General features: G+C 40.3%; 2 protein-coding genes and 2 pseudogenes across 4 annotated transcripts; 1 reads left to right on the forward strand and 3 right to left on the reverse strand.

Annotated features, from left to right (window-relative positions):
• Positions 1-2,026: 2,026 nt before the first annotated feature.
• Positions 2,027-3,516, reverse strand: LOC146480039 (uncharacterized). 2 transcript variants are annotated; one of them, XM_085110075.1, is made up of 3 exons: positions 3,143-3,516; positions 2,760-2,921; positions 2,036-2,521 (listed from the first exon to the last, which is right to left on the reverse strand). In XM_085110075.1, the coding sequence occupies exons 1-3, from the start codon at positions 3,486-3,488 to the stop codon at positions 2,493-2,495; spliced, it is 537 nt and encodes a 178-aa protein (XP_084966201.1). In that variant the 5' UTR covers positions 3,489-3,516; the 3' UTR covers positions 2,036-2,492. The 2 variants fall into 2 exon arrangements, with proteins under 2 accessions (XP_084966200.1, XP_084966201.1); XM_085110074.1 differs by having other exon boundaries at positions 2,027-2,921.
• A 2,681-nt stretch (positions 3,517-6,197) lies between these two features.
• LOC146480040 (uncharacterized) lies at positions 6,198-10,044 on the reverse strand. Its single transcript, XM_085110084.1, has 6 exons — positions 10,030-10,044; positions 9,394-9,454; positions 9,185-9,232; positions 8,804-8,854; positions 7,350-7,408; positions 6,198-7,015 (listed from the first exon to the last, which is right to left on the reverse strand). The coding sequence occupies exons 1-6, from the start codon at positions 10,042-10,044 to the stop codon at positions 6,215-6,217; spliced, it is 1,035 nt and encodes a 344-aa protein (XP_084966210.1). The 3' UTR covers positions 6,198-6,214.
• A 491-nt stretch (positions 10,045-10,535) lies between these two features.
• Positions 10,536-11,877, reverse strand: LOC146480041 (uncharacterized; annotated as a pseudogene). The gene is made up of 2 exons (XR_014864792.1): positions 11,459-11,877; positions 10,536-11,257 (listed from the first exon to the last, which is right to left on the reverse strand). The product of XR_014864792.1 is annotated as an uncharacterized LOC146480041 (transcript).
• Positions 11,878-32,650: 20,773 nt separating this feature from the next.
• LOC146480042 (uncharacterized) lies at positions 32,651-37,228 on the forward strand (annotated as a pseudogene).
• The last annotated feature ends 17,772 nt before the right edge of the window (positions 37,229-55,000 follow it).

Genomic DNA, 55,000 nt, shown 5'->3' on the forward strand with positions numbered 1-55,000 from the left:
CTTCACCAGCCGTACAACATTTCACCGTCATAACAATTCCGTCATGAGAATAACAAGTAAATTACATTCCTTGCTGGCCATGCAACACTTCACAGTCATGATCATGAAACAGACAACTTGCTGATAGAATCACGCCATGACAATAGCAGCCAAATCCCAATTGCCTCACTGGCCACAACAATTCTATCCAACAATACTACCGTGTACAATTTACAATAACAGGCAAGTTACAAAAAATCACAAAATATTTCTAATGCAAAACCCAAAATCCAACCACGAGGGAAGTAACAATAAGGAGCTTCAAAGACATACGTAATTATATAACCCAACCCACGGGTAAGACAACAAAACTTGTCACGAACTCAAAAACGAAAATATTGCAAACCAAACTAGAGCAAGAAAATGCCAGAAAAGGAACACAAAAAGGAATTAACCCAAGAAACACTATACAACCATGCGGATAAAAAACGAGTGGACAGGAGTCAAATGTTTACCTCAAGTTTCTCTTCAGCCGTCAATTGATGAGCTTGTTGTCCCACCTGTGGTCCAGGCGCAACATTTCCCGGTGCTGGCTCTGGAGCGACAGGTCTTGGAACCTCTTGCATTTGGGGCATCTGAACTTCACCATTCGGTTGAGGCATTCTTTATCCGAAGTATTTTTTGCTGAAAATTCGTGGGAAAAAATTGGAAGTTCCACCTACCGGTACCTCCTTGGCGCTGATCAAAGACTAGACCGGAGAGGAAGTGTTCAATGGCATTTATTATTGCCCCTTGGGATTCAGGGCCCCGTACACCTGCATACCCTTGTGCATGAGGCTTGTTATTTTAATGTTTTGGTTTTCGCGCTTTGATTCTGAGTAATGTAAATAGCCAAAGCCTGTTTTTCCACTGTTATGTGTTCTCTTACAATATTATTGCATCTTTATAGACTTAAGTGTGTGAATTTTTTGTTTCTCAATAACTACATTGCATGTATTGGTGATAGATAACAAAGTTTTTTTTATAAGGACTGCCACTTAATGTATATAATAAAGACCAATGGTATTCATATGCTTTAATATTTATCATCATGTCTCTGTTGGGGGGGGGGGGGGAGGTATTGCAGGTTGCACTTAAACAAGAAGACTGGTTATATTCTGGCAATTTTTGCTTGACACAAATTGGCCCCTATTTACACGAGACATAAACTATTAACTATGGGTACATGATATTTTTCGCAATTTATTTTATGGTCTTGATTTGATCATGATATGAAAAAACAAACATGCAAATTTGAGCTCCCATTTCCTATCCTGCTATAATATTCGCATCAAGAATTACCCCTACTCACCAAAGAAATTTTAAACTTGGGAACAAGCTAAACTAGAATTGTCACAGGGGTGATAGGGAAAATGCTTTTTTCAGGAGGGTGTGAATATTCTAGAGCAATACAATTCGGAAAATAATTCACTAGACTTGAAGTCACCTTTTTCAGTCATCAATTAAAAGCTGTCCAAGTGCATCTGCGACAGCTCCGGGAACATTACAGTTGCCAGAATTATATTGAGAAACATCAATACATGTGGTGTTTTCAAGTTAAGAAAAAGAAATGTTCTCAATAGACAGTTCAAATAGAGAATCATCATTCAGCAAATCATCCCAGTGTTCATTTACATCATCATCACAATCAAAATCATATTGGAATTAATCACCGACAAAGTCATGCACGTCCAGGTCACAAATATCTCCAAAGACTTCACCAATGAACTTCAAAATTTTATATGCATGCCTCCTGTCCCAGATTTCAACATGTAAACAATTTATTTACATGCGTCAAGACTTGTGACACTTGTAGATCGGAGAATCGAAGAAGAACCTGGGGTTTTGTTAAGCTTTTAACTTGTTCATCGTTGGATTTTGCAAATAAGTCCAGAACCAGTGTCCTGTGGTAAGAATACAAACGTCCCCTAAGGGCAGTCCATTGTGCCACAGCTCCCTGTCTTCTCCTTGGGCAGCTACGTTTTGCTTTCAATTGTTCTAATGCACCAGTCAATGTAAATCCCCGCCCCCCCCAACCCGGGCAAAGGCGGGGACTTGGACTAATAGGGTGGAGAAAGTAAGTAAATGTTCCCGCCCCCGGGGCAATATTTTCATGCAAATGCCCTCGATTGTCCCCGCCTACCAGGGAAAGTTTACGTTTAAAAAAGTCATATGGAGTGTTCTCGCTGCAACCATGTTGCACGAGTAAAACATGAAAAAAATACATTTGCACAAAACTTAAACTTTTTTTCCCAAAGGAAAATCATTGCGTTGTTTTATACTCCTTCATGATGGCCACAGCAAAAACACTCAAAAGATAGTCAACTTGGTCACAACAATAAACAGACTTTTATTTGATATCTCTCATGCAGCGTTTGGTCACAAAAATAAACAGACTTCTATTTGATATCTCTCATGCAGCATTTGGTCACAAAAATAAACAGACTTTCATTTGATATCTCTCATGCAGCATTTCATTGTCTCTTCCAGGGAACTTCGCCACCTATGACAAAAGATTAAAATTTATATTAACACTGTGAAAAGCAGCTCTGTTAATGTACATGGTCACTGTGTTTGTTTGCATATTCGCCACTTCTATTGAGACTGGATTGAATTTGCAAGACAAAACAAAAATTGACCTTAAAATTGGGTAGTGTTTTCCCACCCTCCCCTTTCCCTGTTAACAGTGCCTGCACGTCTACCTAAAGATACTGAAAAAGCATGAGCAAGTATCTGCCTACCAGCACATTCAGGGCAATACCAGTCACCATCAGGAATAACATCAAGAGCCACACAAACATAATGAAACCACTGATACTTGCACTTTTCATGATCACATGCGATCATGAAGTCATCATCGGATTGGCCACAGGGACAAAATCCAGTTGTTTTCTGCTGTGCTGCTGCAATGCAAGGGAAAAAATTACAATGTCCATTGATCAATTTAATAAAACTTTTACACCTGTACATGTAATTTACAAGTATAGCTATTGTTTTCAACCTCTGAAACAATGGCTACACTTGTTAATCACACTTGTAAAAGGGTTTTGAAATTGACCCCAGCACTAGTATCTAAAAGGAACATTTCAGTTCATAGATACTATAATTCAAATTATATAATTACCATTTTTTGCTTGTCGTGTTGCTGCAGCCTTTTTTGCTCCCATCTTCCTGCGTTTACTTACTTCCGCCAGGTGACTAAACCACATTTTCACTTCCTTTGAAGTCAATAAAGTTTCCTTGGCACACCTTGTAATTTCAACATCACTTATGTTATCTGCATCCACTGTTTTGGTAAGTTTAGAAAACTCTCTTTTCAACACAACAGAAGGAGGTTCCATGACACTGTCTCTGGTTGCATTTGTAGTCAAAGAGGCAATGGAATCCTCAGCTGACAAGTAGTGCCCCGCACAGCTCTCACAGTCTTTGCAGTGCCCACCCCAAGGCTGGTTTGGGTCCTTCATAGGCATTGGTAGACAACGAAGAGTGGGACCACCATCATACCACTTTGGTTCTGTAGGAGGGATGCCTTTTTTGTACACTGGGTGAAAGCAGTTAGGCTTGTAGCACGCGTATAGAAAGAACACATACTGTTCTGGAAGCCCTTTAACTAAGTGATTGTTCCTAACTTGCCATATCTCTTCAAAATACTTGTAAAGTACTGGTTCTGTCTTTTGTAGTTCTTGCTTTGCTTTTTTAGAACCATGTAAAAAAATTAACAATTTTTCTCTTCTCTCCTGTAAATATCTGGCATTCTCATCATGAGCACCCTTGAAAAACTTGATAGTTGTATTTCCGAATGGTGCATCTTGTACCCTATCAATATATACTTCTGTGGCTGCTTCCAAATTTTCTTTCAGTTTTTCTTCATTCAGGCCATCTTTGTTGAAATTCGATCCATTCAGTGTGTAGGGGATGAAGGCATTACTATGTGCCCTTGCAATGCAACCATTGACCAACTCAACTCGGTTTAAGAAACTTCCTCCACTGTTTCGTGCTGTAAGACAAGTACATATCTTCTCTTCAACTAGATGAACCTCTGTCCAAAGAAACTGAACCTCTTGAATAGAAGGTCGCTCATCTGTGGCACCATCAACCCGGATGCAATCAACAGGCTTCCCAGATACGTAATCTTTAAACTCTTGTGTTGCTTTAAGAAACTTGAAATCAGCAGCATGTTGCGATGGGTTCTTTTTAAAGGAAAAATGGTCCTTCACCAAACCAGCAGCTCTTTCTTCATTTGTAAGAGTTTCCATAAAGAGATACGAGGACGTTTGTAGCACAGAGGAGTACTTATTCACAAAATCTGTACGCGTTGTGACCTCTTGAGCTTCAGAATACAGTCCTTTGTGCTGGCAGTGTGTGTAGGTTGTGTCAAGTCGAAACCCTGCTTGGTCGTCTCTATTTAATAGTAGCTTGTCATGCCCATCAGTTAACTGCAATTTGTCAAGAATCTTGTACATGGCACAGCTGTAATGTGCATCTGGGTTAAATTTTAAATTGAAGCCCTTTCTTGCTCGGCGACACGTTACCTTTGCCACACCCTTGTACCTCTTCGATGATAACTTTCGTTTGTTGCGTACAACACATAGCTGTACAATTGTGCCATACCCAATCTTGGCGTCGTATTTTGTTTGTAAATGTTCTTGAATTGAACGAAATGATGCTTTTGGGCCTCTTTTTCTGTTCCCATCGAAGGTTGTCACTCCAGTTCTTCGCCATGAATCTGCCCCACACCTCTTACTGGACACAAACTCTTCAATGTCTTTTCCAATGTTGGGGAACCTTCGTAATATTGAACCCACCCTGTTAGGTACTTTCCGCTTCAGAAGATTCATTTCAGCAATTTCTTTTGCCTCCTTTCTCTTGGCCATTCTCTTGATGATTTCTCGCTGCTTTAACAAAACTTGTTTACCTTTTTCAGACTGCAAATTAAGGCCCACCCAGTCCTCTGGGTCATCACTTTCTGAGTCGGTTAACCCCGTTTCATTTTCAACAGCTACCCTCTCACTATTTAAATATGCCTGTCTTGATATTTCCACACGCTCATGCTCATCATCATCTAAGTCCATTGACAACAGATTTTCACTGAAATCAAGAAGAACTTGGTTGACAACTTCACTAGTGTACTGCCGCATCAAGAGTCTCAACTCTTCGACAAATGCAAACCAATTCAATTGATTGTCTCTAAGCATAAGCATTAAATGGTCATGGTTTGGAGAAAATATGTGGGGTTGTTTATTCAGTCCTTCATCTGGGTCCATGTGCTTCTGTCTAGCACTTTTTTCTGGTTTGTTGTTTTTACTTGGGTCTTCATTGAGTGACATTTCAGATTCTTCAGCCTCTCTCAAAACTTCATCAGTTGAGTCTAACTCACTGTTGCTTTCATTATCACTGACCCATTGAATTTCATCTTCAGATTTTCCTAAAGTTTCTGCTTCGCACTCAACGTCACTGTCACTTGAATCACTCTCACGGGGCTCATACAAACCAAGACAACGAAGAACGGATTTCTCTCTTACCATAGCAAGGTCTGCAACTTCCTTTCTTATATTTTGTGATATTTTTAAAGCATTCTTTACTTCTTCCTTTAACTTGGAGATATTTTGTATGCCAAACCTGTTTTCAGCTTTTTTGTTTGAACAGTTACTTGCTTCACACGCAGCAAATTTTATAAGTTTCCTGTCACTCTCTGTTGACGCTAACTTACACAGAGCAAGTAAAGTATCTCTTCCAATTCCTCCAACTTCCAAGTTCGGCTGCAATGTAAACTTCTCAATCAAGGTGGCTACCTTTTTGTAATCGATACCCTGTTCCTTCTCAACAACATACAATTTTTGCATGCCAATTTTCTGACCAACTCTAAAAACCACAACTGGCAGCTGCATGAATCGTCGTACGGCATTTGATGAGCGGTAGGTTGAGGTAAAATGTTTTTTATACAGTTTGGAAACTTCACATACTCCACCATGCAAAATATCAACAGCAACGTTTATCAACAAAGAACATTCTTTGCAGTCACTTCTGTGACTATTACGACACAACTCAGATCTAAAAGAAATGAACTGATCCAGAGAAATGCCATTTAATTGGGATATGTAAAGTCCACTTTCCTCTTTAAAATTGTCACTCAAATTGTTCCTTGTTTGTCTTTGATAGTGTTTGAATGTCTCATCCTTTGGCCTACCGCTTTCATCTATAAAAAAGTATTTTCTTGACAGCTTTTCTGTTGTGGCAAGTCGGACTGTTCGTTTTGGGATTCAGGACTTGACTTATCTGCGCCTTGGGCTTGAACAGCACGATCAACGTCAGTTACATCACATTCACTTGAAGCTTCTACCTTGTCACTGCCGTCTTTCTGTTGCAAGTCTTCTTTTGCTTTTCTACTCAGCAACTTGTCAATTGTGATTTGTGGACTGGCTTGTGGTTGACCCTCTTCTTTACTTTGCTCTTTGTTATCTCTCTTTTTCTTCTGCAGGAGTGACTTTGCTTCCTTTTTCTGCAATAATGTAAGCTCGTCTTCTAATTTTCGCTTTCTTTCTCTCAATGGGGTCATCTCTTGGGTTAGGCGCCTTGCTCTTTCATCATTGTCAACATTTCTAGCTTTAACTCTTGATCTTTCGATCAAAGTCATTTCCATTTTTATTTCTTTCAGGTCTTCTTCTACTTCACCGATCCTTTTTGAGCGCAAGGATGGAGTTACTTTGGATGGCACAGGAAGCAGCTCATTGGGGGATAAATCAATTGCCCTGGACTTTTTCTTTTTATATAGATAACCATCACTATCAACTTTCTTCTTTGCCAATGCTTGCAATTCTCCCTTTTTAGATAGTAAACGTGGATTTTCAACAGCCAGCTCATAAGCAGCCTCATTTAATGATTTACGGTACGCATACAAGAAACAACCAGGTTCTAGATTCTTGTAAATTGCACTTTCCTCTCTCAGCTTTTCAGGATCTATTTGTAATGTGACTTCAACTGTAGAATTGCTTTGAATCTGCAATGTACATAAACCATAAACCTTACTATTTTGCTAACATGGAAGGAGAATTGTGATAAATAAATGAGGGACATATGCTGGTGGCCAAACTAAGGCTCATTTCATATCACCATTGATTATGTACCCTGATTGTATACTTCAAACCACTTTTAAAACAAATTTTTCTCAACCCAAATTATCCAAAATAAGTATGTATGCCACTGCATTCAACTACAATAATACCAAAGAATGGTAAAAGGCATTAATAATAATAATAATAATAATAATAATAATAATAATAATAATAATAATAATAATAATAATAATAAGTCATGGTTCCATTGTTTCGCACCTTTGCGGCAGGACCAAGTGATAGCTGACTCCTCTGGATGCATATTGTTCTTTGGCCACCTATAAAACAATATATAATAACAAGATTACATCTTTGCATGAGAACTACAACACATCGATCACTATAAACATTTCAAAATTTGCAAACTGTATCTAAACTTGTAAAATCAGGGTTCGTACACTTTTTTGGAGTAAAAATTCAAGGACTTTTTAAGGACTTTCAAGGACACATTTTCCATTTTTCAAGGACTCCACACACTACAAAATCAAGCGATAATCCGCTGCTCAAGGTAGAAAGTGTGCCAACCAGAGAGGTAAAAGTCTATGTCTTTTTTAGTTCATCCACAACATTAGCAATTTTGGCCTCAAGGTCTTTGCGAGTCGTCTCCTTTTCTTTTGCAGTTCTCCTCAAACTATTTGACTTTGTAATCCACTCAAGTCTACCAATATCTTCTGCTTTCTGTGCAAACTCATCTGCCGATTTGACAAGACAATCAACATCAGCTTCTAAACGCCTTCTTTTCGTTTTGACTTGTAAGCGCCGACTCTCCCATGCTCGAAATGTCAACATCCTTCATGCACACGATGCATCGTGCCTTGTGTTTGTCACCTTTGACTTCTTATAGCCACTCTTTGTACAGTGGGTTCTGAAGCCACAAGTCGCTGAAAACACACTTGCCCATTGTTGTAAATCGTTTACTCGTGAAACAACATGCAAATAAACAACTCCCACGCAAACAATGAAGCACTCGAAGCACATGGCTTTTCATGGAAAGAGCGAATAGTACAAAACATTTCATTGGCTCTTAGCGTTGCAGATATTGAACCAATCAGAGCAATGGATACAACCAAGAAGAGGAAAATGTATTCAATGTGCGTGGGGCGCTTGATGGAGGTTCGAAGAGGTGTAATGATCGTTTTTATTGTTGCTACTGTTCTGCAAATAGCATATATTTTCATAGTAGGCACTCTAGAATCTAGGATGGATGAAATTAGCTACCGATTTCAAGGACTTTCCAGGACTGACTGCAATTTTCAAGGACTTTTAAGGCCTTGAATTTTTATTTTGAAATTCAAGGACTTTCAAGGACTTTCAAGGCGTGTGCGAACCCTGTAAAATTCATAACAGGTATGTCCAATAAATACAATGTAGGCAGTATTTGAGTCATTTGAGTAAACCCCAATACAAATCAACTTGGTTGATGATTATTGAACAGTAGAATTAACTTTTGATACAAACATCTGCTCAGCTGATTAGTATTCATTAACTTTCCATACACATCTGTACTCATTGTTTCACTTCACAAGTACGATGAAATATTTGCGTTCGATCTGTATGGGCATTTACAGTGGCTCGCCTTTGGCTCACAATAGTAAACGCCCATACAGATCTCCAGCTCGTATTTTTACTACTACTTACTAAATAATATTTCTCTAATTTTAATGTGTACATACCACTCTCGGAAACAACGTTGCTGGTTGTTGTTCTTTGTTTTGAAAGTGCACCTATTAAAAAGCAACTTTCAGGTTTACACAGAAAAGGCATGAAAAGTAGTAAAATATTACTAAGCCCCCCCCCCCCCCCCACCCCAATGTACATGTAGTTTTGTGACAAAAAAGAAAACCCCCAATTCTATTATTATTAACAGAGTTTTACATCCCTTGAGCCTTATTTTATAAAACAGGCTTCAGATCACCTGTTCCAATCCAGTGGATATAAAGTGTTTGTAGATAGGAAATACATAATTGAGTGGATAGATAATTATTCAGCATGGCTATAAATTTTAACATCCACCTGGGGCCAGATGGATATCAATTTTTTTTATATATCTGTACCTTTGTCAGATGTTTCACCAGCAAAATTGGAAGAAAGCACTTTAGGACCTACAGAAAAAAAATCAACAAGTCAAGTATTAAACAAATTATAAAGAACCAAATACCTCCTCCTACTTTTAAATAGGAATTTATATATAGGCAAAATTATAAAACAAATGTTTTAGATATTAAATATAATTGAATCCATATTAATTTGAATAATAACCGACCTGTTTCTTGCGGGGGTGTACATTGACTGGTGCATAATAAGCTATCTTCAGAACGGCCTTCCTGTAAAAAGTTCAAAATGGAAATATATTAAATACAAAAGGTTTCATATATTATAAAGCTCAGTGATGTATAAAAGCAAAACAATTCATAACAGTCTTAATACCTTTTTCAGCAACCGAAGCTTTGCTCTGTTGTTTATAACTGCAGTAGTCTCTAAATCGATAAAATCGTCCCATTCGCGATCGTATTGCTGCACCAAAATGTCACATCCTACCAGTATATCAAATGCATGTTGTATTGGTGGTAAAGCCTCGCTGAGAGTTATTCCAGCTTTTTTTTTTTTTACTTTCACCAAACTCTACGAGGGCCTGCAGTAAAAAGTATAAGGTATTTGTCATCAGTTTTGTGTGAATGCATGATCAACCAAGCAAATAAAAACAGAGAACGGCAGATCACATGGCAACCAGACTCATACATATTTATAAAAAGCCCACATCGAAGGCCGGAAATACCGAAAGGATTTACATAAAAACAATCGTGTTACTTTCGTAAGTAATATTTTTGGCAATTAAGAGAAGGATGGCAAGCACGAAATAAGGATAAAACAAGATTTCGAATGTCAACAGATTACTCACGTTTCTTTCCGCCATTTTGTAGTCTTCTAGGTCGGTCCCAGTCTCTTACGAGAGACTCCACTCCTCCTGCAAAAAATATTCCCCGGTCCGCATACCGAAGAAGCAAATCTCATCCAAAACCCCGTGTACCGGGGCACTGTTGATTGTCAAACGTTAACTTTGTCCCCGCTAAAGTCCCCGCATTGCCCGGGTTGGGGGGGCCGGGGATTTACATTGACTGGTGCATAATACCAAGGAATGTTATAAGCTGTCCACAGTTTGTTGCACCACATTCACACTTGATTGTATAGTTGTCACAACACATGTGCATAGGATGGGGAAGACTGACGGTTGATTGTAATATTTAGGCTTCAAAGCAAGGATTTATTCTGCATACAATTCAAGATACGCACAAGATGGCCGATTACAAAAGCACATGGCCCCCAACATGCAATGGGGTCTTTCTAACTACAACACCGAAGTCTGATGTAGTTAACAACTAATTCAACATTGATCCTCTGTTAAAATTACAGAGAAGAGTCTTCCTTCTACAGTCGCTTGTTTTGAGATTATTTTTCATGTCTTTGTCCACATGGTTTAGAAATAAATCTTTGTAAATGACATATGCCTCACTCTGCTTTCCACCTCTTCCCGCACGACCAGTCTCTTGAATGTAAGCCTCTATGTTTTCTGATGGCCCAAAATGTGTGGTGCAATAAACACCCTTGCAATTGACACCCATTCCGAAGGCAGTAGTAGCCACTAATATTCTCACTGGGGAATCTTGCTTTTGAAAAGCATCTAAGATGGCTTCTTTGTTTTGATTAGGGGTGCATGAATGTAACATCTCCAGAACAAATTTCCTCATGTCATTTGTACTGTCAGCATACAGTTTGTCACCAAGCATTCCTCTTAATGTGGAATAAATTGTGCCACATTCCCTTATTGTTTCACAGTAAATAACTGTCCGAATGGCCTTGATTTTCGCCTCTGTTATTTCATCCACCAGCCACTGAAAATATTCTTCAATCGGTTTGTCATTTCTCATGAAAAGACAATGTTTGTCTTGTTCGGACTTTCAGAAATAACATAAGGATCTTTCATTAACAATATCTCTATGATGGTTTCTCGGGTGCAACTTGTGGCTGTAGCAGTTAAAGTTAAGATGTTCGCTGTTGGAGCAAGTGATCTTAAATAACTCTGAATAAGTTTCTCTAAATCAGCCGTTTTACTGTTGTTTGAAGTGCCACTTAAGAGTAAATAAAAATCAAAATTTACCTAAAGCACATACAGATGTTAACAGGCTTTGATTCGAATTAGGATCTAAATTTAAGCTTACAGTTCAGTAGATTTTTAGATTTTAAGCTGAGCTTTAAGATGCATGTCACGGGCGTTTGCAGCTAGAAATGGGCAGTCATAAATCGTACATAAACAATAATTCTATGCTTACCATTGCTTTATTACGTGAGCTTCGTCCACGGCAATTGCACAAAGCTTCAACCTGTAAATTTGGCTGGACAACACCTTTATCCAGTGTTCGTTTTTTAACCATGCTTCCGGACATCCATATACAATTGAAATTTTTCCTTTCACAACACCCTTTGCATTTTCCTCAGTGATTTCACAGAGAGAAACAGCAAGAATTCCAAGATTTGCCAGTTTGTCTATCTGGTCTTTCATAAGATTTACAACAATGACCAACAACTTCAAGAATTGAATCGTAAACAAACGGTAGAGCTTGATAAGTGACTTCCCATAACCAGTTTTCTTCTTCACAAATTGCACTATGGCTTCTCTTTGATACGCATTCAACTCCCTTATACCAAACATTTCGCACACATGACCAAAAGCCGCATTTAAGTCGGCCATCTTGTCCCGGGAAATATTTTTAATTACAAACACGAGTTTCCCAAAGTTAAGAAATGGCTTCTGATTGGTCTGCAGTCGAAGCACAGAAGTTGCTGTTCGAATCAGCAGACGTTTGTGGGGCAGGAACACGTGACAAACCCCTCAGAACGTCTGTGTGGGAGGCTACATTACTGACATTAACTGTCAACAAATTAATGGAATCGATGCTGTAAAGAATGCGTATGGTGATTGAAAAGAGAGGGGAACATGCATACATACATAAACTTTATTTATCCTCGAATTTACAGAGTAGCTTTGAATCGTCTCGACTATTAACAGTATTGCACACATAAACCATTAATTATTAAGCATGCATAGACCCCTATCACTCGGCGGCCATGTTGAGTCTCTGGGGAATAGAAATCTTTGTTTTCGCACGGCAAGCCTCTGCCAGATGCGATGTTCAGTGCGAGGCTTGCCGTGCAAAAACAAAAGCTTTTTTTTCTCCTGAGACTCGACATGGCCGCCGTGTGACAAAGGTCTATTGGAATAAACAATTTGAACTGATTATTTCTTTTCAGAAGTGCCAATGATGAATTACACTGTACTGAAACAGATGTAATCGTAGTTTTTTCAACGAGGTTCCTAATATATAATACCATGCTGTTAATAAACGCATCCATTTCAAATCACGGCTCAATCTACAAACTTATTAATTATTCATGTGTGGTTCCATGGCACAATGGTGAAGTGAATTTCATAACATTGTAACATATCCTCACTGCATACTCATTACCTCACCGCATAATATTAGGTTATGGGAAAACTCCGCTCCTGCCCTCACCATCATGACATTAACTATTTAACCTGGAAAACAACCAAAAAATCGTTGCATGAACAACAAAACATCGACACAATACTTTATTCCTATCCATTACTCAGACTTGTCCTAACAAAAATCAAACAGCTCTGCTATAGCCTAAAGCCTTAAGCTAAGAAAAGGTTAGACCAACATGACTAATAACTAGACAATACACTGGAGGTTGCTTGGGTGGGAAACCGGGGTTTCGTTAAGAAGTTCAGTTCCAGAGAGGGCTCTCCCAGTGACAAGAAAGAAACTAAGTGTGTTGGACATCCTGGTGTAATGTTTTACCATACAACTGCTCCTCCATCCTAGATAATGGGATATCTCATCCTGCGTGCAACCTAACATGCTAAGAGTGTAAGAAAGGCCAAGCCTAAAACTGTGAGTAGTCTCTCTGCAATTTATATTGACCTCCGTGAGGTACCTATTCAAATGGTTGTTAACTGCAAAACCCCCAAAAGGACTTTGGATTACCCGCCGGTCGCCCAAAAAGAAATATCCGTCAGCTAATTGAAAACCCAGTAGCTGAGAGACTGACATATACATATAATTTCATTTGTGCGAATAGTTAGACCAACAGCCCGAAACTATTTTCATTTTCACCAAACATTCATTTACGCGAAAATACATTCATTAACGATTTTAGCATAAGCAGTAGCATTTAATAGTATTGACATACAAGCATTTTATCTTTTGACAGTTATTAGCTTGGAATGTACTTTCATTTGCGCAATTATCAAGTTCAATAGCAGTAATGTGCAAACCTTTGTGCCAATTGACAATCATTTTAATGTATGTGATTTTCATTAACGAGTTTTGCATAAACACACATTCTATTGCATCAACAAAAGACCATTTTCTCAAATGCAACATCCTTTAATGTGACAATACAAACATTAACGTCTGTGTCCAATAAGCAGAAAGTTAAATTCAACAACTTGACACCTTTACAACTTAGTTATCCTTCAATTTCCTCCCTATTTAGGCATGTAATAAGATTAAATTTAGAAATACAGTTGACTATAAAAATTAGCAAAAAAAATGGAACAACATTTTGGTGTCATCTTGGTACCATTATCAGGTAAAGAATGTTACAGAAAAGATAATTTATACAGAAAGTAAAGGTGTGAAAGGAAGGAAAGGAAAATACTGTATGTCTGCATCAGCTGAAACCATTGTCCACATTTCGCTGGCGTGAAACTGTAGTCCTGATATTTTGTTGCAATGCTTGTAGCACCAACTGTGAGCATTAGTCGCCCAGTGAAATACTTTGCCGTCTTGCCTTGTTTCTGTCATTCATCTGAGCTTGTATCTTGGGCCTTGAAATATCTGCTTTAATGGCTGCCTTAAGACAACTTACAGCTTGCTAAACAACGTTTAAAAATGGGCTTTAGGGCGGTAACATCTTACGCTCACTGGTAGGACTGAGGTTTATAGGGTTGCGGTGAGCTGGCGCTCCATCATAAATAAAAATTACATGTTCGTTAGGGTCTAGGTTTAATCTCGCTTGAAGTAAGAAGTTGCTGAATCTTTGGGCATTCATCCCTCCAACGATCCCAGAATGAAAAACAAGGCCATTCGTTGGTGATGTTGTGTTCTCTAACTGAGCGGCAAGTTAAGAACATGCAGCAAAACATGTATTCCATTCAAGTAGTTTTAATCAACTCATCTGTGTCATTGATCTCTGCATTACAAACATGTGAGAGGCTCTTAAGTGGAACATTCTAGAGGAATCTATGGTATGCTAGATTGCGTTACATAACATCTCCCCTTTCGAGTATAAAATAACATCAAAATGTTAACACAAAACAAATGACATCAAAGTAACCTCAATCTAAAAGAGGTTCTAAATCAACCAGTCTATTTTAGTCCATTGGATGAAAATCTTAATCATGATTTACGACAGGTCCTATTCTTTTCAAAGTTCCGTCATGTCCATGTTCATAGTCTATAGGTCGAGTCTATCTGGGGGTTTAATGACGCGTCCAGATCTTGAGGTTTTAACATCTGATGAGGTCATCTTTTGTGGACTCACATCCAAAGGTTTGGTTGGTGAACTTTCCACTCGTTTTAAGGGAGTGTCCTTGATAGTACTTTCTGGCATGACAACGAGATGTCGACGATTACGTCGGATCGAACTGCCAGCTTCAGTTTCAACCATGTAAGATCTTGGCGTTGGGGCTTTCTCTGTGACCATTGCTGGTGTCTTCTGGTCGGTAACCCATACGCGGTCTCCAGTACTTAATTTGGGAAGTTCAGTGCATCGATGGCTTGAATTGTAACGGCTTGTTTGGGTTAGTTTGCCTTCTTGTTCATGCGTCCGGACTTTCTCTAGGTCAGGCCATGATGGTTTCAGTTGGTCAGGGAACACCGGAACAGTTGTTCGGATCTTTCTGCCAAAGAGCATTTCTGCTGGGCTGTATCCGTTCTCCAATGGTGTTGCTCTGTATGACATCAGAGCTTTGGCTGGATCTTTTCCCTTCTTTAGTGTATTCTTCACCGTTTGCACTGCACGCTCAGCTTTTCCATTGGCCTGAGGCAACTTCGGGCTTGAAGTGATGTGCGTGAAGGAGTAATCCTTTGAAAACTGGTCAAACTCAGTTGAAGCAAACCGCGGGCCGTTATCAGATCTCAGGATCTCAGGGACTCCGTGTCTTGCAAAGATGGATTTAAGTGCACGGATGGTGTCGCTAGACTTCTGAGACGCCGTCAGAAGTGAGACTTCTACGTAGCGTGAGAAGTAGTCCACCACTACCAGGTAGGCTCGTCCGTTCAGGCTGAACAGGTCAGTATCCAGAATCTGCCATGGTCTTTCAGGAACTGCTGTCGGTATCATCGGTTCTCGGTTTGGCTTCCTATACTCGATGCATTTTCGGCAGCTCGTGACCATATCTTGTACTTGATTGCTCAACCCAGGCCACCAGACTGAGTCCTTGGCTCGTCGTCGACACTTGACAATTCCTTGGTGTCCTTCGTGAATTTGTTCTAGGATCTCCAGGCGCATACTTGAGGGGATAATGAGTCTAGAGCCCTTGAGGAGTAGTCCACGTACTTGGGAAATCTCGCCTCTTGAGCTCCAGTACGGACTCAGTGAACTTGGGATCTTGTGGAAATCAGGCCAACCTTCTTCGCAGTATTCAAGAAGCTTCTTACACACCGGATCTTCTTGCTGCTTAGCAGAGATCTCCTCAAGACGCTTGTCCGTGGCGGGTAGTTGAAGCAGAACACTGTCAACATAGAGGTCAATCTCTTCTTCTTTCGCGTGGCTAGGCGTTGGCTGTAAAGGTGCTCGTGACAACGCATCGGCAGTTACCAGGTTTTTACCCGGAACATGGGAGATTGTAAAGTGGAATCGCAGGAGTCGCATTCTCAATCTCTGAATTCTTGGCGGCATCTCGTCAAGATTCTTTGATCCTAGTAGCGGTACGAGAGGTTTGTGGTCTGTTTCGACGTGAAACGTTTTGCCAACTAAGTAATCGGCCAATCTCTCGCACGCCCATGTAGTAGCTAGTGCCTCTTTCTCAATTTGGGCGTATCTTTGCTCAGTGCTTGTCAAGGCTCGTGAGATGAACGCCACTGGTTTCCAGTAACCCTCTGACTGCTTTTGGGTCAACACGGCTCCAATTCCATATGACGAGGCGTCTGCTGAAACTGTCGTCTCCAACTGTGGGTCGTAAATCGCCAGAACTGGGGTTGAAATCAGCTGTCTCTTGATCTCTTCGAACGCTTCCTTCTGTGCTGTGTCCCAGAGCCAAGCGCTATCTTTGGTAAGCAGTTCTCTTAGGGGTTTACTGGTCTGAGCTAAGTTGGGTAGGTACTTGCCCATTTGGTTGACCATTCCTAGAAATCTTCTCAAGTCTGAGACATCAGATGGGGCCTTCATCCGCTTGATCGCTTCAACTTTCGAAGGGTCAGCTTGAATCCCGTCTTTGCCGATCACGTGACCCAGGAACTCAACGTTTTCCTTGGCAAATTCACATTTCTCGAGGTTGAGGGTTACTCCATGCTCTTCAAGGCGTCGTAAGACTGCTTCTAAACGCTCGTCGTGCTGTTCATAAGAGTTTCCGAACACTAGGATGTCATCCACTTGACATTCCACTCCTTCCAGTCCAGCCAGGATGTACTGCATGGTTTTCTGGAAGTGTTCTGGGGCGGATGAGATTCCGAACAGGAGTCGTTTGTAGCAGTACCGTCCCCAGGGCGTAATGAAGGTAGTAAGCAGCTTAGACTTGGGGCTGAGTTTCCTCTGCCAAAACCCAGAGTTCGCGTCCAGTTTTGACACGATCTTGGCACCTGTGAGTTTGGCGAGTGTCTGCTCTGTGGTGGGCATGGGATGGTTCTCTCGTTGAACTGCTTTGTTAAGCTGGATAAAGTCTCCGCATATCCGTACTTTTCCATTTTTCTTGGGAACGACTACCACTGGAGAACACCATTCTGTGGGTTGATCCACCCGCTCGATGACTTCCATGTCTTCCATACGCTTTATTTCGGCTTTCACATTGTCCAGCAGTGGTATTGGAATTCTGCGGGGCGTAGTAAGGTTGAACGGTTTGGCTCCGTCGCTAAGCTTGATCTCATATTCGCCTGGCATACAGCCAAGTCCTTTGAAGAGGTTTGGGTGTGTCTTCTTCATGCGATCTGGGCTTCTCTCAGGTGAAACGACGTCGTCTATTTTCTTGATAATTCCAAGCTTGTGACAGGCTGTGCGGCCAAGTAGTGGGCGATCCAGATTATCCAGGACATAAATCTGCTCCTTGCATGACTTGTTTTCATACTTCAAAGAGGCTTCAAACTCTCCTTTACACTTGAGCTCGTACCCGCAAGGGCCATACAGCTTCTTGGACGTTTTCAACAGGATCGGTTTGTCAGTTATTTCGGTGAAAATCTTGCTGGGAAGTACTGTGACATCTGCACCGCATTCTAGTTTGAATGTCACGCGATGGCTGTTGATTGTCACGTCAGCTGTCCATGGTTTCTCTTGCTTGGATACGACTTTGCCAAGAAAGATGTCTGAATCTGAGCTAGAGCTCTCGGCTGCTTCAACTTCATAGACTTTACTCGGTGGTACGCTCGCGTGGCACCATTTGGCGAAATGGCCTTGTTTTGAGCACTTGTGACACTTCGCATCTTTTGCAGGGCACGACTGCCTGTTGTGATTTTTAGGGTTTCCACACCTTTCACATCCGGTAGTCCGTCTTTTAAACTTGCTGTTGTTTCCATCTCCGCTTGACTTGCTGGGTTGTTTCGGTTTATGTGACCCTCGAGGCCTTCCTGATTTTGCTTGTTTTTCTTCCAGGGTTTCAACATTGCTTGACGGAATGTGGCTTGATCTTATCACTCCCCGCTGCTTTTTGACAGACTCACTTTGTCTGGCTTGTTGAACGGCTTTTTCTAGCGTTAAACGTGCGTCAATCTGCAGTTTTTCGCTGAGTTTCTCGTTCCTAAGTCCAACAACTAAGCGGTCACGAATCATCTCATCCTTCAATGATCCATACTCGCAGAATTCGGCCAGACTATGAAGGGCAGTGATGAAATTTTCCACCGACTCATCTTGACCCTGTGCCCGTTGATTAAATTTTGCTCGCTCGTAGATTACGTTTTTCTTCGCGACAAAATGACTGTTGAATTTTGCTTTCACAGCATCATATTTGTGTGCATCTGACTCATCTGCGAAGACAAAACTGGCCATGATGTCTTCTGCATCACCACCCATGGCGTAAATAAGGGAATTTACTTGAAGGTCTTCTGCTTGGCTTTGTAAGCCTGAGACGATGCGGTACCGATCAAAGCGTTTTAGCCACCGTGACCATTCTTCGTAATTTGAAAAGTCGAAGGATTTTGGCGGTTTAACTGGTAATAACTGCTGAGAAGTTGTCCCTTCTGCACCTCTGTCTGCATTCGAGGTTTCCCCTTCTGTTCCCGGCATCCTGGTAACAGGCTGAAGGAGGGCTAAATCGAACACTGCCACGAAGAAATACAGTTACGGTGAATGGTTTAGGCCGTTTAAAACGGTTCTGACACCATGTTGTGTTCTCTAACTGAGCAGCAAGTTAAGAACATGCAGCAAAACATGTATTCCATTCAAGTAGTTTTAATCAACTCATCTGTGTCATTGATCTCTGCATTACAAACATGTGAGAGGCTCTTAAGTGGAACATTCAAGAGGAATCTATGGTATGCTAGATTGCGTTACATAACAGGTGAAATGGCCATGGTAACTGTCACGTTTTCCCACGCTGTCCAGAGACCTGCCGGTATACTCTCTCTCCTCTTCTTTCCCTGCCTTGACTTCTCACGGTCCAAATGTTGTACCCGGACTCATCCACAAAGACGCTATGGAACAGCACAGCATGGCCCATGAACCAGTTGGTGTAATCTACCCGTTTCGGTACATCTGGTCTATTTCTATCAGCTGGGAGAGGCCTAGCCACTTTTAATGAAAAAGCATCCCCTCCAGCATTCTCGCAACTGTGCGTTCATGAATCCTCAATTTGCAGGGAGGCGTACCCTAAGCTCACATTTCATCTGGGCCAAAGTTAACGGACAGTTCTACTTGAAAATGTCATTGAGACAGTCTCTCATCTCGTTATCAACTCTAACATTGTTTCTGCCTCCACTTGGTCTTATTGCGATTCTTCCTTCACGAATTTATCAAGCTACAATACTTCTTGCAGTTGACATGTCGCCTCCTAAAGTGTCCACTACAAGTAGGTAATCTTCGTTTTCATCTTCAAACGCCCTGATAATCCTTTCAGGGTGTTCAAGCGGTATTCTCTTTTTTTAGGCGTATCTGTCGCAAATTTACTTCCAAAAATTCTTCTCCTATTGCATCTCTTAAACGTTCTCACAAAAAAATCCCTTGAAATTATGTTGCGTTATTGAAAACTCTATTTCTTTAATGTTTGTTGAAAATGTGTTCTTGTTTGTATTTCTGCGCTCTTGTGAAATTATTTGTCGGTTAAAGGTACTAGAATGTGAGTGTTTATGCTGTTCTTGGCTGTTCTTGGCATGTCAGAAACGTGGCTAACCGATTCCACTTCAGAGCTTGTAAGTATCACAGGATACAATTTTGTCTCCAACCATCGTAAATCAAAAACAGGCGGCGGAGTTGGTATTTATTTACAAAACGATGTTGAGTACAAAATTCTCAAAGAATGCACATTTTCTGACCCAGAAGTTATTGAGTCAATCTTTGTCGAAATCATTGTTCCCCAAGGGAAAAACATTATCGTTGGCTGTGTATACAGACCGCCAAATCAAAACACTTCCCTGTTTCTAGAGAAATTCAATGACATTCTCACAATTAACACTAAAGACAATAAACATTGTTATGTTATGGGAGATTTTAATTTAGACCTTCTTCAGTACAACCATCACGTTCCAACACAGGAATTTATTGACAGCTTATTTTCGCACGCATTTTTCCCCCTTATTTCAAATCCAACTCGCCTAACTTCTTACTCTGCAACACTAATTGACAATATATTTACTGACAATCTCTCGCAAAATGTCTTCAATGGCATCATTTTGAATGATTTATCTGATCACTTACCGGTTTTTACCTATTTTGTTAACGAAGCTCTGGCACGTAGAAGAGAAAAGAAAATTCTTTCTCGCACAATCAATAATAGTAATTTGGGAAAATTCAACGAAAACCTTTCAAACACAAACTGGTCTTCATTTATTAAAGAGGGCGACCCCAATGAAGCCTAAGGCAAGCAAAAGCACAAGTTCTACTCTCCATGGCTCACCCGTGGTCTTTTAAAGTCCATTAACAAAAAGAACAGACTGTACAAAAAACTTGTCCGATCACCCACTACTTCTTGTGAACTTAAGTATAAAGCCCACCAAAACAAATTGAACCACTTAATATGTATTGCTAAGCGTACATATTACGACTCCAAACTAGAAGATGCTAAGAATGACCTTAGAACAACATGGAAACTACTAAATGAAGTTATAAACAAACGTAAGAACAATCCGTCTCTGCCCTCGTCATTTAAATCTGATGGAAAAACAATCACGGATCCCATGGACATCGCTGACAGATTCTGTAAATACTTTACCAACATTGGTCCCAATTTAGCGAGTGCTATACCCACTGTGAATTAGGCCACTTTTCGTTCATTTCTTGGTAGCAGAGACTATCCCCCTATCATTCTAAAACCCACCAATACTTGTGAATTGGAAAACATTTGTAGCTTGTTTTCACCGAGAAAGGCTCCCGGTGATGATAATATTTCTATGCACGTGATGAAGCACTCATTTCACCTGATTTCAGCACCTCTGGCAAACATTATAAATCTTTCTTTATTAAAAGGCGTCTTCCCAGACAAACTAAAAATTGGTAAAGTAAGTCCCATCTACAAAACAGAGAATCCGAGTCTTTTTGTTAATTATAGACCAATTTCTTTGCTGCCAAATTTCTCAAAATTCTTTGAAAAGGTCATGTACAACCGCTTAGTCGAATTTGCCGAAACAAACGAAATATTCTATCTCCGTCAATTTGGTTTTCGTATAAATCACTCGACATCACACGCGCTAATTCATTTGCTAAATAAGATCTCGTCTGCAATTGACCAACATCAAACTACCGTAGGTATCTTTCTGGATCTTTCTAAAGCATTTGATACCATCGATCATGAAATCCTACTCACTAAGCTGGAACACTATGGTATCCGTGATACGGCCCTACATTGGATAAAAAGCTGCTTTTCTTATCGCTATCAATTTGTTCAATTCAACCAATCTTGTTCTCCGATGCAGGCCATAAAATGTGGTGTACCGCAAGGTTCCATTCTTGGCCCTTTATTTTTCATACTCTACATAAACGATCTCCCAAATGCCTCAGAATTGGTAGAGCTCCTCCTCTTTGCTGACGATACTAGTATTTTTTATTCTCACTCCAACCCTAATACCCTAGAGTCTGTACTAAATAACGAACTAAAAAATATTGAAACTTGGCTACGATGTAACAAATTATCGGTTAATGTAAAGAAAACGACTTATCTCATTTTCAAACCTTGGCAGAAGAAATGTTACCACTATTCCTTCTCCCTTGGTGGCCAACTTTTAACACGAACCAACGCTACTAAATTTCTCGGGGTATATATATTGATGAGCACCTTACTTTGTTTACTATGTAAACAAATCTCTAAATCAATTGGAATGTTATTAAGGTCCCGCTTCTATCTATCCTCAAAAACTAAACTTACTTTGTACTACTCGCTAATTTATCCTTATATTACCTATTGTAATTCTACATGGTCGTCTACATACATAACTAACTTAAATAGAATTTATTGTTTGCAAAAACGGGCTGTGCGAGCTATTACCAATTCAGACTATAGAGCACATTCTGCTCCTTTATTCTCCAAATTAAAAATTTTAGACATCAAGTCAATACGTTTCTAATAGCGAAATGAATGTACTTTTATCAAAACAACCTTTTGCCTCCTTTGTTTTTCAACTTGTTTTTGACAAACAGTCAAATTCATGGCTATAGCACCAGAACTGCCAACAACTATCGCGTGCATCATTGCCGAACTAATCTGAAAAAATTCACAATTCTTTACCAAGGCCCAAACATCTGGAATTCCCTTCCTGTTACAATCACTTCTCTGACAAGTTTTTCCAACTTTAAGTATAAACTGCTAGAGTTTTTAATAAAATAATCACAATGAATTGGCAAAGCCGCACACTTGTTGCACCAACTATATAAGCATATATTTTTTTAGGTACGAGGTGGCCTCAACTATAAGCCTGGTGGTTTCTAGAGGTCACCTCGCCATACATTAACCACTCAATTAATTGTAAATATATTAGACAGAAAGGCAAATAAACTTCAAACTTCAAAACTGGTTAATGAAAATCACATACACTAAAATAATTGTCAATTGACACAAATGTTTGCACATTACTGCTATTGAAGTTGATTATTGCACAAATGAAAGTACATTCCAAGCTAATAATTGTCAAAAGATACAAATGATTATTATTATTATTATTATTGTTATTATTATTATTATTACTGTGTGTATGTTAATATTATTGAATGTTACTGCTTATGCTAAAATCGTTGATGAATGTATTTTAGTGTAAATGAATGATGTTTGGTGTAAATGAAAATAGGTTTGCGCTATTGGTCTAACTATTCGCAGAAATGAAATTATATTTTGTGCTAAAGAATAGCAAAAGGTGTACTATTCAATCCAAGAAACTGGCCGAACCTCACGTTCCTGAAAGGTTCCTGAAGAGAAGGACTAGGTGCATCACTCTGCAACTTCTTAGTTAAGGTTAACCTTAGCAAAAACCCCTTCAGATCTTTCAGCCTAAGAACTTGCCAAACGTCGACCCAAATCGGAAGCATGATCCCTAGTAAAAAAGTTGTGAACAAAGAAAACGGCATCTCCGACTAAAATGTACTTATGAATCACGGAATGTTGAGCCGTGTAGTAGATAGAACACCTCAGAAAAGCAAGGGTATTGCATGTAAAGGAACAATCGCCCTACTGGCCTGCTCCTTCCGCATAAATTTAAGATACTCTTTAACCTGAGGGTGAGCCACAGTATTAGAGTCATGCAAACGACCGATATTGTTGAAAATAGCTTTAAGTTTACCCAGCTGTGAGTCCACGGATCCTGCAGCTAAATGAGTCGGGCAATTACAACTAACTTTAGAACACGATTTACTATGCACTACAGTTCTTCCTGACACGTCCTTATCTATAAGGATCTTAATAATATCAGCCGAAGTGGATGATAAAAACCATTTCGGATGAGAAAAATAACAAAGCAAGGAAATCAGAAAGTTGCCATTCAAGGGCGGATTTTTGCCGCCGATAAGGTTTAGTTCTGAGCACACCCAAAAATTCCTGGCAAAGCTGAGATATCTTGCCATGGTCCACTTTCCAATTCAGCATCATTTCTCTTGAGACGAACCAGGGATTGCAGCAACTCAAGGGCTTCATACTTATCGAACATGCTCACTGGTGGGCTGATGTGACAACACAACGCCGTCAGCGCTGACTCTGAGCTTTCCAGCATTTTAAGTCGCTCCAAAGACTGGATCGTATCCTCTAGTGCCTTAATACAGGCCACTTCCTAATAACAGATTAGAAACGAAAACAACCAATTTGAGAAAGAGGTGAACACGGGGGCATAAAAATCTATAAACACACACTCTCCCCTGTTCTTTTTGCTTAACATAATTCAACCAAACCTGATCCACCTTCTATTAATTCCGAGTTACCCAAGGAAACTAATGCCAGTACATAGAGAAAAGGTCAACAAACTCTCATGACCCCTTCACCGGTGGCATACCACCGTTAATATTGTGCAACAACAAGTTGCCTTCACCGATGGAATACCCACAACATGAACGAACAATGCTAACCCGATCCATTTTCTCCCAAAATATCTTGCTACACAAAGAAACTAACGCTCACATACCGAATGAATTCTCTTCCAAGGCTCTCTCACTGGTGGGTTGCACAAATAATTCCATGCAAAACCAAGTTGCCTTCCCCAGTGGTATACTCATAAGTCCAGAAATAACTAATAATCAAACACATTTGTCAAATAATTTTTAAAGCAAAGGCAAAACAAAAAGTAAAACGCAAGTTCCATGGCCTATCGTTACCATAGCCCACAAGGCTTTGCAATGGTATAAAGAGGCTAGAGTCTGGGAAATAATCTAAGGATGGAACAAAATGGCTTCCAATGTTCGAATTTCTGCCTGGTGATGAGACATAAAACTAAGAGAGGATATGGAGAAATACACCAGTTGAGGTTTGCGGTCAGATGAAATCTTAGACTTTCTCATACGAGACTTTCCACAATATGTGTGGAGTTTTTGTACTCTTGGTAAAAGACAGAGAGTTTGACATTTACTTCTCTGACACAAGAATTTTAGTTGATGAAGTAAAGTAAGCGGCCAAAAATGAATGTCATGCTGTTTGCTCCACACTCGTTGGCTGATGCTAAACAATGCCCCATGGAGCATGCTCAGTGAGGAGCAAACAATGTGACGGTTGCTCCTTGGCACACAAAATCCCAATTGCGGATGCTGTTCGCTTCCAAAGCTGCATTTCTCGAAATAACTCTGTGGTTAGCACTTGGATTTTGAATAGATCTTTTCAATTGAATGCCACGAGAAGAAGCTTCAACCTTTCAGTTTATCTGGTGTTTGATTTGGGTTAGGGCGATTCTAATTTTTGGGAGAAAATCGGCTTGGTGCTAGAGCGGTCGAAAATGAGTTTTCCACCCTTTTCTCCTAGTATTACAAGAAACTGAAGAAACTGTCTGGCAGAAATCTAGCGACAATCTTACAAGTTATAAAAATTCCTTACCATGGGATAATGATTTGAGAATTGTCCTTCCAATGACTCAAGGCGTCCTTCAATGTTTGAAATTGCAGCACTCACATTGTTTTTGAAGGCAGAAATCTTCGGCAATTTGTATTCTATTCCTCACTCCATTATCTGTAAGAGCGGTAAAAACCCGCACTAGCCAAATGTTCGATGCTAATGACAGTTCGATGGCTATAATCTAAGAATATTCACAATAAGAAAAATAGTATTCAGACAGGGCCGGCAAAAAAAACCCATATTCTTATAAAAAAGAAAAGAGTGTAATATTCACTTGCAATCTGTAAATCTTTCCTTCTTGAAGAAATTCATCAGGCTAGTGAAGATAAACAGTCGAATTTAAATGTTCTTAAATCATAGCCAGTCTTGACGTCTTATTGATGCTGACAGTTTCGATGACTGTCAGCCATCTTTATCAAAACTTGAAAAACATGAAAAGGTGTTAATTACTTGTGATAAATGCGCAAAGTCACTCTGAAGACGCCCCCTCCCCCCATGGTTTTGGGGTGGAGATCACTTGTGTCCATATGGGAGAAAGCTGATAGGCTCCCTCGTCCCTGTACATAGTAGGAGTGTTTGATCTAATACATATGCTTTCCTTTATCCATCGCTTAAACTTGTCGCTTTGCTGCTCAACTATTTCACTTGCTTCCCAATTCATAATATGATTGTTCTGGCAGACGTGATCTGTTATGGCTGATTTATGGTGTTCATTGGTAGAAGCTCTGCGAGTGGTTCTTGTGAAATTTCTGTCAGAGATCTTTTCTGCTTCCTCTCTGTGTTCTGTGACGAGGGACGAGGTAGCCTATCAGTTTCTCCCATATGGACACAAATGATCTCCACCCTAAAAGCAGGGGGGAGGGGGCGTCTACAGAGTGACTTTGCGCATTTCACAGGGAATTTTTTCAACTCCCAAACTGGGTTAAAAATGGTAAATTTTTGTGATTTCAGTGGGAATTTCCCAAACTAGGAAAGTTTTACCAAAACCAATCTTGGGTTTAATAAAACCCAACAGAACCCCTAGAATGGGATTATACTGACCCAACATTATCCCAAGGATGGGATTATACTGACCCAGTATAACCCCAAGAATGGGATTATACTGACATAGTATAACCCCAAGAATGGGATTATACTGACCGAACAGTATCCCAAGGATGGGATTATACTGACCCAACATTACCCCAAGGATGGGATTATACTGACCCAATATAACCCCAAGAATGGGATAATACTGACTCAATATAACCCCAAAAATGGGATTATACTGACCCAACATTATCGCAAGGCTGGGATTTTTTATACTGACTCAACACAATCCCAACAATGGGATCATAGTTACCCAACATAACTCCAAGAATGGGATAATACTGATCCCCAATAATGGGCTAATATATCCTCAGTAATACCCTCAAGAATGGTACAAAAATGACCAAGCAACCTATTTTAACTCCAAATAATTAACCCATGCTAGTAAATCATCAAGCTAGAATGACAAATGACGAACCAAAAATACTAACAGTAACATGTGATGTTTAATATTGCACTTCGATTTTAGGTTAACTATCCATAAAATACTACAAACATCAAACTCTTCTCAAAATTTCAAACAATAAAAATTGCAATCTTGTTATAGTATCGATCCTATAAAGAAGTTACATAGAGCAAGAGAATTAGTACCCATGGCTGTAATTAAATATTGTAATTTAGCCTTGTCTTACCCATTTTCAGCTTTGATAAATAAGCTTTAACTTAAGCTAAATCAATGAACTTCAAAATAAAACTGGACTATTCACACCTGTTTTCTTCCTTTGCTTATTTTAGCAAGTGGGGTTGACATTATTTTACTGCAGAGCTGTAGTGAATTCCAAGATATTAAAAGAGGCAGTTTCTGCAGATCAGAGCTGATCTCCATTGATTGGTCCTTTTAAGCAGTTTCAATAAACAAAGGAAGAAGTACTATCTGAGAGTTAAAAAAATTATTTCCAAATACAAAACAGGTACTGAATTCAAAGCTTAAAACAATGGAAAATAAGTACATGTACCCTGGACATTTGCATTTCAATTAATTTGAGAATGATGATTATTCTAGAAAGTGACGCAGGCATACTCGGAAAAAAGAAATCCGAGTGCTCCTATCAGGAGTCGAACCTAGTTCGGATGCTCTACCACTGAGCTACAGGAGACTCGTGGGAGCTAAGACCATTAAACTACGTTCATGGGACAAACATCCTGCATACTGCTAGGATTTGAAGGAGTCTCCTGTAGCTCAGTGGTAGAGCATCTGAACTAGTAATCGGAAGGTCTTAGGTTCGACTCCTGTTATAGACCCACTGGATGATTCAATGTATTGATGCTTCACACAAATCTTCTCAAATTTCTTTATTTTCCAACCATCAGCTGAAACAATATTATTTTCACAAAAATCTGAAATTTCACGACTCTCGGAGTGCTAGCAAACAAATTTCAATCCATAATTTTCCATAACTAAGTGAACCTGGCTTCAGGACAAGCTGCCTTAAATGGAGTAAATAAAAATGAAAGAAAATGGAAAAATATAAAACCTTTGAACATTCATCTGCAGGCTTTGCACTTTCAGCTTCAGACTTTGAACTCCCACCCTTGTGAAAATTTTTCCAAGATCTCGGCGAGATCTCGGCGGCCAAAAACGCGGAGAGATTAGTGGCGAGATCTCAGTGAGATGAGAATTTAGACGGCTAAAAAAATGCGGCGAGGAATCCGTGGCGGGATCTCGGCGAGCAAGCATCTGCAGCGGTGTACTGAAAATTTGATCGTCAGACATGAAAGTAAAGCTTTTTGGTTTGAAATTCTTAATCAGCGGAATAACATTGGAAGGAGACTCATAACCGAACTATGTTATCAAGACGCCCCTAAGCATTTTCCACGAAAAAGTGAATATATAACTTCTGTAAGTAGGCCTGGTTCAGACGCCGAACTTTTCATGAGCCGAACCTAATACCTCGAATTAAGTACATGAAAAGTTCGGCGTCTGAATCAGTTGAGAACGGCTGTTTCAATTTGGAACGGCTCAGCCGTTCTTCCCGCCTGGCTCAGCCGGGAATTTTGGCTTTATGAGAACCGCTTTGATTCAGACGTCGAACTTTTCATGAGCCGAACCTAATGCATAAATTATTATAACGTATTTCAAATAAAAAAATTAAAACAAAAAAAAAACGCTTACATTTCCATTGGTTTTGCTTCAAGTAAATTAAGTTCGTCTAATTAAGTTCGGCGTCTGAATCAAAAGGCGGGATTTTCGTGATTTGGACCGACCTTAATTTAATTAAGTTCGGCTGGTGAAAAGTTCGGCGTCTGAACTGGGCCTAAACAACCACTTACTTTCTACCGTATCATTTGAATCATTACGGCTGGGAAATCTGGACAAAAGAGCAAAACTAAGCGGTAGGCTTATGATGTAAATGAATTATGCCAACTAACTGCTTCAAATTGAAAACGAATATAGAAGTTGTGAATCACCAACAATTTATTTCAAAAATTTTACCTTCGAGGTTTCGAGTTATAAAGACAAAATCGTTCGTGTAGCTAATTACGCTTTGTGAAAGCTTCTATCGATTCCTAAACAAACTCTTTCACTCGCAGTGTTTCTTTAAGCTATTAAGTAAGATGAAATACGGACAAATAATATAAGAAACTAACCTCTTTCTCAATCAAGAGATACAAGGCTGTGGAAGAAAGCCATTAAAATCTCAATTCTCGCGCAAACTTAATGGTCACTTCCACTGAGTTGATTCTTAACACGCTTATAGCTTAACGAGCTTGAACATCCCCTTAGCAAATTTTAAGTCCTCCTTCTCCAGCACCTTAATTATCCAGGACATTCCGTATTCTGTAAAAAATGTGCGGTGACTGAGTTCATAGTGTGCAGTTCAGTTTAGTTCAGTAAGGTTCCGATACCGTAGTTTGTTAACTTAATCAGCATCATTTTTGTTGACCAGTGCTCATCATATCCCTTGTGTGCTATTCTCCGGTTGACCACAGGTTCTTTTATCATGATTTCCAGCCATAAATGAATGGTTAACTTGTCATGAAGCTTAACTTTTCATATTTTCTGCGGTTTTAGAGAAGGATTAATTTTTGTGGCCTCGCAAACCTCAAGTCAAACTTTTTTTTAGCTTACGCGAGCATCGCCGGGTGGCGTGATTGAATTAACCAATCACATCGCCTAATTCACGTTGTTGTTGGGGATTTTCGCGCCATTTGTCAAGTGACAAGCCGCGGAGACGGCAAGTTGTTTACGAGGATTGAGAGACAGATTGTGAGGGAAAAGAGCACAATCAAAAAATGTCGACAACTGAAGACAGTGTAATGAAAAGGGAAAGAACGCATTTTCAAAAATTGTGCTACCTGTACCGAAAAATCGTTCGCAGCAGGCATTACGACATAACTGAAACGCCTTTTGAGGGACAAAAATCGCCTAAAAAGGTGAGTTAAAGATTTAGACAATAAAACGATAAGATTATCAGGTCAATGAATTAATTTTATGATAGTAAATAAGTATGTTAACGAGCGTCCGGTATGAGCAGCGTTCTTCTCACTTTTATCTTAAGACGCGCACTTAATGTTAATCTGCCGAAGCGCGATCTCGGCTAACAATTTAAATCAATTTAATAATTAAAGCTCATCGATTTCCAGTTATAGGATGAAAAAATGAAAGCAAACATTATTTTCACCGAGGGTTAAGGTGAAGTTTTAACTCATTGAACCTCATAACTTAATCCTTACCACTGAAGAGTTCACATGTCTTCGTTTCGAATCTGGCGAAGATCGCGGTGTCTTGTCGCGATCGTGGTTGTCTCGGCAAGATTTTGGTTTTCTCGCCGAGATCGCATTTGTCTCGGCGAGATCTCGCCTGTCTCGGTGCCCCTAAAAATCTCGCCGCGAATCTTTACGCAAATCTCGCCGAGATGGAAGACGCAACCGCAATCTCGGCGAGATCTCGCCTCCCTCGGCGAGATTAACGCAATCTCAGCGAGATCTCGCTGAAAGTTTTGCCCTCTAAAAATCACGCCAAGAATTACTGAAATCTCGCCGAGATCTCGGTGAACTCGGCGAGATCTCACCAATCTCGGCGAGATAACCGAGATCTCGGTGTGATCTCACTGAAATTTTTACAAGGGCAGACTTTAAACTTCCAGCCTCAGAAACTTGTCCATTCTTTAAATTCCAATTAGAGAGAATGATCAGTTAATTCCCGAGATGCAAATATACACCTCCCAACTGCCACTATACAAAATGTATGGACAGCAACAAGGTAGGGCAACTCAAACATTTCTCAAATGAGGTGTAAATGTATGCAGTCAGTTTTGCAAAAAGCAAAGAAAGTGCTAAAAAGGACCCAATTGACAGCAGATGATTGATGTGCATGTAAGGTTTGCATCTGAATGCAGTTTTTTGTGGAGCAAATTGTAGTGAATTCTAAATTTTACTCTTTTTCTTCAAAAGATTCATATATAAATAAAAAATGGATTACCACACCTGCTGTCCATCACGTTTCTTGTAACGGCATTGTTCGTTGAAGTAGTCTTGTATATGTTGACATATTGCATCAGAAGTGAATCCAATTTTTGGAATTGAGCATTCTGCTTCAATATCTGATGCAAATGTCTTCAACTGAGTCTTCATTTCGGGAATGTTAAACTTTGGAAAGTTTCCTGTTCCCCATTTTTGAGTTGTTAGCAAGCCAACTTTTTTACGTCTGGGTGACAAAAGGTTTTTTAAAGTTACTGATCACATATTAACCACAGAAAGTTCAGTCTTTTAGTATTTGACCATCTTATTTACCTCTGCTCCTCCAATTAAAAATTTCAGTATCTGAGAAGAATGTTATTTGTTCTTATAAGCCAGAGGAGGGTTTCCTGTTTCATACATGTACCACATTGTATTTGACAAGAGTAGTCCTGAAATCAATTAATACTTATTATTTCTGTTTCACATCTTAAGTCTCCTTTTTTTCAATATTGGTCTTGGCTCTACACGTCCAAAAAGAGTTACACTGCAAATACAAATAAACCCCACCCTATAACCGGTACAGACCAGTTCCATCATATTAGTCCAGGTTGGTCTATTTGCGACAAATTACACTCAATAAGAAATGGTGATTCTATGAAATGTTAAGTGTTAGCTACCATAGAGTATTGATAAAAGATCAACATCCTTTGACAGATACAGTCTTTTTATTACTGGGTTAAAACCAGCCATTTCACCCATTGTTGGTTTAAGCCGTGGACTGGAACTGAGTTCACGAGGTGGACCTGCGTTTGAGAACTCTGTCTTGAATCGCACGGTTGATCCATATTTAAGTCCAAGATTTCTGAAAATGTTTGCATCCGTTTCTCTTTTAAGAAGATCCGCAATTGCTGAGAAGTGTGTTATTTCCTCATCTAGGCATGAGACGAAACAAGGAAAACCTTGCAACCATAACTCATATCAAATACTGCATGTCTCAATGTGATGCCAGTGGGGTGGAGGGGTAAAGCAGGACATGGAAAACTTTGTCATTCACCTTAGGACTGGGATTTTTTTCTTGTATATTTGACTGCAAATGTAACAATAAACATGATCAAACCAGCTTTCTTAATACAGCTATTTTCTCGATATATTTTTTGAAATCTTACAGCGCAGAGAGTGACATCCATGATAAAATTATGCAAAAAAGACAGGTTGGCATGCTTGTTCGGGAACAAAATGATCACTGAATTGAATGGGATTCAAACTAGGTCTGGCAGGAGGTATTTTGAATTGAAGAACGCTGAATGCATGGCCGCTGAAAGCAGAATGACTCTTGAATTGAATTTAGTGATTAGGGTTAGCAAACTCTTCCATTTCAGTTCGACCTGGCTCATGACCCTACCTGGAACTTGATTTACTCAGTTTCCTAACCCTTATCTCTAAACTTCAGAGACATTTGGCATTCGGCGGCCATTCTGCGTTCTGCAAAACTAAATCTCCGTTCTCATCAACAAAACATTAGTTATGAATCGTAAGACAAACGTACCAGGCAAAAGAAGACACAGAGCAGAGGTATGTGGGTATCCAGAAATGACTTAAATCTTTAAGCTTTTTCAAAAAGAGCCGCTTAAACTACTTTAACTTTGTGGGAGTTTCTTAATAAGCTTACCTTGAAACTTCTGGGTGACATCATCACGGAAAAGCTTTCTAACATGGTCGATGATAACGTCTTTCTCCTGTAACTCCTGTGCTTTCAAAGACTCTGAACCTGACATCCTCAACAACTTTTAAAATTGAATTTGCCATCAACATGTAAACAACAGCTCAAAAGCTAACCATCTGGACTACTTTAGAAAGGCACGACCATAAAGGAATAAATGTGGCTTTCTAATTTTACCCTTCAGCTCCGGTTGTTTCCCGCCTTTTTGGTGCAATTGCATAAAACAGAATGCGCTATTGGTAGCTATAAGTGATTGTGTCATGATAAAAATATACTGGCTTCTCTGATTGGTTAACTGATAGGCGTGAGGAGAATGGGTAGAATAATTAGTAGCCGTGTCTGCAACACAAAATGACAGACTCTTCAAGTGTGAAAGCTTGGTCGAAGGAAGATATATCCGCTTGTGATTGCAGTGCAAGAACATACAGGCATGCTCACTGCCCTTGTTTTTGGTGTCAGGGAAGTGCGACCGATAGAACTACCGAGTTACAGCACTGGAGAGAAAACTGCCTGCTTGCTACTGTGGTTGGAGGTGACAGCACTTCAGGCAGCTTGGCAGACATAGATAGTGATCATGAATCAATTGCAAGCCCTAGCTCACCAGCAAGTCCTTCAACTCCAGGAACAGCTGAAGTTGATGACAGTCTTAGCAAAGGATCAGACAAAAACAGTACTAATCCCATCTGTCCAGAACTTGACGCTGTTGAACCTGCAGAAGGTCCAGGTATGGAACCTCACAACCCTCACAAAAAAGTTATACTAACAGCAGTTCTTATGCTCTGAAAATTATGGATGAAAGTGGATCATCCGTTAAAGCCTTTCATGACATTCTGAGCTATGGAAAAACAATGTTGTACACTTTAATTAATACAATGTGGCCAAAAAATTGGAATGATGTTCAACTTTTATTGAAGGAAGAAGGTTTTGAAGACGCTAAGGAACTTATCATATGTTTCTGCCGTACCGAAAAGGTAATTACAAGAAATGGTAAAACACATACATGTCTTTCATAATGGCGGACCGCTTGGGCGGAATGGTAACTACTAACATCAGAGCGAGGCTAGTTAGGCCACGTACAATTATGAAAAACGTAAATACATGCAAATGCTTTCCAAATCTCGTATGTAGCCTGTTTTTAGCTGTATCGTTGAATGTGATAATGTGAAAACGTAATCAAGTGCTTTTGTTTATCTGAAATCGAAATTACTTAGGTAATTACCGCGGGCTTAAGAAAATGCCCACGCACTGCTGTGTTTCCGAGTGCACCAAGAAAGGCTGTTGCGAGGAGGATGGCAGGAAAGTCTCGTTCTTCAAGTTTCCTGATCATGTCGGTCACCGTAAACAGTGGCTTCACGCCATCAGAAGAGAGGAAGGAAAACATTTTCGGATCACGAACGCAACCAAGGTCTGTTCGAGACATTTCAGGCCGGAATATGATTTTGTTAAGACCCTCGCTGGCAGAACAGACCTGCGAGGGAATGCTGTTCCTTCGAAGTTTGCATGGACTTGCACCTCTCCCTGGAAACGTAAAGCGCCAGCAGTACGCGAAAGCATCGATGAAACAAGCCAAAAAAGTTTTGAAGAAACCAGAACGAATGACGAGCCAGAAAACATAAAAAACTGCGTAGATGAAGGGGAAAATCGCATAGAAGAAAGGGAAACTGTGAAAAGCAACCTGTCTGAAAACTTGAAAATGGATGCGGAGACTCAAACCACAGAACCAAAGGAAGGCACTGAGACCTCGCTGAAACAACAAATAGTGGACCTTGAATCTAATCTTGAAAGAGGTAAGCGACGTATTGAATCTTTGTAAATGCGTAGATGCGTCAATCCATTTTTATACTGGATTTCCAAACTGGAAGGTATTTATGTCTGCTTTTAGATACCTGAATCCTGGTGTTATGGGTGAAAACATCACATACTGGTTGTCTTCAAGGAAAAATCGAGGAGTTGTGACCTTTAGGAGTTTCCGTGAACATTCCCCCCTTTCTTGGCAGCTCAAATCAAATGCCAGCACAAGATGTTGTTCGCCCTCAGGAAATTGCAAGCCTGCGAATTCATGTTGAGCATGCCATAAACAAAAAGAAGAATTTCCACATTTGGGATGGAGTTGTGCCCCTCCATCAGTTTGGGGTTGTCAATCAAATGTGGGCAGTCTGTGCAATCTTATGTAATGCTCAACCAAACATTATTTCTATTTGAATAAACTGGGACAAGAACTATTCTTTTCTTGGTAGAGAGGAAAGTTGGCCACTGAAGCAAGAGGTTTGGATGGATAGATCTTCACTGGTTTTGGGACCCTGGCAAGGTTTGGCCACTTCAAACTGTCTGTGGTCACTTAAGTGCCATCATTTCTGTGGATCATTTGACTGCCTCCCCTGAGGGAATTCATAATTTGAAGATTGTGACATGCCCTGGATGCTTTGAAACTTTCCACCATTCTGTAAAAATGGCAAGAGGTTCCCCATTGAACTTGGCCCTCGTAGGCCACTGGGATGGGTGGCAACCATTTGGAACAAGCTTCAGAGGATGTGGTACCATCGAAGTTTCCATCGGTAACATGAAAAAGGCTGATCGGTGTCATGTTGGCAAAGTGTATGATGTTGGCTTTGTCCCTTGTTCTGAATTCCCTAAGGATTTACCAGAGTATTTGGATCCTTTTCTCCAACCACTAATGGATGATCTTTGTAATGGATTTATTTCGGGTTACAAAATTTCTTATCCTCTACAGTTTACAAGTGATGAATTCCATTCTTCTGAAATTGAAGTTATCCATTATTGCTTTTATGTTGGACAGGAGACCACCTAGGGCAGTGTGAAGTCGGCGAGTTTCTCAATCAAGTAATATGTGGATGTAGAAGAGAGAAACTACAAGGACAACAACTGCAAAATGCATCTAACAATCACTACTATTATGGCAACAATAGATATTATTGTCGCTACTCGTGGGAAAAATGGCAAATTGAACAGGAGTTGGAAAACCTATATGACATTGAAAATGAGACAAGAACAAGTGTGAGAAAAGCATTGCCATCAAAACTTGGTTTCAGTGGAACATCACAGCTTCACAATTTTTTGTATCCTTTATATAAATTTGATGTCACAAGGGACATGGTTGATGATGTTTATCGCACTATTCCTCTAAATGTTGTTAAAAGCCAACTGACTAGACTACTGGAACTTGAATTGGTGGACACAGAATACCCTTGACAAGCAAGTAAAAGATTTCCCTTGGAGCAAAGAGTTAAAGGATGGAACACTTCCAAGACCAGTTGGCAAGGAATGCAAAGGCATTGGTCATTGGAAAGCAGAGGGGCTTCAGAAATTTTCTTTTCCCATGACAAATTCTATATTTGAAGACAAATTTCAGGATGATGAAGAGTTTCAAATTCAAATCCTGGTGTCGTGACCGACAGAATTGCACTTTTACAGTAGCAGGCTGGTCTTGACTGATGAAATGATAAGTGTTTATTTCAAGATAGCACAGAGACTCAACATACTCGTAGAAGAAGTGCAAGGACTGCATATGTGCACCATTTCTTTGCATAAGTTGTTGCATATTCACGCAGACATTAATTTTTTCTGCTTGTGACAATTATTGGTGTGCAGTGTTTGAAAGGGCTGTCCAGCACTATGTTAAAAAGTCACACAACTACAAAGGAATTGAACGAACCTTTGCAAGTTCGGAGGCACGGAGAGAGTTTCTGAAATCACTTGGAGGTACGGAAGTGGCCACTGATGTTAAACAGGTGAGATTTTCAACCCTGGAGTAGGGAATTAAATGGAATTTGGTTGCCTATGCCAGGTTTAATATAATACCCTGGACAAAACTATTCAGGATTAGGTTAAACAAAAATTGACCTTTAAAATCCTTGACGTTCAGTTTCTCTGAAAGGTAAGATACAATTAAAGGCAGAGGTTGAGCAGAGTTCAAGTGACTGAAGGATACAGTAATAGTTCTAAATTCTATTTAATGCTGAAGTTATTGCAGATAGGGAACTTCTCTTTCTGCTCCAAAATAACTGGGTTTTTTATAAGGACAGGGTGAAATCCTATCTTTACTGATTATATTGATTTCTACAATTAAATGCAGTGGCATGAAAATCGTGTTTGTTGTTGTGAGAAGGCATTTATACATTTTTTCTTTCCCAGTGTGTTGTAAACTCAGTTGAGACCGGGAAGAAGATTGCCCGTTAAGACTCAGCACCAAGACAGGCTTACCTGATTGGCTCGGCAACAAACATCAGACCCTTACAAAGAGATAGTCAGTTGAAAATAGCAAGTACATTGTCTGTTCCAGTTGACCTGGTGTCATCCTCAGCTTTGTTTTGAAAAAGATGTCTTTTGAATGATGTGGGATATGATGGTACCATGTGTCGTAGTGGTGATTACATTTTAATTGCAAACAATGTTCAGGAGAGCGTGGTTAAGATTGAAACAATGCTATCAGTTAACTGTGGGAGTGGCTTATGTAGAATACTAGGAATAGGCTACTTGTACTCCTTCCACCGAGATGCAGTTGGGCAAATTTCTTGCAACTACTGGACTGATTTCGCCTAGTTGTCACTTTTTTTTCTGGCAGAGAACATCTTGAGAAAAGTTCTGTTATATGACTGTGGCAATGATTTGATGACTGTTGTGGACTATATCCTATGTGTGGCTTTTGTGCCTGTGTGTGCTGAAAAGGGTGATATGTTGCTTATTCAGGGTGAACGTCCCACCCATGTCTGGTATGGTCATGTACAAGATGTAGATTATCTAAACAAGACAGTTGAGGTGTATTTTTTCATTGAGAGTCATCAATGTCAAAATGTTTTTGTCCGTGAATCTCGTGGTAGAGGTGCAAGAAACATAGTGTCTCGGAGGTCTGTAATTGAACTAGCTGATGGTCAATGGAGTGGCCCTGGCATGTAGACACGGGATTCTTGAAGTAATGAATTGAGGGTACCGTCCTCTTAGTGTAAAACGGTTGCAAAACAAACTGTTTTGTAAAGGTATCCTCAGGAAACTGCTGGTACTGAATTACACTCAAGTAAAATGAATGAGTACATGTGCACTGTAAAGAGCAAACTGTGCAGTTAATAAGGTTATTTGAAACTTGAAAATCATGAACTTTTACAAGCAAGTGACGTGTTGTGAAGGATACAGGAGACTCGTGGAGCTAAGGCCATTAAACTAGGTTCATGGGACAAACATCCTGCATACTGCTAGGATTTGAATGTCGAACGTGTGGTATATGAAAGAAATGTGATGGTATATTTCCAGCCTGGTAAATGAATGAGAATGATGATTATTCTAGAAAGTGACGCAGGCATACTCGGAAAAAAGAAGTATGCAGTATGCATGAACCTAGTTTAATGGCCTTAGCTCCCACGAGTCTCCTGTAGCTCAGCGGTAGAGCATCCGAACTAGTAATCGGAAGGTCTTAGGTTTGACTCCTGATAGGAGAACTCGGATTTCTTTTTTCCAAGTATGCCTGCGTCACTTTCAAGAATAATCATCATTCTCATTCATTTACCAGGCTGGAAATCTACCATCACATTTCTTTCACATACCACACGTTCGACATTCAAATCCTAGCAGTATGCAGGATGTTTGTCCCATGAACGTAGTTTAATGGACTTAGCTCCCACGAGTCTCCTGTAGCTCAGTGGTAGAGGATCCGAACTAGTAATCGGAAGGTCTTAGGTTCGACTCCTGATAGGAGAACTTGGATTTCTTTTTTTCCGAGTATGCCTGCGTCACTTTCTAGAATAATCATCATTCTCATTCATTTACCAGGCTGGAAATATACCATCACATTTCTTTCACATACCACACGTTCGACATTCAAATCCTAGCAGTATGCAGGATGTTTGTCCCATGAACCTAGTTAAATGGCCTTAGCTCCCACGAGTCTCCTGTAGCTCAGTGGTAGAGGATCCGAACTAGTAATCGGAAGGTCTTAGGTTCGACTCCTGATAGGAGAACTTGGATTTCTTTTTTTCCGAGTATGCCTGCGTCACTTTCTAGAATAATCATCATTCTCATTCATTTACCAGGCTGGAAATATACCATCACATTTCTTTCATATACCACACGTTTGACATTCAAATCCTAGCAGTATGCAGGATGTTTGTCCCATGAACCTAGTTTAATGGCCTTAGCTCCCACGAGTCTCCTGTAGCTCAGTGGTAGAGGATCCGAACTAGTAATCAGAAGGTCTTAGGTTCGACTCCTGATAGGAGAACTCGGATTTCTTTTTTCCGAGTATGCCTGCGTCACTTTCTAGAATAATCATCATTCTTATTCTTATTTTGTTCTCAAGTCTGGGAAAAACTTGGGGCACTGTTCCCAATTTATTCTCAAAGCTGGGAATAACTGGGGATTGTTCTACGTTATCAGCTTGAGGGATCACGTGAGATTGCAGTGCGCATGCGTACTTCAGTGCGATACGCTCGTTCATACTTCATGGTTGCGTGTCTTGTGACCGCTTGAAAAATCGTGGATTTTTTACTTTTTCCCGGCTTTTAGGCTGTGCACTATAACTACAGAGCATTGCTGCTTCGCAGAAGCACCACTTTGGCCCTCTGGGTGAGGGGAAAAGCGACATTGCTGTTGTGAAATCGAAGAATTTGACAGAGATCAAGTTGACCTTGTGCTCGTGGCAGCCCTGCACACACGGTCTGAATGCAAATGCTGCCCAAGCCGGCTTCTACATTGCAAAAAGACAAGGACCAGAAAGGTCCCCATGATATTAACAGCACTGCAAGTGCTAACAAGGACGAAACTCATCACAAGAAGTGTGGTGACGAAAACAGTCGCCCGACCTCGAAGGCAAACGCGTCGAACGGCTCGGTGGACAAGATGGCGCGAAAATCTGCTGGCAACGAAGGCAGCGAGCTTCTGAAATTTGGGTCGATGTTATCCGACTCTATCACAGAGTTGAAAAATACTCTGGCTGGCAAATTTGACCAGTTCGAACATTGACTCAGCCGGATCTGTGGGAACACAACGGCGATGGGCAGGGCGATGTGTCCGCCTCTGGATCAGAAACCGACGGCTGCGACGATCATGCTACTGGCAATGAACCGCGCACAAAAAAGTGAAGGTCGACTGCCCCTGTTGAGATGACCAGCAAACAAAAAGTGCTAAGCACCATTGCTGAACGAATGCAAATGCAAGAGAAAGTGGATCCAGGTATTGATGCACAACTGTCAGAAATGACTAACCAGTTGATGTTCAACAAGGAAAAACCTGATGAGGACAAACTTAAGGAAAAGCTGGGTCTCATAACTCGACCTGATAACTGTAACTCGCTGGTTACAACCAAAGTAGATGAGCTCATTTGGCAGAGACTACGGCCGCAGACCCGGTCGTTTGACTCAAGGGCTCAAGTTGCCCAGACATGGGTTGTCAAGTCAGTCACTATTCTGGCAAAAATGTTAGACAAAGCATTGAATCTGAAAGAAAAACTGCCAGACCTGACCACATCAGGTGACAACTCAGATGTCCTTCAGAAGGAAATCGATGGCTTTGTAAGTGATGGCATGGCTGCAATTGAAACTATGAGTTTTGCTAATTATGAAATCAATGCTAGACGTAGAGAGTGTATCAAGCCTGACTTGAATGATGATTACATGTCTTTTTTCTCTGCATCAGTCCCAATAAACCAATTTTTGTTTAATGGGGACACCTCCAAACGACTGGAGGACATTGAAAAAACGAACAGTCGTACGAAAGGCGATGGTCCAACAGAGTTCTTACCCTAGACAGCGCCATTACAAGAGTAATGGTATGCACAAGACCAGAGAGCGTGGCCAACGACCTCATACTTCACGACAAAGTTACACACAGCGTCCTTTTTTTAGGCAAACGCCCATTCCCCTATGGCAGTCAATACCAGAAACCACAAAAAGGGGGAGCGAAGAGCAAGGAGCCAAAGTCACAGTGATGGCTCGAGACAACAGGCCAACCACAACTGAGGTGAGAAACCCAAATATGATATGTTTTCAAGGGGACAGTTTTTCTCTCATAAGTACCACGCAGTTCAAAGCGGGTAGACTGATAGAGTTTGTCCACAATTGGAGGAGATTGACCTCTGATGTTTTCATCCTTGACACAGTACAACATTGTCACATTGAACTTGTAAAGGGGTTCTCATGTGACCAACAAAATGTGAAAACGCGGCGGGTTAGTATTACAGAAGAGAATATTATCACTGCTGAAATTATAAAACTGTGTAATAAAGGAGTCCTTGAGGAGCCTACACACTGCATAGGAGAATTCATCTCTCCGATATTCACTAGACACAAAAAGGATGGAACTTATCGATTGAGACTCAATCTGAAAGAATTCAATGAACATGTTTAGTATCATCATTTCAAAATGGAAAGTATTCAGTCAGTAATTAAGAGACAGTCCGCGTTAGATTCGACCGGTCAATTTGGGCCAGTCGTTCGATTTTCTTCAAATTTTCAGCAACAGACAAAGTTGATATAACATTAATAAAAACACATTTCTTTTGATTCTAAACTTAACAAGACCCGAAATTTTGAGGCGAATGTTCAACCCTCCCGAATCCCCGAAAATCGACCTTTCACCGAGTCGAAATTAACCCGTTTTCGGATGTTTGCCGCCGAAATAATATTTATCCGAAAAACCTTACATTTATACCACGAGCACATACACTATACTTCTTTACAAATATGGTATATAGAACTCATATTATTGAGAACTTTTAAAAGGAGGGCATCTCAAACATGCCGATGTTAACGATTGGTGCACGGAGCGTGTCAAGTGCTGCAACAAAAACCAACATTTCTCAAAATTCTGACTTACTCTGGAAGTCTCGTCTTTTTTTTTCAAAGAGTTCTAGGATAGTGTCCTTAAACTACAGAATAATATATAGTGGCTCTCTATACTGCGAAAAGATACGGCCGCAACAATTTTGGGCAAATCTCTTATTTTCCGACACGTGTTGTGTGACAGCGATGGCATCCCAAGGCAACAAATTTAGACTCTTTCTGTCTTGACCGCAACTTAAAGTAGACAAATGCGTTTTAAAAGGGTAAACAATTAAAAACGTACCTTAAAAGTTCCACTGTTTTGCTTCCAAGACTTCATGTTTCACCGATTAACTGTTAGCAAATTTGATGGCCGTGTCACGGGATCCGTGTTCTTTATTTGTTGGCTTTCAGGCGACGATCATGCTAGCTAAAAACCTGAACATCTCTGTAGAGTTCCTTGAAATTAGTTCTGTTATTGAACCGGGCACTCTACCGACCAAGCAGTCATAAGTTGCAGAATTTATATAGAGGAAAGACTTTTGAAAGTTGTCGTCCATCTTTGTTTTGAAATAACAACCGCTGACCGCAACAACACTTCTGGTCTGATCAAACCGGAAACGGAACATCGTCTACAGTAAGAAGTCGGTGAAAGGTCGATTTTCGGGGATTCGGGAGGGTTGAACATTCGCCTCAAAATTTCGGGTCTTGTTAAGTTTAGAATCAAAAGAAATGTGTTTTTATCAATGTTATATCAACTTTGTCTGTTGCTGAAAATTTGAAGGAAATCGAACGACTGGCCCAAATTGACCGGTCGAATCTAACACGGACTGTCTCTTAAATTGGTTAAACCCAATTGTTTTATGGCATCCATAGACCTCAAAGATGCCTACTACTCAGTGCCTATAGCCCTAGAACACCGAAAATATTTACGTTTTCTGTGGAAGGGCAAACTCTTTCAGTATACTTGTTTTCCCAATGGGCTGGCTTGCTGCCCACGTTTGTTTACTAAATTGTTAAAGCCTGTATATGCTAATGTAAGGCAGACAGGGTCTGAGATTGTCCGTTACATAGATGAATCCTATTTACAGGGAGACACTAAACTAGAATGCTGGCAAAGTGTTAAAAAGACAACTTTACTCTTACAAGGTTTGGGATTCATTATCCACCCTGACAAGTCAGTGTTCATCCCTGCAAGAATATTGACATTCTTGGGGTTCATCATTAACTCTGAAGAAATGACAGTTAGACTGACTCCAGATAAAGCTCAACACTTACGGGAAGAGTGCACAGAACTGCTAAATACCCAGAGGCCAACAATCAGGGCTGTTGCAAAGGTTATTGGCCTTATGGTTAGCAGTGCTCCTGCAGTAGAATTGTGTATGCTCTTTTATAGAACTCTTGAAAATGAAAAAGTTGACGCCTTGAAACACAATTTTGGTGATTTTGATGCACAAATGATATTGAGCGCTGCGGCTAAACTCGACTTGCATTGGTGGATAGATAAGATTCAGCTATCAGAAAAGAAAATCTCACCACCTAGTCCAGATATTGTGTTAACTACAGATGCATCAAAACAAGGGTGGGGGGCAGTGAGAGATCACCACACTGCAGGTGGTCGTTGGTCCCCTGTGGAAGCTGAATTGCATATGAATGAGCTGGAGCTAAAAGCAGTGCTTTTTGCATTGCGTTCATTGTGTAATGATGTTAGCATTAAGCACATACGCGTCATGTCTGATAACACAACCACTGTTTGTTACATAAACAATATGGGTGGTAGCAAATCTAGGGCTTGTAATGACATTGCAAGGAGGATTTGGGAATTAGCCTTGGAAAGAAAGAATTTTCTGAGCTCAGCTCATCTGCAAGGGAAACAAAATATTGTGGCTGACCAAGCATCCAGAGTTTTTAATGACCGAACTGAATGGATGTTGCACCAGGGGGTTTTCCAGAAGCTGTCCCAGCTATGGGGACCATTTGAGGTGGACCTGTTTGCGTCAAGATTGAACAAACAGATCAGCACTTATGTATCATGGAAACCAGATCCTGGTGCAACTGCTGTGGATGCATTTTCTATAGTATGGAACAGAAAGCCTTTTTATGCATTTCCACATTTTGCCCTTATTCACAGATGCTTACAGAAGATCATAGTAGACGAGGCAGAGGGAGTGATAATTGTACCCATGTGGCCCACTCAGACGTATTACCCGAGGATAATGTCCATGTTGATTCAACCGCCGAGATTGTTACTGAAGAAGGAGAACCTGTTGAGGCTCCCCCATTCCAACACAAGCCACCCCCTATGGCAGAAGATGTAGCTGATGGCATGTCTTGTATCCGGAAACGCCTCGAAACAGCAGGAGTTCCAGAAGAAGCTAGAGGTATCATGCTGCAGTCTTTGAGAAAATCCACCAGAGACCAGTATGGTGTCCATTTCAGAAAGTGGACTACATTCTGCTGTGAAAGGAAAATTTATCCACATGACATATCTGTAAACAATGTACTGACTTTCCTGTTTGAGTTGGGCTTAAGATATAGCTCAATTAATACTGCCCGTTCTGCCATATCTTCATTCGATTGTGGTAACACATGTCCTGTTGGAAATCATCCTTTAATATGCCGTTTCACGAGAGGGGTCTACATTTCAAGGCCAACACAGTTGCGTTACAGTGCTGTTTGGGATGTTAAAGTTGTCGTGGACTTTTTTCGACAGTGGAAAGTGAATGCTGAGTTCTCACTCAAAGAACTGTCACTAACGACTGCTACTTTAGTAGCCCTGGTGTCAGCTCAGAGGTGCAAGCACTGCACAAGCTTGATCTGGACCGCATGACGTGCGAAAAGGACAGGATTACGTTCAAGTTTGACTTGTTAAAACAAAGTAGACCATCCATAAAGTCTCCGATCATGGAACTTTGTTCTTATTCTGAGGACCCTAAAAATTGTGTTGTTGAAACATTGTCACATTATCTTGAAAGAACACAGTTATTTAGAGAACATGAAACTAAGTTGTTTTTGACCTACCAGAAACCTTATCATGCTGTGAGTGCTAGTACTTTGAGCCGATGGATTAAATCTATGCTTAAACTAGCTGGAATTGACACATCTAGGCTTGGGGCTCATAGTACCCGGGCTGCATCGTCTTCAGCAGCTAAGAAAGCAGGAGTGCCAATTGCGGATGTTCTAAGCACAGGAGAATGGTCCTCAGAACGCGTTTTTGCCAGGCACTATAGTGTGCCTATTCAAAACAAGGGCAATTTTGCTGAGGCTATTTATAAGTCCTAGTTGTTGTGCAAACATGTTTCCATTACTGAGCTTGTACCTTACATGCAGGCAGGTTGAGTTGCGATTAAAAGAGTTTTAATCTTACATTGATATTCTTAGCCTGCATTTGTCATGGCTTCAAAATCTCACGTGATCCCTCAAGCCGATGACGTAGAAGAATTAGAAAATTAAACAAGACTTACCTGGAAGTCGCAGTTTGATTGGAATTCTTCTACGTCATCTTAGGCTTGAGGGATCAGGTGCCCACCCAAGTAGTGGTTTTTCCTCCCTGTTTTATCTTCAAATGATAAATACAGGCTATACTCTTTGAAGACTGAAGTACGCATGCACACTGCAATCTCACCTGAACCCTCAAGCCTAAGATGACGTAGAAGAATTCCAATCAAACTTCGACTTCCAGGTAAGTCTTGTTTAATTTTCTAATTTTTTGCCATTTTATTCTCAAGTTTGAGAATAACTTGGGGAAATGTTCTCTTTCTATTCTTAAGTCTGCGAATAGGTTGGGGAAATGTTCCCATTTTATTCTCAAGTCTGGAAATAACTTGGGAAATGTTTCCAATTTATTCTCAAGTCTGGAAATAGGTTGGGAAATGTTCCCATTTTATTCTCAAGTCTGGGAATAACTGGGGAAAATGTTCCCTTTTTTATTCCCAATTTTGGGAATAACATGGGTAAATATTCACAGCATTTTCCCAAAATTGGGATACAAGAGAAAGCACTGTATTTCCCAATAAAAACCCATTTATAGGACACTAGGAGACAACTACTTCCCAAAATAATCCCCCCCAAAACATTTCTTATCCCAGGTTTTCCCCAATAATGGGAAAATTTCCCATTTTCTTCCCAACTGGGAATCTTGAAAAGTTTCCTGTGAATTTATCGCAATAATTAACACCTTCAGAAGCCTTTAAGGCTTCTGACACTTTTCATGTTTTTCAAGTTTTGATAAAGATGGCTGAGAGTCATCAAAACTGTCAGCATCAATAAGACGTTAAGACTGGCTATGATTTAAGAACATTTAAATTCGACTGTAAATCTTCCCATTAAACAGTACGGTTTAAAAAAATTTGCCCAGATTTTCAGGTTTGTCATTATGAGTCCATTATAATTAAAATAGTCCAGTCAACTAACATTTTAGAGTTTTTTCTATAGGAGAATTGTGTCTACCTCAAACGAGCACCTGGTTACAGGTTAATCCACTACTTAAACAAAGTTTTCATACATTTAAATCTGGCAAGAGAGACTTTTAGTGTTTGCTTCTTCCATGGCATCCAGCCTGTTTAGCAGTTTTGGCAGGAAGCTGCTGGCGGAGTACAGTGAGAACATTGTCTTGCAGGGAAGAACCTGCATTAATGCTTATCACCATCGGAGGCGCTGGGGTCTCTGCTGCCTTGGTCCTCTTAGATTCGCAAACTGATTTCCATTTATGCCACTCTGCTTTTGGCTGACCAAGAACTGTTCGTACGGATGGTTACTTTGTTGTATACCTGCTTCGGTGTCAGGACACTGCACTTCAGCAGGTTAAGTAAAAAAAAAAAGAAATGATTATAGTTATCAAAATACGTATAAAGCAATCAAAAGGTTGTTCTCAAACAATGTGTAACTTTCCATAGTCTCCCGAAATTAAGTCTTGACCACAAGTTTTGATGGTGCCGGCTGACTACACTACCACTCTTTTCCCATCATTAATTTAATTTGTGTCACAAATAATTCTTCAATTTCGAGTCAATCATCAATAGAGGAAGTTCCCTGGGGCCCGTTCTTCGAAAGTCCCATAACTTACTGACCCCAGTAAGTGTCTTTGGTGATAAATGTTTCTTTATAGAAGTCAATTTTTGTTAGCTTTGAAGACTAAATCTTAAAAATGTTATGGTTCTATGAAATCACTGCCCAAGTACCACGTCTCTAATCACTGTGTAATTGGCGAAAAAACGTTTAAAAATATACTTATTGGGCGCGGTAAGTTACCGGGACTTTCGAGAAACAGGTGCCTGGCCTTCAATTACAAAGTTAAGCGATATCCCAGCATATTCAATTAAACTTTCGGTAATCAAACTCAATCAAACTACAATCATTCGATTGGGTTCGGTAATTGAACATAACCGAACTCACTGCAAAGTTTTGCCAATCAAACACAATCGAACATTTGGAAATCGAACATTCGAAATTCCAAACGCTTCAATCGAACATAAAACCAGTTTTATCTGAAACTTATCTAATAATTGTGGAAGTGATCGTTAAAGGATAATTACTAATTACCGCATTCCGTGCAACCTTCTTTCTTGGTTCCTCTATGATTCTGGCTTGTATTTGCACCATCTCCTCTACAGATGCAGGAAAGTTCTTCTTGCACCACTCTAGGTCTTTTTAAGCCAAAACGTTTTCGTCATCTATAACATAGGCATGAAATTACAGACTTGGAGTTAAGACTGAGCAGGCAGGCTTGATACATGCCATCTCTCCGATTTTGATGAAACTTGGCCAGATTAAAGTGCTCAACCAGACTCTATCACACTGAGTAGGCCACCTTTGCGACTTTTCCCTTGGAGTTAGACCAGCCCCCTGGTTTTTGGCCTGAAATACCAAAAACTCTCCTTAAATTTGCATAAAACATAAACTTGGCCTCTGTTTGCAACATGTGGTGAATTTCATTGTTGCCTCATGTGAATAAAGACTAGACCTGTCTTAGCTTAGGGTATCACTTTTTAATCATTTTGAGTGACAGGTGCCGATCAAGACACATCAATACTTACCCATGTCACGAAAGATTTGAAAAAGTAAAAATTAGCTCAAATTTTGATCCAAATATCGCCAAAGTTCAACATCCTTTTTCAAATCAATTTGTACCATGGTTAGGATCCATCCTTGCTCTGATAAAATCTTGAATAAAATTTTTGGCATCTCTTATTTATGGGCAACAACAGCCGTTCAATTGACGTGACAAGATACTATTTTGAACACAAAGAGAAGGATCAAACCTGAGAAGTAAAATGTTACAGGATCAATAAATGATCGTGATTTCTGGAATAATGGAATGAATACTATCTGTAAATACCATACATATTCGTTAAGGCTGTTAACGAAAGTTGACAATAATATTCATAGCAGTGGTATTCCTCAAAATAATTCTGTAAAACATACGAATTGGGCGCTTACTAGTCTAAATATTGGAATCGATGCTAGCGATATTTCAATTCTAAAGAATCAAAATTAATCACACTGGAACTTCCCTGGCCATCAAGTTGGAATGTTATTGAATCACCGTACTTCACCCTGGAAATAGTAATTTGTCGACATGTACTTCACGCTCTGCTGGACTCTACATAACAATCCTCAGTTGCATTCATCCCTTAAAGTACTATTGATCGAGTCAGATAAAGTCTTCAGCTCTTACAGGTCAGATTATCCAGTCGATTTTGGCTCCAAAAGATGATACATTATGAATTTAGCTGCATTGGCATGAAACTAAAGAACGTAAATGACAGTAAATATTCCAAAACTCTATTTCGCTCGCATTCGTTCACATGTTAATGCATGACGGAACATGAGCCCAGAAACCAGATCAGCGGTAGTGTTAATAAATTATCCAGGGTCTCCAGGGGTGATTTTCGAGACAAAAAGTTTATTGCCAAACATATTGTGTCCAAAAATAGTTCTTAAAACGTGCGTGAAATGTATTATTTTTTTTGTCTGTTCATGAATTTGGATTGCTTTAGAATTGAGTACAGATGTACGACCTTCAATTTTGAAAGCACTTCACAGCCTCAGGGTCTTGATGTGGGTGGGTTACTTCCGCGAAGGGGGCTAAAATCCCTTTCGAGCTTCCTTAAGGCTGAGTGAGACAGTACAACATTTGCTTACGACTGTCGCATGCGATTTCAAGAGCGCGCGCTGCTCGCGTCATGCATTTGCAGGCCTCAACCCATTCTCTATTAATGGCGTCATTGGTTGTCTCTCCCTCAAAACGCACAAGATGTTTGCCCACATCCAGGTGTTTCTGTAGACCTGTAAAAGAGTGGTATGTGTTTGTTCATCCCTCCTCGGGGCAGGAGAAATACATCCTGGTAGCTTCACCAGTTGTTGGTTCTTGCAAGGATTGTGACATGCTAGGCTGAGGGTGAGACGCGTCTTTTCTAGTAGTAGATCTAAAAGCACCAACCTCTTCCCATGGTAAACTGAAGGACTGCACAACGCACAGGTTAGTAGGTCCTTGAGGTGCTCCTAGTCCTTTCACCTGTGCTGTTGTGAAATGCTTACCGCAGCCAACAATATAAGCCCTCCACACTTGCAAGCCTCCAGCCTTGAAACTGAAATTGTTAAGAGACTATCTTGGTCATAGCATGCTTTTTCATCATCTGGCTGGACTCCTTAACCTTGACAACTGCAGCTTGGCACCCCTTAACTCCACCATATGAATTGATTGCGGCCCTCATATCCATTACACTTTTAATGTTGTGCCCTTCATTTATGTAACGTTACATGTGGCTCTTCACAGTGGCGATTCATCTGTCCCAAATGTCCTTTCCAGCTTGTGGATCACTAAAGTTATATCTGGCGACCTTTATGCCTGCGCGCTCTCCAAGGCTTGGTAGTGAGACGATAAGATAAGCACAATGGTAGCATCCGGCGTTATCGCTCTTCAAGAGTGCTTCTTGAATGTTTGGGCTTGCCACTTTCACCCTTGTGAGTGTATGCTCTATGATTAAAGCGACTGCAAACCGGTTTTGTGTGCATTCCTCAAGCAAATGGATGTAGGTTCGAGTCTGGAACACAAAGGAATGACACGCTTAACTTAAAAATGATTTTATAAGGTATGTTCTTCTAAGGAAAAAATATAACTCAAATCCTGAGGTAAGGCCGGTCATGGTGGTTAGGGTCGGTGTGGTATTTCTAGACAATGCCTTTCCCTTAATATCCTTTTCCTCAGATGCTCAAAGTTACTAGTTGACCTAGAAAAAACATTATTTTGTGTTTACCTAGCCTCCCACACAGTCGTTTTTAGGGGACTCGTATTACCTCTTTCGTGGGGAGGAGGTAATATGAGTCCCCAAAAAAATAACTGTGTTGGAGGCTTGTCTGGTATGTTATCATTATTGCTCTTTGTCACTGCAACTGTCACGTGTATGGTGGCCCATCAGTGCCATAGCATTTTATGCAGAAATTTCCGACTTTTTTAATTAATTTTTTTCAATTTTTATTTTAGTTACATTTTATTTTATTTTTTATTTTCAGTTTATATTTTATTTTCTGTTTATATTTTATTTGTTTTTAGTTATTTTATTTCTTAGTAAAAAATATTGTAAAATAGATTAAAACGAAATGAAATAAAAATGCCCGTGGCCCCGGTGTGCCATAGCCTATGATGCATTGAGGAGTAGTCGCCAGGTTCCGCTCTCAAACTATTCAACAACATGGCGGCGGCGCAGACAAGAAACGATGGCTGGAAAGGCGACGAGGAACTGAAGCAGGATTTGGAGGAATACGTTAAACAGAACCTGAAGAGAAAAGAGATATTAGATTTCGTTTCCACGAAATATCCAATGTATGCTTGGAGTTTCCGTACTCTCTGTCATCGTTTGCATTATCTCGGTATAAAGTACATCGAGTATGAAATAGAAGTGGATGACTTGAAAGAATCTGTTCGAAAGGAAATGAATGGCCCCGGAAATTTACTGGGTTATCGTGCCTTGCACTAAAAGAAAAGAGAAGTTCACGGCCAAAAAGTGCCAAGGAACATGGTCTACGCTATGATGGATTCGTTGATCCTAGCGGCCTCAAAGAACTAGGTGGCGGGCAACCAAAATGAGCTTGAAAGGGTGTTTTTTTCTTAAAGGTAAGGGCAAGCTAAATTCTGTCACAACCGTGAATGTGGATGTTTGTGTGCAAAAGTCATTATGTACAGTTTTGATGCGGCTTTTTTCTCAGTTCTAACTTTAATTTAGAAGACCACTACTATTGTGCGATCTCTGGGCCCTCTCTAGATAGCCCCTCTGGCAATTCCCTCTCGTGAATTGTCACCATGTCGTGATGTGGCATGCTCTTTTGATTATAGGGTTCAGATTGGACAATGTCCTTGGATGGACATGATAAACTTTGTGGTTACCAAAATTCGACTTTCCCATTGTGCATCTATGGAGGATTAGACACATTATAATAATAACAATCTTTTAATAAAATGCTCCATTACAAGAGTGGCTTACATAGAGGTCCTATTACTAGATGTATATTATATGATGCAATTAAAATATAAAAAATTTAAGCTAAAATCGAGATATAAAAATAATTACAACATACACACTGCAAGGATTAAAAACAAATACTTAATTATAAAAAGCAGAAAAAAGACACTTAAAAATTGGAAAACTTGCTGAGTTTCTTACAGTTCTCTCTAACTCATTAAAGTCTTTGAAACAGTGGTACCGCGAACGATGTTTTCCCCAATTATATTTGATTGTGCAGCTACATACTGGACATACAATGTAATTTCCTCTACCTGAGGCTATCTGTGAAGTGTTCAAACAAGCTGGCTGCCCTGGACTTCAAGTTTCGTTTTCATCTTCTGTGAATAGTGTATCTTTGTGCTGTGACCTAAGGTATAAGTACGTTGTCAAGGGATATAAACCATTCTCTTTCCAATACTACTCGATAGTTCCATCTCCAAGGAATTCCACAATGACTGTCTGGGTTGTATCGCGGACATTCAGAAGCATATCATCAACTGGCCCAGCAAAAGCACTTTTGCCTTCAGGAAAAAAACAATGCACCTGCTGAAGTGTTCTCTGAGAAGACACAACATACGCTCAAGATGGCGGATGAACATGAACACGCTTTCTTCAGTAGGCATGCGCTAAATATAACCACTGACCTCATGTTACATCCCCTTTTTTTAGAAGCAAAGACAACCGAAATCACTGAATTTAACAAACAAACCATAACAATAAAAAAAGGAAAACAAAACAAAAAAAAAACGAGACAATGCTGCAACGAGAGCAATGTGTCCGTTCCTGAAAACTGAAAACAGAAAGCTTAAATGGAAAGCTGCAAAGTGTCTGCTTTGTATCTAATACTTAACATAGTCCTTAAATCTCTGCGGTTCCCTAATAGTCCGACCAGACCGCGTGGTAGTAGCCGAAGGCATTCTGGTTGGCGGTGTTACAGGATTCTCGTGGGCCACTCCAACAGAGGATGGCTCAAGTTCGGTGTCTGTCCGGTCCTCATCTTGTGAGACTTCCGGGATCTGAGACTCTTCAGTTCTTAATAAATGTTGACGGTTTCTTCGGTACTCTCCACGCTCTGTTTCAACCTTATAAGATCTGGGTGAGGGAAGAACCTGTGTAACTCTAGCAGGTTTCCACTTGTTGCCTTCTCTAACTCTTACAGCCTCACCATCCCTCAAAGGGGGCAGTTCCTTTGCTTTTCTGTCATGCTGCAGCTTAGCTTCTGCTTTCTCTGCCTTTCTTTTAACTTAGGGAGGACATCTACAGGGTCATAGAGTTGAGGTTTCAACAAATCTTCAGTCGCTGGAATTGAGTTTTGCAAACGTCTGCCCATTAACCTTTGTGAGGGTGACAGATTAACTTCCTCTAGGAGTGTATTTCGGTAAGAAAGGAGAGCTTTATATGGGTCGCCAGCTTTCTCCAGCATTCCTTTAACGGTCTGGACGGTTCTCTCTGACTGGCCATTGGATTGCGGGTAGCCACGACGTGAAGTGATGAGTTCAAATCCCCAGTCTTCTGAAAACTTCCTAAATTCTGCAGAGTTGTAACAGGGCCCATTGTCAGAAATGACAACTGAAGGGCCTCCATATCTCGCGAAATGGGATTTAAGAGCTGTAATTACTCCGGTGCTAGTCATTGACGGGAGTAAAGTCATTTCCGGCCACTTGGAGTATTAATCGACAGTAACGAGGTAGTTCCGACCATTCTTGTGCAGAATATCGGTGCCAACCTTAGCCAAAGGCAATGGTGGAATCTTGTGCGACTTCAATGGTTCAGGCTGCTGACTTGATCGATTTTCTAGACATACAGGACAGTTTTTAATCTTCTCGGTTATCTCTGCTTTCGGCTACTTTCAAAAATACAACAGTCAGGAAATACCAAAAGTCAGAGTATTTCTAACCTTTAATTCATCTATTGATTGAGTTTTTAAGACAGGAAAGTCAATTACTTTAGAATTATCAAGCAAAGATGGTATAAATTCACTTAGAAGAGGTCAAAGTTAACAGCAGAGATCAGCTATGTGATTGTCACATCGCAGTATAAATATTTATGAAATTGCTATAAACTAGCAGTTTATTCTTGCCCTGAATTCGAAAAAATCTCGCTAAGGAGGACTTACCACAGTGATCTGATCTGCAGCGCTAGTAACTCTTTTTAAATGGAAAAAGTTGAAATCCTTGTAACTGCGTGACTCTGACAAACTAAGGGGTGATCAAAATCGCGTGGGACCTGGTAACCGAACTATCTTTCCACGCGCTTCGAAGGCGAACAAGTAACAAACGACAAACAATTCTGTATTTTACCCCTGTAAATATGTAGTTCGTCGTCTAGCCAAATATACACTCCCTGTGCTTGAAAAACGTTTTTTTTTTGCGGGGGGTGGGGGGGTTCCTTGCGCGTGAGAACTAGCGGACGTTTAAACACAGCTTAGTGCCCTCTTTGCAACAGTCACGTTATATTTTCTACTGTATGGCACTTATCTTTGCAAATATCAAGAACGAAGTGGACAATTACTATAGTGTTTCCTAACTACAGCAAAAGGCTAACATTAATGGTTGGAGGTTCCATCTATGATACAGTAGCAAGTAGAGTAGCATTGACAATGAATGAACATAACATCAGAGTCAGAGTCCCAATCATCAAGAGTGGTTACCTGTTTCTTTTGTCCATCTGGGATACGACACATCCTTGAAAAATGGTTCATTTTCTGGCACTTGTGGCAGCGTCGCCCAGCAGCAGGACACAAATCTCGGGCATGACGAATACCACAACTCCTACAGGGCATTCTCCATTGAGGATTCTGTCCTTTGCCGTCTACTACATCCACTTTCTCAACTTTGCTACCCTCTTCTTTTATGCTCTTCATGTGCTGCTTGCTTATTTCGGGGATGCGAGCCACTTGCAATGTTTTCTCTAAACTCTGTTCTCTCTCCATCAACCTTTCTTTGGAAAGCAGATCCTTAAGCCCCAGGACTAACATGGATGTAATCCAAGATTCTTCTTTATCGCAGAGGTCGCTGTTCTTAGCTAGTGTTTTTAATGCGCTACAGAATTCATTGACTGTTTCTCCGTCTTGCTGTTTCCGTTCGAGAAACAAATAACGATTGAAGTGTCTCGAGGTCAGTGGTGCAAAATGAGCTTTAAACTTTCCCTCGGCGGCCGCAATTTTATCCCAATCGTCCTCGGAATCCCACACAAAATTTGAAAAAAATTCCACACATTCCTTGCTTGCACGTGGAGCAACGTGGCGACTTGAATCTTCTCATCCTTTTTATCAAGTCCGCTCGCAACTTTGTACAGGTCCCATGGACGCCATGCTTCAGATTTATTTGTCGCTGCAGACAATATCAGAGCTTCAGGCGGTTTCAGGTGCTCCATCCCGCGTCTGACACAATGAACTGTTCTCCGAGAAGACACAACATACACTCAAGATTGCGGATGAACATGAACACACTTTATTCAGTAGGCATGCGCTAAATATAACCGCTAACCTGATGTTACACAGTTGGAGACCCTAATGCATTGTAAGAGATATATGGATTTCCACCACCATTTCTCTTACGTACAGGAACAAATACTTTTGATATATCTTTAAAATGAATCCACCGCATTTGGATTCTGTTTTCTTTAACGTGGATCTTCCTTTTCTTTCCTTTTGGCTGCTTTCTAATACGATTGGGTAAGCCAGATAGTCACCTTTCAGTACGTTTGGTATGTTGGTTGCTGATTGTGGTAGCGGTAGATTCTATGTTTTGGTCGCCGGCATCACTCTGGGTCTGGTTTTGATGCCTAGGTTCGTCTCGTACTACCTGTCTTATTATAGCATCTATGTTGAAGACAAGACACAGCAACACGAGTGACACAAGTAACAGGAACATTTTCCTTTGTAGGTCCCAATCTCTTTCAACCAACCAAAAACCACAACTGAACTGTGTGAAAATCACTACTGAACTGTATGAAAGTCACAACTGAACTGTGAGCCTTCTGGGCCATCAGACATAATCAATTACGGTTCTGACTTTGAAAAGGCGATTCAGTTGAGTCGAGTTGAGTTGAGCACTTTATTTAAACACGATGGATGTGCTGCTGATTCTTTGCTGGATAGGGTGTTCCAAGCTATCGCTTCTCTATATTTGATGGAGTTCCTCATAAAATTTGTCTCTGGGCTCGGGAGAACAATATCTCCCTTCCTTCTACTTTCGCGGCTTGAGTTCCTCTGAACAAATAAGTCCTTAAGCTCTGTGGCGTTGTATCCTTTTATGCATTTGAAAGTGAATTCCACTAATCGAACCTTATACATTCTTTAGAGACGATCCCATCGTGTATGCATTTAAACGTCTGCAGTACTGGTGTCCCATGATAGTCCATACACGATACGTCCGGCTCTGGCATGTAGTTTTTCTAGATTGCTGAAGTGTGTCTTGTTGCACGATCCC

The sequence above is a fragment of the Pavona decussata genome, unplaced genomic scaffold (genome assembly GCF_977016875.1).
Source record: "Pavona decussata unplaced genomic scaffold, jaPavDecu1.1 SCAFFOLD_56, whole genome shotgun sequence".
In the NCBI taxonomy this organism is placed as follows: Eukaryota; Metazoa; Cnidaria; class Anthozoa; order Scleractinia; family Agariciidae; genus Pavona; species Pavona decussata.

Coding starts and splice junctions, on each gene's coding strand:
- LOC146480039 (XM_085110074.1), bottom strand. CDS start 3,488: ATGCCTATGAAGGACCCAAACCAGCCTTGGGGTGGGCACTGCAAAGAC. Junction 2,922..3,142: donor AACACGACAAGCAAAAAATG/GTAATTATATAA, acceptor CTTGCATTGCAG/CAGCACAGCAGAAAACAACT.
- LOC146480040 (XM_085110084.1), bottom strand. Junction 8,855..9,184: donor TGGTGAAACATCTGACAAAG/GTACAGATATAT, acceptor GCTTTTTAATAG/GTGCACTTTCAAAACAAAGA. Junction 7,016..7,349: donor CACTTGGTCCTGCCGCAAAG/GTGCGAAACAAT, acceptor TGTACATTGCAG/ATTCAAAGCAATTCTACAGT.